The sequence below is a fragment of the Glycine soja genome, chromosome 17 (assembly GCF_004193775.1).
Source record: "Glycine soja cultivar W05 chromosome 17, ASM419377v2, whole genome shotgun sequence".
NCBI classification, from domain to species: domain Eukaryota; kingdom Viridiplantae; phylum Streptophyta; class Magnoliopsida; order Fabales; family Fabaceae; genus Glycine; species Glycine soja.
The window spans coordinates 12,184,645-12,256,733 of record NC_041018.1 but is presented as its reverse complement, the minus strand read 5'-3'; the positions used below and the strand labels follow the sequence as shown (position 1 = coordinate 12,256,733).

The 72,089-nt window shown below is 34.9% G+C and overlaps 5 protein-coding genes across 6 annotated transcripts; 3 read left to right on the top strand and 2 right to left on the bottom strand.

The window, feature by feature from the left end:
- Positions 1-2,635: 2,635 nt before the first annotated feature.
- LOC114394161 ((S)-ureidoglycine aminohydrolase-like) lies at positions 2,636-9,870 on the bottom strand. The gene is made up of 13 exons (XM_028355780.1): positions 9,703-9,870; positions 9,368-9,484; positions 8,794-8,881; positions 8,623-8,699; positions 7,720-7,759; positions 7,525-7,591; positions 6,203-6,288; positions 5,849-5,930; positions 5,298-5,354; positions 5,128-5,166; positions 4,006-4,076; positions 3,273-3,326; positions 2,636-2,945 (listed from the first exon to the last, which is right to left on the bottom strand). The coding sequence occupies exons 1-13, from the start codon at positions 9,734-9,736 to the stop codon at positions 2,876-2,878; spliced, it is 882 nt and encodes a 293-aa protein (XP_028211581.1). The 5' UTR covers positions 9,737-9,870; the 3' UTR covers positions 2,636-2,875.
- Positions 9,871-11,115: 1,245 nt separating this feature from the next.
- Positions 11,116-11,780, top strand: LOC114393579 (uncharacterized protein At2g29880-like). Its single transcript, XM_028354932.1, has 2 exons — positions 11,116-11,521; positions 11,616-11,780. Exons 1-2 carry the CDS (start codon positions 11,165-11,167, stop codon positions 11,778-11,780), a joined length of 522 nt encoding a protein of 173 aa, XP_028210733.1. The 5' UTR covers positions 11,116-11,164.
- Positions 11,781-13,381: 1,601 nt separating this feature from the next.
- Positions 13,382-14,065, top strand: LOC114393182. The gene has a single exon (XM_028354447.1). It carries the CDS (start codon positions 13,382-13,384, stop codon positions 13,946-13,948), a length of 567 nt encoding a protein of 188 aa, XP_028210248.1. The 3' UTR covers positions 13,949-14,065.
- A 2,918-nt stretch (positions 14,066-16,983) lies between these two features.
- Positions 16,984-62,992, top strand: LOC114393343. Of its 2 annotated transcripts, XM_028354643.1 has the most exons (35): positions 16,984-17,830; positions 17,934-18,030; positions 18,238-18,332; positions 18,454-18,971; positions 19,063-19,279; positions 19,368-19,679; positions 20,545-20,692; positions 20,873-21,010; positions 21,238-21,319; positions 22,895-23,169; positions 23,468-23,581; positions 38,124-38,386; positions 45,627-45,869; positions 45,962-46,117; positions 49,564-49,701; positions 49,802-50,041; positions 50,332-50,459; positions 50,675-50,798; positions 51,577-51,738; positions 51,835-51,982; positions 52,085-52,185; positions 52,379-52,540; positions 54,166-54,213; positions 54,419-54,526; positions 55,259-55,333; positions 56,587-56,637; positions 58,504-58,647; positions 58,752-58,882; positions 59,627-59,714; positions 60,855-60,914; positions 60,995-61,235; positions 61,404-61,555; positions 61,672-61,742; positions 62,012-62,168; positions 62,279-62,992. In XM_028354643.1, exons 1-35 carry the CDS (start codon positions 17,651-17,653, stop codon positions 62,441-62,443), a joined length of 5,532 nt encoding a protein of 1,843 aa, XP_028210444.1. In that variant the 5' UTR covers positions 16,984-17,650; the 3' UTR covers positions 62,444-62,992. The 2 variants fall into 2 exon arrangements, with proteins under 2 accessions (XP_028210444.1, XP_028210445.1); XM_028354644.1 differs by lacking the exons at positions 16,984-17,830; positions 17,934-18,030; positions 18,238-18,332; positions 18,454-18,971; positions 19,063-19,279 and having other exon boundaries at positions 19,427-19,605.
- A 504-nt stretch (positions 62,993-63,496) lies between these two features.
- Positions 63,497-65,358, bottom strand: LOC114393344. Its single transcript, XM_028354645.1, has 4 exons — positions 65,112-65,358; positions 64,650-64,928; positions 63,881-64,054; positions 63,497-63,792 (listed from the first exon to the last, which is right to left on the bottom strand). The coding sequence occupies exons 1-4, from the start codon at positions 65,124-65,126 to the stop codon at positions 63,739-63,741; spliced, it is 522 nt and encodes a 173-aa protein (XP_028210446.1). The 5' UTR covers positions 65,127-65,358; the 3' UTR covers positions 63,497-63,738.
- Between the last annotated feature and the right edge of the window lie 6,731 nt (positions 65,359-72,089).

Sequence of the window (72,089 nt, the reverse complement as noted above, 5' to 3'; positions counted from 1 at the left end):
GTCATAATATGCCCCTAATTTGGGGGAGGATTAAGGTAAAAATTGTCTCACGAAGTTAAAACTAACACACAATAAGACACCCTCAAAAAAGCTTGTAAGCCCAAAGTTTTTTTCCTAAAAAAATGAGAAAAAGGAGATAAATCCTATAAAAAAAATAGAAGAAACTTTCTTCTCTTTTATATCTTTTGCCTCTTTTTATCTATTATTTCAGTTATTGTTCCTTTTAAACTCATCTTTTCTTTTACCTTATCTCATCTTTTCTCTTATAAATTAAAAATTATTCAACACAAGTGCAAACAAAGTACTTATGGAGACACTCGAACTTCGAGTCTTTAATATTTGAACATTTGGTACACTTGTTAAACCATTAACAATAAGCTACTTTATTAAAACTATAGTATTTGATATATTTTATTTTATAATGATAACCTCGTGTAAAATTGATGATCAATATATTTAATTTAAAAAATACACATAATACTTAAGAATTCAATTTAAATTGAATTGTTTATAATAAATTATATATTGATAACAATTTTACTTTTTAAATATTTTATAGCTCATGAGTTTAATAAAATTTAATTTAAATAATTATAAATTATATTTACTATTTTCTTTTGAATTTATACATTTCATATAAATATTATATCACTATTTTTTTGTTTGATAAATGGTATTGCATCATTATTATTACTTAGATAAAGAATAAATCATGATATATTTCAATAGACTTAATATTTTTGAAGATAATATCTACTCAATTCAAAATACAATTAATTTTTTTATTCAATTTTAATGTAATTATATTTAATATGATATTAAATATTTTGAAAATTATAAATTTATTTATTTTTATATATTATTAAAATAATACTAAATACAGATTTAAAATTTTATAATTTATCAAACCCACACATCATACAAATACAATATGTAATAGTTAACAGACGGAAATTGTCCAAAATTTTCATCAGATGAGCATGTGCACGGCACGCAACGGTTTGGAATTTCAAAAGTCAGGGGAGATTTGAGTAGGGATTTAAAATGAGGGGATGAAATATAATAATAGATAAACATAGGAAGGTTTGAAATTTAATCTTTATAAATCTCATTTTTTCAAATGAAAATTAGACCTATATTTAATATATTAAATAATATGTTAGAGATGTATTAAGGTTACATACATCATCACATAAAGTCCAAAAATTTAGTCACTACATTTTCCTCAAAGATTTGAAGCATTGACTCTTACTATCTTTAGTTTTCTACAAATTGTCACGACAATGTAAGATTTTATTTCTCATCAAAATATTGAAAAAACTAATTTATTGACTAATCCAATCTTTGAACTTATTTCAAGTGGTGACAAAATTTAAAAGACTAATTTAATAATCATTTTCTTAAAGATATGTGTGATAACATATGTAATTTTAAAGGACTAAGTTAAGGATTTGTTCAAAATATAATCATTCATGAACTCCTAAAAACTTATGATGCATTTTTTTAAGTTGAAGGTAATTTTTCAACGACGGTTTGAAAACTCAACTCGGTGATGAAAATGAAATATTCAATCCCAAAGATAATTTAGTAGTGTTTGTTCAATACTCCTACAATAAAAACTCAAGTGAACAAATACTAAAAACATTTAGTATATGATAGATAGTCAAGAGGTATATTCAATTAGAGTTTTAAAAAAATTTAAAAAAAGTTTTTTTTTCATAAAAAAGTTTTGAGTTATTCAATTAAGACTTTTAAATAATAAAAATAAGTTTTACAGTATTCAATCAAGATTATTAGATTTTTTTAAGAAATTCAATATAAAAAATTTCATGTTTAATTAAGAATTTTTATAACTTAAAAAAAGTCTTAGATATTCAAAAGTATATAAATTTCGATGGATTCTTTTATGGGATGAATTTTATAAAAAAATTTGGTAAAAAATACACGTTAAACAATTCTACCAAAATCCTTGAAATTTCATGAAATTTTAAGTGAGAGAAATAATTTACCAGAGAATTTAAATTTCTTTAATTTAAAATTCATTATTTGAATGTTTTTTATAAAAAAAATTAAATTTTTAAAATTTTAAAACAAAATTTTAAACAACTAAAAATGTGAAATTTTAATCATTCTAGAAAGTGAGAAATTGAAATTCTCTTCTTGATAGAAAAACTTTCCAAAACTTTCATGTATTTCCTTTACAACATTTCACCTGAAAGTTTCAAAAATCTCATTCTCGAACTCGTGACTCTTCCCTTACGCCAATGATCCTCTTCTTCAAGAAATAGCGTCTGAACTCGTGGAGCATCAATCGGGTGCGAACATAAGGGGACACGTAGAACTACATCTGTCAGTCAGGGGAGCAGTTGTCGTTGCCTATCACGCGATGGAGGTACTTGCCGACACGGGCCTTACACCGTTGACTAAAAGCTATGATCAGATATGGTGATGTACGCTGTTGTGTCTCGATTCCCCTACAACTCCCCATGCCATATCAATATTCTTTTCTTTAGAAACACACCAACCATATTTTCTCTTCTCTTTGCATTCATTTTCTTTCACCCTCACAATTTTAATTTTTTTTATCAAAATACAAAATTTTAAAAATAAAAAATTTCAATTGAAGTATTTAAAATTCTTAAAATTTAAAATTTCTCAAAATTTTAAATTCTCTCATCCAAACGCACTCTAGAAGTCGTTACAATTATTACAAAATCTTTTAAAATCCAAAAGATTTTTTTAAACAAAAATAATCTTTTAAAATCTTAGTCCAATACAACCATCTAAATGTATTTAGCACTTTATTTAAATCATTACATCATTAGAAGGGGGTCACTATCATCCATATCATTCATCTGAAGTCCATCAACGTTGGTTACAGTGGGCTTCTGTTCGCGTCTTTGTATATAAGATAACGTGTTCTTGTTTTTCCCAGGGCAGCATACCTGATGAGTGACAGCACATGTATTATTATTGAACATGTAAATGAGATGAAAGTTACATAAGAACTAAGAAGAGCTAGCAATAAATTTTCTAACACACTCTTTTAAGTACACATCCTCTAATTGATTAAAATTTATTAAAAATTATTAAATCAAGAGAGAATTAAATATGAAGTGGGATCCACAAAAACGATATTTTCAATAAATTAGAACTAATTAGAGAATATGTTAAAAAGAATGTGCCAAAGAATATGTTATTACCATTTCTCAAGTTACATGTAATGTAACTATAAATCATTAATGTGGCTATATATAATACGTATGATTTACCATTGTGGGACGAATGGTGCCATCCAAATGACATCACCAGCCTGAACTGGGTACCTATTCACAAGGAAAAAGAAAATGAAAAAACAAATCACGGATGTAAAGTGCCAGTTTTCAGTGATAAGAATAAACTATATCCTGTAACAAAACAATCTTGGAAAACCATAAACAATAGTATATTCCATCCAAAACTGAAGAACACAGCCTAAAATCCAACCCAAAATCTAGCAGACACCACATAAAATAAAGTAGAACATATCTATTAAATAAATTAAAAGTTTATTCATAACCAATTGTTTCAATGATAACCAAATTGGATTGAGATGACCCAAAACATAACTCAAACTTGTCCTCAAAATACATTTGAGTCTAATTTCTAAAACCTGAATACATAAAAATTAACTTCAGATCAGGCCGGATTAGAGGCATGAGACAGGTCATGCACAACCCTACTCTCGACCAAGATGCACAATCGTTTATACCTGACCAGTTAAGTTCAAATAGCTCACCATTAGTAGCCAACCTAGGGCCAAGACCCCAAATTCGACGCAAAACCAAAAGCTCAAGCGATAGGCATAGCCCAAAGTAATAGATTTTGTATATATACCACATAGACCAAGTGAAACTCCTCTTTCAATGCAGCAGTGACCATTTAATGGAAACAAAAATGCCACTATATAGAACTCCATGCGACATTCAGACCAATTTTTTTGACAGGCTAGGTCTAAACTCTTACCAACTATCACCCAAACGATAAATGCCTTGCCCTTCCAGTAGCAGCAAACCATGCTGGTTATAATGGACCTCCTGCAAAAGCCACAAATTTAATAAAAATTTAAAAGTCCTTCGAAATTGGAAGACAAACTCTCTCCTAGACTTGTATATGAATAACTAAGGAAAGATGTACCAAAGATCCTAACATTAAGAAGAAAATGCCCCTGCTGATTTCAAAAAGATGGAAATGCAATTCTAATAAAGCTGTGTATCCTTTTATGTACTGAGGATATGTTTTGAAGATAGCATAACATCACATTAATTAGTCCCGAAAGTGATAAAAAAAACATTGTTTTATACAAGTTTCAATCATGAAATCACATGAAAAAACCAAAATATTAATTTGATGTTTGAAAATGGGAACTTGAGATAATTGGCCAAATCAGAAGTATACATTAAGCATACCCAATTATTACCCAGCCCAAAGGATGATTGCTTATTTTCATGACTAGACTATTACAGTACATTATTATGATTTATACCAGTTATATGTCATTCAATGAAAAGTTATCAAAGTAAAAAGATGTTTGGAAATTTTGGATCATAATTTGACATGCAACAAAAGTTGAAATGAGAAAAATGAAGATAAAATGAACACCAAGGATTATATGGTTCTCCCGCCATAGGCTACATCCACAAGTAAGAGAAACAAGGATCACACTAGAAAGAATATAGTAATTACAATCACTCTCAAACTTGTTAGGAGACAACAACTATCACTATCTGTATCCATAGGAGTAAAATCACCTTACAATTTCCCTCTAGAAAATATAAAGAAAAGCTACACAAGGGAAGAGATTGAATAAAATGGGGATGATACAAAACATCATTCAAGCCTCCCTTATATTGGGCTTCAAGAATGAGCTTTGACCACAAACTAAATGTCACTAGAATCTGGCCAAGGATAGTCATTCATTTGGTTCTTGACCATCATTTATTTAGCTACGAACCATTGATTTGTCCAACAAAAGAGAGGTGATTTATCATCAAATCCCCATTGTAAAGACCCACATTCTTAATGCAGCTGAAGTCATACATATATAACATTCGCATCAGGTATTGTAAGGGTAGAGAAACAAATTACCTTCACATTAAGAAATTCTCCAGGTTGAAAATCCATTATCTGCAGTCATGGGTACATCAGTAACATTTAACCAAAATTTACCAGAAACCAAACCACAGTCATGAAAATTGGACATATGCAATGAATAACAGACAGCCAAAGGAATAGGTACACGAGAGATTTGAGCTTACGTGGATATTGAAGTCATATGCCAAAGATGTTGGAATTAGCTTCCTCAGTTCAAAAATCTGATAATGCATATAGAGAGAAATAAAAACCGTCCAAAAACTTAGGATACAGTGAATAACAGATCAAAAACCTAAGATAGATAGAGCAAGAGAGAGCAGAGAGACTTGATTGTCGAGGATAACCTCAACAAATGGGGAGTTTGTAATATATCACAATTGTATTACGTACAGACCAAAATCATAGTGACTTGTATTAGTTGTTAAACATGGACCGTCAGAAAGTTATCTGAATCCATGGGCGTAATACACCCAGAAAAGGATGCTTGCATGTTCAGAGTAATAAACATACTCTCAGATTGATGAAGAGAAGTGACATGAACCCAAAGCGTGTAAGAGTTGCTCCAGGCAATGACATTAATAGTTGTAAGTTGTAACAGTGGCATAAATGTTCTTTTATGAACTATCATCTTAAATTGGAAAATATAATCACTGAATTTAAAGCAAAAAAATGAAGAAAAAAAATGATTTTCAGTATGTTGGAGTCAACAACTTACCTCGCCTGGAGTCTCAAGGAGTGGCTGCTTATCAGTTGAACCAACCAATGGCTCTGGGATATGATTTGGTAGCGGAGAATATCTAATAGATTATAGACATTTTTCATACTCAAAGTCATTAGAGTACTCAACTGCTCACTATCTGAATATACACAATTAAAATATGATATGCAATCCTTGAAAGCTATGCCAACTTATGTTGTGACTACTTATCAGGGAATCTTGAAATATAAAATGGATTCATCAATCCATTTTCAATATAACAATCATAATTGATTGCATGCATTCTCATAATGGCAAGGTGACGGGGATGAAACATATAAATTGCAAGAGGGAGAAGTACATAGTACAAACCTCCGTTCAAATACCACAATAGTAGCAGGTGTATCACATTCAATTGAATGTTCAAAATTTGGAGGAAAATAAGCATAAGAATCAACCTGGAATTAAAACCTTGGTGTCAATTTTTTTATATCCTTTATAGATAATATAGTGATTATCTAAATTTTCAAGAAAAATCACATAAAAGCTAGTAGCCAGACAAAACATGAATGAAAGACACAGCAATTGTTATGTGCAAATAGACTAAGGTCAATTATAAGTATCACACAAGAGGGAAATATATATTCCTATGATTACTTCATATAACCAGAAAATAAGAGGACTCACCAAAGGAGAAATAAGAAAGCAATATCATAATCTGTCAATCAGTTTGAGCCTACATTCCTTCCCTTTTCCCTTTTATCATAAAATTTCCTATCATCTTAATTTTCAATGCATAAAGCTCTCTAGCAATAAAAAATAGTAACAGCATGGTATATGAAAATAAACTTTTGAAGCAATATCAGTCATTTTTTTATTTTTTTAATATAAAAACATTTCAATGAATAATGAGCTCAATCTCAGAAATGTAACCAAAATTTATTAAAAAAAGTAATAAGAATACATCATGTATAATATATTTCCAGAAACTAGCATAATTAACATGGAACTTCTCCCACAAGTCTTATATACTGGTAAGAGGAAATTATATGTGGAAAGCTTTTTCTCCTGATATGTGGTTCATGGGTAGACATAGTTCAAAAGCAGCCTTCTGCTTGTGTTTGCATTGAGTGGCTACAGGGGAACACTGGGTGTGTCATTCCACCTTGGAGAAGTTTATCACGATATGTTTCAAAGGGTACAACTGGAATTACGAGGATGCAAGTTTATAGTAATGAGTGGCATGTGCAGCTCTCTAGTGCATTTGGCAGTAGAGGAATGTCCAACTTTTCAAGGGTTTCTCTTTTCCCTTAATATTTTTATAGGACGAGAAGTGTCTGTAGCTTCCCTTTGATGTGCTTTACTCATGGTTTTCTTAAGGGAATTGCTATTACTGATATGAAAAGAGATTGGAAGTCTTATTTCATAGAGCCAGTTTGGCTCACTGTTATTTTCAACTGTTTCTTTTAAGGAGGGTATTTTATTCTCCCCTAGATTATTTTTCCTTTCAACTAATATTTTCTTCCTTTAATACTTTAATAATAAAATAAAATAAAAATAGAGCTTATAGTAGTTTAAAAAACACATTAACCAAACCTGAGATTTACATAAAATATCAATTTTTAACAGTACTAAAAATTGGTGATCATACTGACAATACAACTTCATTTACATAATAATCGGAAACTCATTACCTTCAGTAGTTGGCTAACACCAGCAGCATTAGTGAGGGTGACAGCACCTTGGAGCACAAAGATAAATCTACACAATACACATAACAATCTTGTAAATACATCAAAAATGCATTTAGAGCCAGAAACAATGTTAAATGGTTTGGAGTGTCATGGAAAAGAAATTGGGGAGGGGTACAATGCAGAAACTGAAATAACCTCTCCACACCAGGCAGGGGTAGTCCTGATTTTGATTTTTCTGGAAAAGAGGCAAAGCATATCTCATAAGTGTACCAGAAAATTCAGTTTCATGGCAAACTGTGAATTGCACCATACATACATAAAACATCAAGCGTCATAAACAAAATGCCTATGGCTGAATGAACGGAAAGTGTAAAGGTAGATTTGGAGGATATGATGGAAATTGTAACCCAATATCACTTTGATCCCTAAAAAGAGAAGCAAATAATGAGATATTGCCAAACATTAAAATTTAGGCTGAAACAAAAGACAAACAGTATTTTAGTGTGGAGGTTGGTTCCAGGACAATGAAACAAACAGGGCACCATCATAATGGCACTGAATCATGAAAAAAAAAAGATATTTTGTTAAGGTGCAGTTACAACTTACAAGCCATTCCAGGGCTTTGTAGAGTTGAAGTACATGAAAGTTGTTCTTGAACCAGTGTGACACATGAAGCATTGGACCAGAGAAACACTAATTTGGAGAGAGAAGAATCCTTTGTGAGGGATGAAACCAAATTTTCTTATATGCACTCACCTTCACAGAGTAATTTCTTTTTCAATGTCTTTCCGAGTGTTCAATATTTTTCATGCCACACTTCTTTTGTTTTTTTCAACAATATATTGATATATGTTAAGGAGGCCTGTACATACCCCATATGCTTAAGATATTCAAGGAAGGAAGCAGCATCCAAATGATGCATCATTGTATATGAGCAGAAAATGACATCACAACATTAGTATGTTGGCAACTATATGTAGTCTAGAAGACTAGAATAATTGATTCTCATATGCTGAAGCAACTATATCTCATCTGATAAGAATTTATTCAGGCAACTTAGTAAACATAGTGGATTAAGTGAAATATGTCTATTCAAACCTTTCAACTTAGCTAGGTACATTACAAAGTGTGAACCCATTTCTGGTGAAATTAAATATGCGCCTGACGTGTCGATCCTGTCAAAGCAATTTTTAAGTTATTACACAACAAGAGGGCAATGAAGAGGCTTAAACATCTTAAACCAAAACAAATGAAGAATGTCAAGAGTACCAATCAGGCAATGGGCCATATACATGACTTTCTGGTGATACCAAAGCATGATTACTCTTATAAACACTGCGTGTGAATCCAGGCAAATCTGCAAACAAAAACATAGTAAATTCAGTTCAACACAAATTCACTATATAGTTCTTTTCAAGAAAATAGTTGAAGACTCGACACTAACAGAAACTATGAGATCTAAACAACCTTTACATATAGTTCATTAATAAATAATATATTAGGGTGTCACACTTCACCATTTAAGCCAATTCTTTCAGCAACCAAAAATAATAAATAATATCATAGTAATTTTAAAGTTCACATCTTTATCTTAGGAAAAAAAATCACGTGTTCAAAACTTTGTGAACATCTTGAGTTTTAACCAAGCTCACAAGCCTGTCTTAAAAAGACACAAACACAAAACTCCCTTTTATTAAAAAAAATAGAAAATAAAAGGGAAATGAAATCAGTAACCACCAACAGTCTTTGTTTTCTCCATGCTCCATTAAACAATTTAAATCAATAACATAATAATAATTTAAGATTAAGAAAAAAAATAGTACAACAAAAATAGCTGTCAAACCTTGAAGGTGGATAGGTGAGAGAGTGGGGTTATCCACTTTCCAATAAAGAGGCTTTGATTTCGATTCCGAAGGAGCAGAGCAAAACCCTTCTTCAGCAAATGCATACTTAAACAAACCTGAAGAAACACAGAACAAAACATAACAAGTTATTTATCCTACACTCTTCAACCACAAAAAAATAAAAAAAACTCCTCCTTTCGGCAACCAATAACAACCAACAAAACATTAAAAATTTTACAGACGAGAAGATATATTAATGTGTTTGTTTCTGCCTTCTTTTTTCTTTGTGGGGGCCAAACAGAGCATAGAACGAAACAGAGAAAGAAGAGAGTACCCAGAACAAGGAGAAGGACAAAGATGCTCCTCATTTTTCAGATGAGAAAACGAGAAACTGTTTTGGACTGAGAAGAGTGGCTCAAATGAAAGTAGGTGGATAAGTGTGTCACGGACTCACACTCACACTAGCACTGAGACAGAGACACTGATTCCTCAAAACCTACAAATACTGAACAGAACACACTGATACATCCGTACAATAATTCATTGTAAATTTTTCATGGTATCAGCGTTGGGTCCCATGGAATCCAGTATTCATTTTTTTTATTGGACAAGGATATTTTTCTTTCTTTCTGCTTTTGATTTATTTAAATAAATGCGGGTTAAAAGTCTCCTGGTATTCAATCAAGACTTTTATAAAATATAAATAAATATTGTGGTATTCAATTAAGACAATAAAGATTTTTTTTTCAGGGCAACAAAATCTGTTGGTATTCAATTGAGATTTCTTACCACTTTTAAAATGTCTTTTGGTATTCAAAAGTAAATAGATTTTGATGGATTCTTTTGTGGAATGGATTTTGAGAGACTTTTTAGTTAGAAATACACATAAAATACTCCTCCAACAATCTCACCCAAACCCTTGAGACTTTTCATAATCTTCCAAAGACTTTTTCTTCTCCTGCCGAACAAGACACAAACCACTACCAGGTTCATTCTCTTACAACTTTTCAATCAATTTTACCTATTTTTTTAATGGCAATCGATAGTCAATATTGTTCATACTATATGTATATTACGCAAATCAAAAGAAAAGGGTGCTATATATGCTTCAAGATTTCGTATTCATATTGTTTTCAACGTCCAGGCAATGAATATGCATCAAAAGAATGGCAATTGATATGCATCAAGATTTCATATTGCTTTTTTTTTAGTACTGTATATGCAAATCAAAATAAAAAACTCTTTTTTTTCTGTTTTTTCAACTTGTTTTTTTACAACGTCCATTATTATTATTATTATTTTCTTGTGTTATTATTAAAATGTTAATTATTAATGTGTTATTATTATTTTTTTGACAGCGTGTTATTATTATTATTATTGTGTTAATAATTTTTTAATTGTTATTGTGTTATTATTATTGTTATTTTGTTAATAGTTTTTTTTTAAATGATTTTATGATATATGAGTATTATTTTTATGAAAAATGCTAACATGTGCCCTTAAGACACTTGTTAGTGTATTATGTATAGAAATTTTGTATTGAAAGTTGTGCAATTTACTTTTTTAAAAGTCAAAAATTGTTGTTTTTAAGACATAGTTACTATTGGAAGTATCATTAACATGTGCCCTAAGTGCGCATGTTAGCATGACCCTTATTTTATTATTAGGTAGTTTTTTATTGGTTTTTCTATTGAATTGTATATTATTCAGGATATAGTCACTATATTTTTGACAATTAGGAAACAATAACTATTTTTGTCAAATAACTAGTTTCTTATATATATATTAGCGATCAAATGGGGGATTCACAAGAAAATAACAAAGGAAAGAGTAGAGACAAAGATAATTATGTATCTTGGACTATGGAGGATACCAATGAGTTGTTGCACCTCTTGGTGGATGCTATGAATAGGGGATTGCGTGATGCCAATGGGTCACTTAGCAAACAAAATGTAGAACGAATAATACTTCCTCAACTCAATGCAAAAACTAAATTCCCTAAAACTTATAGTCATTATTTGAGTCGGATGAAGTGGTTTCGAAACCAGTATAACATGATGTCAACCCTTATGCGCAACAACTCTGGCTTTGGATGGGACCCAATTGGAAAAACTTTCACTGCTCATGAGGATGTATGGAAAGATTACTTAAAGGTGAGCTAAGTTCATAATCTTTTAAATATATTAATAGTTATAAATTTAGTAAATTATAATATTTGTAGTATATTAACAATGATTTTTTTTTTAGTCCCACCCAAGTCACAGCAAACTTCGAGGAAAAAGTATGGTTGATTATGAGTATTTGAAGATCGTTGTTGGGGGTGGAGTTTCTAGCGGGAATAATTCTATATCAGTCGATCCAGATGATACTGATGCAACAACTTTTGAGCCAGAAAATAGACTGTTGGGATAGAAGAATTTTCATATGATCCTAATAGTGATACATTCATAACACCAAATAACTATGAACCAGCATATCAGCCTCCATCACCAAACCAACCAAGTCCACCATCCCACCCCCCTTTAGATTCAGAGGTTCCCATAGAAAAACAAAACTGTCACAAGCGAAGGAGATCCGAGTATGGAGGGAGTTCAAGCGCTGTTGGGATCAACAATCAAGGCAACGTTCTGGAAAATCTTTCTGTTGGCATTGGGACTATTGCTGTGAATTTTGAAAAAATATCCAACATGATGGAGAAAAGAGAAAAGGATAGAGATAGAGATAGAGAGCTCGAGGGTATTATTTGGGATGTTATAAAAGAAATTCCAAATTTGGATGACATAACGCGTTTCAAGACAGCTGAATTGTTAAATACTAAAGCAAAAAATGATTTTTTCTTGAAGATGTCACCGGAAGAACGCTCATCTTGGATAAACTTTAAGTTAGGGAATAATTAATATTTTGATCATCTATTTTTAACATATTATTTTAAACATCGTGAGTTTGTTGAACTATATCTTTTGGGTCTCTATTTTGGTTGAAGTATTTGGTTTGTTTTTTGGTCGAACTATTATGGTTGTATTTTGGTTGAAATATTTGGTTTGTTTTTTGGTTGAAATATTTGGTTTGTTTTTTGGTCGAACTATTATGGTTGAAGTATTTAGGTTATATATTTTGTGAAATTGTTGTGGTTAAACTTTAGTTATATTTATTTTATATATGAATTTGTATTAACTTTGATATTAACTTTGATATTGACTTATAACCATGACCATGACATAAAGAACGAAGATATGGATGGAGATATATATAATGAAGATACAAATGATGAAGATATAGATGACGAGGAAACAAATGAAGAATTTTATGAAGCCACATACACATATGTGATGGCAATTTATGCTTTAATAGATATATTAAATCAGTTTTTGAATATGATGCGTGGTGAACATATTGAACGTCCATTAACTCGACGACAAATTACTAGTCGGGGATATGACTATATACACAAAGCATTAAACGATGATCCTGCAATCTTTCGACAAGTATATAGGATGTATCCTGATGTATTTCGAAAGTTGTGCACGATTATAAGAGAAAAAACACCTTTGGAGGATACAAGATTTATTTGTGTTGAAAAAATGCTTGCATCATTCCTACAGATTGTCGGCCAGAACACTCGATATTGTGTAATCCGCAATACATTTGGCCGATCACAATTTGCTACAAGTGAAAATTTTCACAAGATTTTGAAAGCTCTGAACTTATTAGCACCTGATTTAATGGTTAGACCAGGCTCAACTGTGCCTGCAAAAATAAGGGAAAGCACAAGGTTTTATCCTTATTTTAAGGTATGTGATCATTATCTAATTATAACAAAATTATAATTATAATTGTGATTATTATAATAATATTTATGATTATTGATACACACACTTTAGGATTGCATTGGAGCTATTGATGGTACACATATTCCCGCATCAGTAAAAGGACGAGATGTAAGCAGTTATCGTGATCGTCATGGAAATATATCACAAAATGTATTAGCTGCTTGTAACTTTGATTTGGAATTCATGTATGTTCTTAGCGGGTGGGAGGGTTCAGCACATGATTCCAAGGTGTTAAGTGATGCTTTGGCAAGGAAGAATGGACTTAAAGTGCCCCAAGGTAAGTATTATCTGGTGGATTGTGGATTTCCTAATCGACGCAAATTTTTAGCCCCATATCGAGGTGTACGATATCATCTACAAGATTTTGCAGGTCACGGTAATGACCCTGAAAATGAAAAGGAATTATTTAATCTTCGGCATGCATCCTTAAGGAATGTGATTGAGAGGATATTTGGTATTTTTAAATCGCGGTTCACAATTTTTAAGTCAGCACCTCCATTTCTATTTAAAACACAAGCAGAGCTTGTGTTGGCATGTGCAACACTTCATAATTTTCTTCGCAAAGAATGTCGTTCTGATGAATTTCCAGTGGAACCTACTGACGAGTCTTCATCTTCATCTTCAGTGTTACCAAATTACGAAGACAATGATCATGAACCCATTGTTCAAACACAAGAGCAGGAACGAGAAGATGCTAATATATGGAGGACTAATATAGGTTCAGATATGTGGAGAAATGCTAATAATTAGGCGAACATGAAGTGAGAATCACTTTGTTATTATTTTTTTAGGCAATAATGACTTTGTTATTAAAAGGTTTAAAATTTCTATCGTTTTTATTTTCTTTATTCAAACATTATAATTTATTTATCATCTTTTTCATTCACTTTTGTAACTTCCGTTATTTTTTTGTTTAAAATGTATTAATCTTTCAAAATCTTAAAAATCCATAAAGTACTTTGAAATCTTAAAAATCTGTGTTAGAAATCCATTAAAATCTTGGGTTAAGAATCCTGATTGTAAAAAGTCTTTTAAAAAAAATCTTTTAAAATCCCACAAAATCAATACAATCCCACATAATCTTTTAAAATCTTCAAGATTGTTTTTGTCAAAATATTCTCTCAAAATCCCAATCCAATACACCCCCCTTAATGTTCTACCAAAAAATACATTTTTTTTTTATTTTTTATGATTTTATGTTTCATCTAAAATTTTAGTTTTCTGCCTCCATATTTATAAATTAATTATTCAGATAGCAAAATTAAAATGCATGCATGAAGATAATTCGATAAGGATGTATTTTAATGTTTTTGATATTAATAAAATGTAAAATCAAGATTTTAAAATACAATAATCAAATTCAAAATTAACAAGAATTGAAAATATACTTGAAACTTCTCCTTAGTCTTTAGTCTAACTTTTTATTTACTTTTTTTTCTTTATAAGAATAAAAACTAGGTCAAAACTCTTTTGAAACAAATTCTTAAAAGTTAAAACAAATGACTTTTATTTAAAAAAAATAAGAAAGAGAATTGTAAAAGCTTACTCAAGTAGCTTTTACCTTTATTTATGTGGAGCTATTTTTAGTGGTGCCCTCCCATCAACTCCCGTGGTGCACACATTTTTTATTATTTTTTTGTCATGTACGGAAATGCATACTTTAAAACACTTTTAATATTATCTTGTGTGGATTATGGGATAAAAGTGAGAATTTGAGAGTTAATTATCAACTCAGTACCAAATATCTATTATCTATTTTTAATTATATATTTTTAGATATAGTTAGAATTTAAAATAAATATATTGATTGATCTTAAATCTATTATGATATCCTAAAAACATTTAAATCTATTATCAATACTTAATTATCAACTCAATTGTCAAATATCTATTATTTATTTTTATATTATAAATAAGATAAGAAGTGGGATCTCTCCCAACTCTTCCATAAGTTTTTTCTTTAGGCAAAAAACAAGATCATAAATTATAGTTATAAAAACCGATTTGACTTGTCATAGTTAGGAATTCAGTTAATTGATAAGTGATGAAGATATTGACCCATAATTTATCTTTTGCCACAAGAGACATAAAGAGGCAAATTAATGAAATTGTTCATGAGTTACTAAGGATAATTTCATTGGATAATTTTTATACTTTTAATCATGTAATTTCTTGTGTTGAGGATTTAGTTCACAATAAAATGAGATAAGTATTTTTTAGAAAAAATAATAATAAATATGATAATAACATGGGAAATTGTTTATGCGATGAATCTTTTTAATATACATAATAAATAATAGATTTGAAAATTGATGTTGATCATGAATATTATTGATATTGAAATCTTCATAGAAATTAGTCAAACTAACAAGCCTATCTAGAAAAACTAATGAATCAATTGCACACCGAAGTATTGACAAACGAAATATCATTAAACACTTTTAAGATATATTTAGAGCATCCAACAATTAACACAAATGAATACATAAAGAATATAACGAGGGAGTTTAGCTCGATGGAACACTATATAATGTGTGTTAAGGTCATCAATTTTTTTATATCATATTCAATGAGAAACTTTAAGGTAGATATAAATCTAATGCATTATTCTTAGAGACAATTAGTAATAATTATAAAATTAATAAAATAAATAAATAAAAAATCTAAATGACAAGTAAAATTAAATTTGACATTGTTACTGTTTTTTTTATAATCTTCTTTTGTTATGAATAATTTTTTATGAATGTTATTATCTTTCTTTTTTTTATTTGTATTTATGTCTATCCAATGTCGTCTCGAACACATGCGCAAGGTGATCCATGGTTCAATGTTCCCATTTTGATGGACCCACAACTTTTAAAAAATTTGGAAAAAAATTATTAACTTCATTCTGGTGAACTTTTTAATATATAACAATTTTGTGTATTATTTATTTTATGATTGAATTTATAAATTCATACAATTTTTTGTCGATGAATTATTTATGAAATACGTTTCCGTTGTTTAAGGATCTTTTTTAAGTTCTTGCTTTGGCCCAAGAAATATTGGAGACGACTCTGTGTTTATTTTTTGTAACTATCCTGTTACTTCCTATATCTATAAATAAGTTATTTCTCTTGTACTTAATACACACAATTATTATTCTTTTTAAACTTTCATTTTCTTTATTTTATCTCTATTATTCTTCTCATACATCATATCATCATTGAGATTTATCTTTCCTCAACTGAGCATATTTCTTATTATTATCTATAAGAAAAAACCTAATAAAAGTTTTTATAAAAAAATATTATATTTTTTAATTCACATTTCAAGGTAAGTTCTTTTTTTTTCTCACCAGAAGTAAAAACAAGATATTTCTCTTTCTAATTTCATTATCCATACTTTATGTTTGATTTTAAGTAAACCTTTTAAACTTAATGTCTAATACTAAAACAATTGTAAAATATAATCATCCTAAAGAGACATTAAACAAAAGTTAATTAACTCTTAAAAGTTTGATCGGATCTTTGATAAAAAGATATCATACCAATACTATGTTTTATAAAAATACCTACTTTGGTAATAAAAAAATTAAAAGTGAACCAAAATGATCGATCATCGTAATAAAGGAGATGAGTAGCGTCGTAGGAGTTGTTACCTTTAGTAATAAAAAATGACCCATCTACGGTGGACCAAGTTATTAAGTGATTTTCGGTGGACTACTTTTATCTGTCATTGGATTAATCTGGTCTCATGATCATAACATACATCCTCTCACACAGGATTACAACATCAAATCATTCCCTCTGTCATCTACACCTTCGTCTCCGACAAACCCCACCATCCTCCTCAACATCACCATTTCACCAATAATCTCCAACCGCCACCTTCAGCCGCCGCCGCCGCAAACCAACGAGGCTGTCTGGCATCATGAGATGGAGGAGGGAGGGGATGTCGGAGAAAAAGAAACTGGAGAATATACCACTTCTCCGTCCATAACATTCACTTCGCAAATCAAAGCAAAATTAATCAACAAATTTCAATTCACGCACACGATGACGATGTGGAGAAAGCTAATGTCCTTCTCGAATCTCCTCGTCGTCGACACCGAGAAAGCAACGTAGTCGATTAGCCTCATTGGCGGTGACAAAGAAGGGGTTGCCAGAGGTATTGGCAGTGAGCTTCGTCGGAGAAGGTGCGCGGTGCTGTGGAGGATGTTGTAATCCTGTGCGAGAGGATGTATGTTATGATCGTGAGATCAGATTAATCCAATGACGGTAAAAGTGGTCCACCAAAAATCACTTAATAATAAAATTGATCCGACGTCGTCTCGAAAAATATGTGTTGTTACCGAAGATTGACAGATGGACGTTACGTTGGCGAACCATGACACGTGGCTGAGGGTTTAGGGTTTAGCAGCCGATAACTAGGGTTTTACTACTGCGAATTCCATTCGAGAAGAGTGTTACAATGTCCGAAGCAGAAGCAGGTTCCATGGCTTCCGTGGTTGCTTCGCTATCAGCAAGCTTCTATCAAGTGCCTCCGTCTGCGGTTCCTGCAATGCTGGATTGCATTCTGGTCTCCACCGGTTTGTCTCCGCCCTCGCTCTTCGCTTCACTCCTCCACGATTTCCCTCGAATTCTTCTCAAGGTACCCCTAATTCTTCTTCTGCCCTTGTCTTTGTTCCTCTCTCTTGTCTTTCTCTCTCTCTCTTTGGTGTTTACCTTTTGTTTTCTTTGATGAATGTAAATAGGATATTACCAATGAAGGTGATGATGATTTGGATGCTGATAAACGCCTCCACCTTGTGTCAATGGTGGGCGCGTTTTGTCACCTCCTGAAGAAAATGGGTGAGTTATTCTCTTTACTGCGTTTTTTTTACCTTGAACATTCATTCATTTTTTTTTTAAGTTGTGTATGGCTTTTGCTCTGTTTTTCATCTGGAAGTGGATTTTAAGTAGAAACTAGGATGCAACGCTGAAATGGAGCATTTGCAGCTCTTACATTACCCCTCATATTCTTCTAGGAGTTCTTCTGTCTAATTTATTTCTTTACAGGGGCTGATTGTGACGCTGTAAGGTCGTTTGTGTGGAGGTGTTTTCTTCCTTTAGTTAAGGTGCTACAGCCATTGCAGCATGACTTGCTTAATCAGGTATTAGTACAGAAGTAGCCAAGCTATTGTGTTTTATTGGTATTTATTGGAGAGCTTTTAACTAATTTTTTTTCTCTATTTTGTCTCTGTTGTCGTTGGATGTGCATAATTTTGATGATAGATCACAGAATTGTTCATGGGTGTAGTGATTGAAACTTGCGCCTGGGAAGTTCTTGAAGCAACTTCGGTGCCAATTTTCTTAAGATCAGTTGGTCTTTCCATGGGTATGCTTCATAACGATGATTTGGATTTTTATGAATGGAGTAGTAATTCATCTCACCAAGACTCGTATGACGTCATGATTGATCCACTAATGGACAAGGAGCTATTGCTGTCTCTGTCAAATAGTTTCAAATTGCTAACTTCATGTAATCTTCTGTCTGTAATTCTGGAAGCTGCCCTTCAGTATATGCAAACAGATACACTACCTAAATCAGCAGAAAGAAAAGGGTGCATTGTGGATAAATTTGTTAACATTTTGATTTGGGAATTAAGTAATATGATTGAGCGGATGCTTTTACATAGTCCAGAGCACAGGTCTTGCGCAGTTGGCCTTCTTCTTCCTATCATTCTCAAAGCATTACCTGCCAATGGCTCATTCGAAATCTCAATTCGTGGGCAGAAACATGGGTTTTCTCGGTAGATTCAGATGCATTGATTGATGTTTATCTCATTTATATGCATTCTATCAACTGTTTATGAATGTATCTTGTATATTATTGGTTTTCAGGGAGTATTTCTTTATCAAACTCTGGAACTGCTGCAGAACACTGTTTTCAATTGGACCTTTAGAGAGAAGGGCAGCATATACTATACTATCTCTGTATTTCGCCTTTTCCTGGTCCTCAGAAGAATGTGAAGATGCTGATATTGATACAATCATTAAAACTGAAGAATTTGACATAAGAGCAGAAAAAGAGTTCTGGGATGAAATAAAGATAGCGCTGGTACTCAAGCTCTGTTTAGTGATTGTCTGTCAGTTTATTTAATTTGTTATTGCTTTGCTTACTTAAGAACCAAACTGAATCTGGTCAGGTTGACAAGGAGAGTTTGGTGAGGAAGCAGAGTTTACATATATTGAAGATGGTTCTAAATATACAAGGAGGCACCAATTCCATCTCTAGCATTTCAAAAGGGAATACGAATGAAAAGTGTTCAGTACCTCATGGCGTGACAAAGAGGGAAAAATGGGCTTACAAGGAAGCCAAATCACTTGGTGTTGGGAACCTTCCGATGATAGATGAACTGGTTATTAACAGCCAGCAGTATTGGGGTGCGTTTGTGCTTTTATATGAGATGCTTGAAGAATATGGTACCCATTTAGTTGAAGCAGCCTGGAATCATCAGGTGTATAATCACGTGTTCACATTTTTTTTCTTATTCTTTGTTGAAATTATAGAGATTAAGGGTAGATGAGGGAGAACTGAGAGAACAAACTCCACATTATAGAATATAATATTGATATCTGGTGGGTAATGATGTGTTACAGCTTACAAAATGCAATTCACTAACTTCTGTTTATACGAACACATAACTTCTAATCCTAATTAAATATTGAAATGAATCATAAAGTATGGTCAAATATGGAAACCAATCCTAAGATATCACCCAACAAGATAGTAGAAGATATTTTAAGATTCAATTGTAATGATATTTGGAAATAATTTGGACAGTAGGAAATGAGTTATAAGAATGAAGAGGTAGGAAGTTGTGATAAATCCGTCCTAGATATGTTGTCTGCTATTTTTGTGTCATACTTTGAAAGAAAATTTCTTTTAATTTACTAAAAAATGAGGTGATAATGCAAAGGCCAGGTTTCTTTTTTTGATGTGGATATACCATATACAAGCTATTTGTTTGTCTGTACATTAATTTTTTAACAGTTCCTTTTCATATGGTTGTTGAGGTCCAGAAACCCTTGTAAGAGTTGCAAAGATCTTAATATATTTTGGAATATGAAGCTGTGAGGACATTATTTTTTAAATTCTCTGGATCAAATAATCCTAGTGCATATATATGTATATATATATATTTGGTTTGCTTTTAAATGTATACTTTCTTGCACATAGTTTTGACCCCCTGTCAGATTCTCTTAATGTCTATATATTTCACTGTTATAAGTTATTTCTCTAGGACTTGGTATTTTGGTTTCTGACTTTTGTGCTGCTCGCAATCAATGGATTTGACGTGCTAAATTAATTGTTTCATACAGGTCTCTTTGTTGCTTCAGTTCTCAGGGTCATATCTCAATGTTGGAAGCAGTATCAGTAAAGTTCAAAATCAATTTGAAATGTATGGTGAGACTTTTGACTGGTTATCTATTTTATGGGAACGGGGCCTTCATCATGACAATCCTCAGGGTTAGTGTGTTCACCATTATGTACTAGTGTTGAATCATCTTATATTTTTGTTAGTAAAACTTTAAAGTCAGGATACAAATACTTTTAGTTTGCTAAATTCTATAGTTTTTCCTGTATTAAATTAGTCCTCCATCCTTGCTTACCATTTTTTCTTTTATGTGGTTTATCTATTAAATGCAGTGAGGTGCCTGATCATGCAGTCTTTTCTTGACATCAATTGGGAGAATTATGGGAACTACATAAAATCAGTGCCTGAAACTTTTGTTCTTGGTCCATTTATGCAAGGGCTAAATGACCCAATACACCACAAAGAGTTTGGTTGGTGCTTCACTCCTTTGGGCCCTTTTCAAATGGTTTCTTTTTATCCATATTTGAATCTACGTTAATTTTCTTTTTGAGCTACTTATGCAATGATTTAATGCTGCTTAAATTATTACTTTCTTCAAATCAGATGTTCCATTTGTTGCATGATAAAGTGAGTCTCCATCATCTTATCCAAATATTATATTCTACTTAGTACTGCCCTGATTGACCTTACATTTCAGGTGTAAAAGGAGTTTATATGTCAAGGGTGATTGAAGGTGCAGCCCAGTTTCTACATTATTATGTTAGTTTTATAGCTCCAAGGTATGCTTAGAAATTGTGCAAGTAGAGACTGGTTTGTGTGTCTATGTCTAAAAGAATTCATAGGAAAGAATTGTTTTAAAAAATAGGAGGATTTGGCTGTATTTCTTTTAATCTAGGTCTATATTTGTCTATGCAATTTTTTTAACTGGATTTTAGATTTCCAAAGTCTTGCACAAATTCAAAATAAGCTGTACCCTATGCTTTTGCAATCTTATTGACATAATCTCTATGATATTATGATAAACAGCATACTTCTTGCCAAACATAGTGGATTAATCTTTCTATTTCAAGGTTTTATGAGTGAAAATGCTGCTGAATTCTGGCGAATTTGGCTTGAGTGTAAAGTAATAGTTTTTGGTCAGAGCTCCTTACATTACATAATACATGCACAGTTCATGGGTATTTTAGGGGGTTGCTTCATCATACTTGCAAAGAGACTGGATAGAGTGTATTAAGCTGATAATATATATATATATATATATATATATATATATATTTTTTTTTTTTTTTTTTTTTTTTTTTTTTTCTAAATAAAATATGAAAACATTATTAGGGTTTTATAACTTTTGTTTGGATGAAGGAATCAAAATTATGATTTTAAATGTTTATTTCAATTATACTTTTTTAGAATTGGAATTAGCTTAGCATTACAAATTCTAGGTTTGTGTTGTGCAAAGATTTTGAAAGTATAATTTACTTCCAATTGTCTTAAAAGGAATATTTATCCGATAGAATGGGACTTGTTATGAGATAAGAACAAATAGGAACTATTCAAATTGAACAATATGGAACAAAAGAATGGATAGGAAAAAATAATTATCAAACAATATGATTAATGGTAGGAAAAATTAGAATATTATGAATGTTGAAATTTTAATTATAATAATAATAATTTAACAAATAGTAACAAATACAGATAATTCAGCGCTCATTTTATGTATTTAAACAAGTAGGAATGTAATTATAATAATTATAGAAAAAAATGGAACAATTAAAACTAAAGAAAAATCAAACGTATACTTTTTTTTTTATCAACATAGAGATGGAGGAGTCGTGATTCTAATAATTCTCAAAAGCCTTTCCAAATATAAAAATTAGAAGTAATAGGTCCAGTGCAGATTCCAAGCTCCAATCCCATGCTTGTTCTAGACGCAAAGTAGACACTTAAGAGATTTTATTTTTGGGTATGAATGAGAGATTAGGCTTCTTTGGAAGAATTAACAAGTAGCCTCATTCAGAGATAGTGTATGTCTGCAAAATCCCTAATCTAGAAGTTAGAGATTTTAAACCAAGGTTTTTACTCTCTGCTCTGTCCTTGTTTTTTGACTAGTTTTTACATTATTTATGCTTTAGGGGGACCTTAATTCTCTTTTTCTTTCTTTTCTCCTTATCTTCTCAAATTCTTCTTTTATAGAAAAATGATGATATGCATGCATGGTTGCTTGTCTGTCTATAGTTTAGTGGTAATGCTATTCTTAATGCCTTTTATGCTTGTCCTTATCACTTTGTTAATGTAAATACGTGATGCAATATTTTTTGGCTTTACTTTTCTTATTGTCTAAAAGTTAATTACAGGAAATGCATTGCATTTTTGTACAATTTAGCATCTACTGCTAAACATCAATCTTTTGGACGAGCTGGACTTATGGGCCTTGCTGAATGCATTGCTTCAGCTGCTTCTGGCATTGGAATACTTAATCGTGTCAGGACAGAATCATTTAATGGAACTTTTCCTGTGGAATTTGTTTCTGAAATGGAAAATCAAACTGATAAAAAGGAATTACTGGATATCTTTAGATATGTTGTTGAGAGCAGCAAACAACATTTCAATCCCAGTTACCGTCTTCAAGGTTTCTAATTTACTCTGCTTGAATTATGTCATTTATAATATGAGAAAAAGGGGTATAAACTGGCAGTGTAAAAAGTTTTACACAGTCATCCAATCACAACTCACCATGTATGGTAAGTTTGTTGACTTTTAAAATAATTATCTTAAAGTAATTGAAACAGTGATTTGTGATTTGATGACAGCGTAAAACTGTTTTACGCTGTCAGTGCGTAAGCATTAATCTCTTATGATATTCATTTGATATTCATAAATTTAGAATGCATAGTATAAGTCAACTTATGTGATGATGATGTTTACAGTTTGTGGCAAAATTCTGGAGGCTGCTGTTTATGTGGTGTGCCCATTTGATATTCCGCTTGAAATTCTTTTGCTTTTCATTTCCGCATTGCCAAAGGAATTTACGGATTATGGTGGTAAGTGAAATATATAATGTCCATTGCTTTCTACTCTTTATAGTCAGGAACATGTGTGTCTACACTATTTTAAAAGCAGAAAAGAAATGCCAAACACTCCAAATCCCTTTAGTTGTTTGCTAGCTGACAAATTCATCACATTCTTCTGATCTACTGATCCGAAGAAGCTGGATGAGACATATCAAATACTATCCATCACGGTTATCAAATTGAGATTTGAATCATGAATAAGAAGACCTATTTTCTTGAAGCACGAACTGAGTTTTTATCACAAATTGTAAGCTACATGATCAATAATTAAAAATATAAAATTTGTTTTCATGTAAAGAAACATTTAAAACATATAGATTTTAGGATTTTCAAGTCAAATGACTCATTGTATAACAAACAAACTGAATATAAACATACCCAACAATCTGCTCAGCTCTTTGGGAGGAGACACAAAGCACCGTGAGCAACATATGGATATGAGGGGAAGACATACAAACGTGAAGAGGCTTTGTTCTTTAATATTCTGGCTTTGAATCATTGGAGGGGAAGAGTAGAATTCTCTTACACAATGGTGAGAGAGATGGAGAGAGAGAGAGAGAGTAGAGAGAGAAACAGTGGGTGGGAGAGAGTTAGGACTAGGAAAGAGAGGAGAGCTAGAGTCAGATTCCGAGAGTCAGAGGGTTCCCATCTGACCATTGAAGGGTTAGCCACAGGACAGCATCAATCCTACACGCGAGCGAACTGGAGAGACCATAAGGACGTTATATCTTTTTACTTTACGAGGTTCCCGGAAGACGCAACAGCAAAGGATTTGTGGTTCCACTTTAAACAGCAAGGAGACGTGAGAGAGGTTTTCATACCCAGGAAAAGAAACAACCAAGGAAGGAGATATGGTTTTGTGAGGTATAAGGGGGTGAGAGATGTGCATCAACTTCAGCAGCATTTGGACAATAGGTTCTTCGGAGGAATGAAGATGAATGTTAACATCCCTAAATATGGGAGACCAAAGAAGGGAGAACCACAAACAGTCGAGAGGGGGACAGCAGAGACAGGACAAACACAAAAGGGAAGAACAGAAGTGTACCTGAGCAGGTTACCAGAAGCGAATATGGGAATCCAAGGACGGTCGTTTGCGGAGGTGGTCAACACGAATATCCCGAAACCAGCACAGAGGAGAACAACAGCCAAACTCCAATACATAAGTTCCAATGCCACATCGGAAGTGAACCTGGACATTCCGATGACGGGTAAACAATGGCTCAAGGAGGCCTGGGTGGGTAGACTGAAAAACTTGGCTAGCTTTGATAGCATAGAAGAAGCCATATGGTGGGATAGCGGACAAAACATATCACCAAAGTACATCGGTGATGACATGGTTTTGCTACTGGGGCTCACAGAAGAGAACGCAGAGAAAATGATGAATGAAGAAGATGAAGGATGGGGAGACCTGTTCTACTCCATAGAGAAGTGGAATCCAAGTCTACGCCCTGGTTTTAGACTAACTTGGATCCAATGTTGGGGAATACCTTTGGTTGCATGGGACATGAACTGTATCAAGCAGATAGTCGCGGGAATAGGTGAGATGGTGGAGGCTGAGGAGAGCTTAGAAGATCAAAGGAGGTACGACGTCGCGAGGATACTGGTCAAGACGCCATGGAAACCGCTGATTCAGCACACGGTAAATATTCATATACAGGGGGAGATTTTTCCGGTGCACATAGCGGAGGAGATTGGGTTGTTTGGAGCTAGGTGGCAGCCAAGAAGGGAACGTGATTTCAGCTCATCAGAGGAAATCCTTTCTGACGATTGTAACGATGACGCGTGGTCTGGTAGTGAGCTGCAGGGGTGGCGGTACAAAGCGCGAACAGAGAGCGTGGCGGAGGAAATACGAACAGTAGCGAAGGGAGGGACCATGGAGGCAGAAGCCATGGAGGATATGGCGACGGAGGGAGTGGTGGGGGGCGAGGAAGATAACCGCAGAGGGATAAGTGAAATCGTGCCATGGAAAACCCAAAGGGGAGCTTCAGCCCAGTCGGAGACGGTGGATGACACAGAGGATAGGGGTGGTGATGAGGAGAGGTCGCCGCGTGGTGTGGAAGAAGGGCGACTCAGGCAGGTCTCTCGGTCAGAAGGACCGGCGACAGTCGCGGCCGGTGCGGACCAAAACGGAAACGCGATCGGGACGAAGAGCGGACATGACCCAAAGGACAAAGCTATTGTCCGATGGGTCGTGAAGCAAGCGGATAAAGCACTGACAGGTGATAAATGCGTGCAGACCAGGGACCGTGAGCTACCAGTGTCGCAGGAAGAAGGGAAGACCGATTTAGGTAAAGAAGATAACCTCGGGGGGGATGTCGGCTCTGACGGTTTGGGCAATTTGTATGAAAATAGTATGAGGAGGCAGACAAGATACGTTGGAGGCATGGTGTACGAGGAAGACAAACATAATTTTGAATCCCCCTCACCCAAGTCACGTGACAAGGAGATGATGGGGCTGCTGGATTTGGGCCAAGCTATTAACACCCCCCCTAAATTATGTCCTTCTCCCAAAAATGGCCCAGTTTTAAAAACAACACCTCTCCCAACCCCTTTGTTAACGTACTCCCGTAAAGGGAAAATGAAGAGAGTTAAAGCCCAAATAGGTGAGGTTGTTTCGAACCAGGTGCTTTCAAGCCCAGAGCATGTTCAAAATGGACCATTCCAGCGAGACAACGAGGGACGTGGATCAGCCAACCCCCAAATACAAACAGAAACATCATCAACTCACAATAGGCAGGAAAATCAGCTTCAGGAGGAAACTTTTGACTCGCACGAAGAAAGTCTATGGACAATGATCAAGGAGTTGGGACTGACAACAGGAAAAACTCAAAGAGATTATGTTCAACAGTTGACAGAAATGGAAGATAGAGATGGAAAAGAGGCAGATAGCTTGGGAGGAAGGGGAAGGGACTCATGAATATCATCTCTTATAATGTAAGGGGGTTGGGGAGGGGGGTTAAATGGCCAGCAATTAGACGCATGGTCAAAGAGTATCATATTGACCTGTTATGCTTACAAGAAACAAAGAAGGAATCGGTCAATAAGAGTATGTGCAGGGCTCTATGGGGGAATTCTGATTTCTGCTGGGAGGAGGTTCCAGCCGTAAATACAGCTGGTGGTATTCTCTGTATTTGGAATCAAAAGTCTCTGAAGGTAGAGAGCAAATCAGCTGGATCGGGCTTCATACTACTGTCAGGAAAGTGGGGTCAAGAATCCATAGCAGTGCATGTTGTAAATATATACTCTCCATGTAACCTGCAGGACAAAAGGGTGTTATGGGATAAAGTCACTCAGCTGAAAATCCAGAATCCAAATGGTTATTGGTGTATTATAGGGGATTTTAACAACATTAGGAGAAGTGGAGAAAGAGTGGGGTCTTCGCAGAGGGGGATGGTGGATGGAAGCATACGGGATTTTAATAGCTGGATTGAGGAGTTGGAATTAGAAGAAGCGCCTTGGGTGGGAAAGAGATTTACATGGTTTAGACCGAACGGTACAGCTAAAAGCAAGTTGGATAGAGCCTTCGTTTCCTCAGAGTGGCTTTCCAAATGGCCCGGATCGGTCCAAACACCGCTAGCCAGGAATTTTTCGGACCATTGTCCCATATTGCTTAGATCTAAAACCATTGATTGGGGCCCAAAACCTTTCAGATTATTGGATTGTTGATTATCTGATGTATCTTTTAAGAAGCTGGTGTCCGAAACCTGGTCATCCAATACTCAGAGTGGATGGGGGGTTCATGTTTTAAAAAACAAAATCAAGGCCCTCAAACAGAAGATAAAGGTGTGGAATAAAGATCACTTTGGAGACACTTTAAGCCGTTTCAAGAGGATAGAGGAAGAGTTGAACAAACTAGAAGAGGAATCAACAGACAGACCACTGGATGATAATGAGAGGATACTCAAAAAGAAGTTGCAGCAGAAGGTTTGGGAGGCAGCCCAAACTCATGAGTCGCTGTTACGTCAGAAGGCAAGATCCAGGTGGATTAAGGAGGGTGATTGTAATTCGAGGTATTTTCATTTGCTGATAAATTCCAGGAGGCGATCCAATAGCCTAAATGGACTCATGGTTGATGGGCTGTGGAAGGAGGAGCCGGCTGAAGTCAAAGAGGAAGTTAGGAGATTTTTTTCACAGAGGTTCCATGAAACAGATTTTGATAGGCCAACTCTGAATGGGATCAGCTTCAATACCATTGATTCCCATCAGAATGCCATGTTAGTCGAGCACTTTCAGGAAGAGGAGATAAGGAGGGCTGTTTGGAGTTGTGGAAGTGATAAAAGTCCGGGCCCAGACGGGTTCAATTTCAAATTCATCAAGCAATTTTGGGAGGTCATCAAACCAGATTTTCTTAGATTCTTTGACGAGTTCTATGTCAACGGAGTCTTCCCGAGGGGCTTGAACGCATCATTCATAGCTTTAATCCCGAAGGTGGCGGACCCTCAAGGGTTGAATGAATACAGACCTATTTCACTCATTGGATGTACTTATAAAATCCTCGCTAAAGTGTTGGCTAATAGACTGAAGAGAGTTATGCCCCTCATAATTAGTGATCGTCAGTCAGCATTTATACAAGGTAGGCACATGCTTCATAGTGTGGTGATTGCAAATGAGGTAGTTGAAGAGGCCAAAAGATGTCAAAAACCATGCATGGTTTTCAAGGTGGACTATGAGAAGGCGTATGACTCAGTGTCTTGGGATTTTTTGATATACATGATGAGGAGATTGGGTTTTGGACCGAAGTGGATCCAGTGGATACAGGGATGTTTAAAATCAGCTTCCATCTCAGTCTTGGTAAATGGAAGCCCTACGAAGGAGTTCTATCCACAGAAAGGTCTTAGACAGGGGGATCCATTATCACCCCTTTTGTTTAATATTGTGGCAGAAGGTTTGAGCGGTCTAATGACCAAAGCAATTGAGGGAGGATTCTATAAGGGATTTTTAGTGGGCTTAAAGAAGGTGGAGATTAGCCTGCTTCAGTATGCAGATGACACTATATTTTTGGGAGAGGCAACATTAGCGAACGTAAGAACAATCAAAGCAATACTTCGTGCTTTTGAGATGTCATCGGGGTTAAAGATAAATTTCGCCAAGAGTAGTTGTGGGGCCTTTGGGGTGCCTGAGCAGTGGACTTATGGTGCATCCAGTTATCTCAACTGTGGATTGATGTCTTTTCCTTTCACATATCTTGGCATACCTATTGGTGCTAATCCTAGAAGATGTCAGATGTGGGAACCTTTAATCAATAAGTGTGAGAGAAAACTGGCAGGATGGAAACAGAGACACTTGTCTTTTGGGGGGAGAGTGATTCTCATAAATTCAGTGCTAACATCTATTCCAATTTATTTTCTATCTTTTTTCAGGGTCCCTAGGCAGGTGATTAGCAAGATAACCAGATTACAAAGGAACTTCTTATGGGGTGGTGCAGCTGATCAAAATAAGATCCCTTGGATCAAGTGGGAAAAGGTGTGTTTGCCAAAGGAACAAGGTGGGTTGGGAGTCAAGGATATCATCTCGTTCAACACATCATTATTAGGAAAATGGAAATGGGAGATGTTTCAGAATCAGGAGGAGACTTGGGCTAGAGTCCTTGAATCGAAGTATGGAGGATGGAGGAGTCTTGACGGAGCTTCGAGGGCTAGTACTGAATCATCATGGTGGAGGGATCTAAAGATAGTAAATCAAAGCATGAATCAAGGTCAACAGCTGAATAGGTTGATATTGTGGAGGGTCGGATGTGGGGACAAGTTTAAGTTTTGGGAGGATAGGTGGATAGGCGGAGACAACTGCTTGGCTGATAAATATCCTAGATTGTATACCATATCAGCTCAAAAACATCATTTCATCCATCAAATAGGTGCTGCGAAAGGTGGGTGGGAATGGAGTCTTAAGTGGAGGAGACATTTGTTTGATAGCGAGATAGATATGGCGGTAGCTTTTCTCCAACAGCTGGAAGGGTTCACAATCAGGCCGGAATTAAGTGACCAATGGAAATGGGCAGCAGAGCCTAGTGGCTGGTATTCGACTAAGAGTGCATATAAGGCATTACATCATGTCACAGCGGGAGAAGAGCAGGATGGAAAGTTCAAGGAATTATGGAAGCTTAGGGTCCCATTGAAAGTGGCTATCTTCGCGTGGAGGTTGATTCAAGACAAACTGCCAACTAAAGCCAATTTGAGAAAGAAGCGGGTTGAGTTACAAGAGTACTTGTGCCCCTTATGCAGATCTGTGGAAGAGACTGCAAGTCACTTATTTTTTCACTGCAGTAAAGTTAGTCCTCTATGGTGGGAATCACAGTCTTGGGTAAATATGATGGGTGTTTTCCCTTATCAGCCGGACCAGCATTTTAGTCAGCATATCTTAGGAGCTTCCGTAGGGTTGCAGGGAAAAAGATGGCAGTGGTGGTGGTTCGCTCTCACTTACTCGATTTGGAAGCATAGGAACAGCATCATTTTCTCCAATGCTAATTTTGACGCTCATAAATTAATGGATGATGCAGTGTTTATTTTATGGACATGGCTCAGATGTTTTGAAAAAGATTTCTCTCTACATTTCAATCAATGGTCTTCAAGTCTCAAAGATGCTTTTCTTAGGACAGCATCATAGGTTTAGAGTATAGCTCCAAGTCTTATTTGAGTAGTTTTTGGGATATTTCAGCTACTGTATCATTGTATGTCCAAAACTACTTGTAATATGGCTCTAAATCTGTATATTTTAGTACCTCTGGTACTCATCTATAATATATTTAATTTTGCTGAGCAAAAAAAAAAAAAAAAAAAAATTGGAGGGGAAGAGTTCTTCACTTCTGCTCCAATCTTATAAAAGAATTGAAAAGAACCCTAAAAAGATGTTTACTAGATAACTAGAACGAGGTTGCATGTGTTGTGAACCATTGCTGCTCGTGATCTGAAATGAAAGTCTACAATCACATGATTCAGCACAGAATCATGATTCACATAATTCTGATGCCATTAAAGTGCAATTTGTGACTGATTTCAGTTCACCTTGTCGTCTGTATTGATTGCCAAAGGAACCATATTGAAACACGATAGAGAGAAATGAGTAGAGAGAGAAACACTGGGTGGGTGAGAGTTAGGCGTAGAGGTGAGAAAGTTGAGAGAAACAGGGCAGGCTTCGAAAAGGAATCCCGATGGGATCATGCCGAGAACAAAGGAAGAGTCCAGCATTATGCTGCTGCAACAAATTGGAGGGATCACAAAGACATCTCATCATTCTACTTTACAAGGTTCGTGGACGACATCACGGAGAGGGAGCTATGGCAGCATTTCAAAAGATGGGTTGATGTAAGAGAAATCTTCATACCCAGTCGAAGAAATTACAATGGAAGGAGGTATGGCTTTGTTTGATTTAAAGGGGTACGAGATATCAGGCATTTGGCAAGGCAGTTAGACAGGATTGTCATCGGTGGAATGAAGCTATATGTGACCATTCCTAAGTACAAACGAGAGAGACGAACACAGGAAGCTACAGGGAGACAATCACAGAGCAAGGGAGAAGGAATACAGACACGAACTCACCGAGTCACACAAGACCATTAGACAAAATTGCTATCCTATGCGGATGATGTGAGAGGAAAAAACATCACTCAACGACAAAGAAAGGACCAAACTCGACACTTCCATGGGTCTGAAAATCCCACTTCCTCAGTTCACCTGGACATACATGCAGAAGACATCAAATGGCTAGAGGATGCGTGGGTCGAGCGATTGAAGAACCCAGCCATGTTTGACAGGGTGGAGGACGATCTGCAGTGGGAGCTGGGAATGGATATAACCCCTAAATACCTAGGGGATGACCTAGTTCTCTTACATGGATTAAGCGAGATTGGAGCAGAACGAGTTATGAATGGCGGAACATATGGAAATGCATCTCTCTTCTACTCGATGGAGAGATGGAATCCAAGTATACGCACGGGGAATAGGATGATTTGGGTTCAATGCTGGGGTATCCCACTTCAAACTTGGGATAAGAAACATATTAGGTAGATTGTCGCGGTTATGGGAGAAGTGGTGAATGTCAACGACGACGTTGAAATCAAATGAAGGTTGGATAGAGCAAGAGTGCTCATCAAGACCCCATGGACGCCACTGATCAAGCACACCGTTGACATTCATATCATTGGCGAAACCTTCAAGGTGCATGTAGTCGAGGAGTGCGGAGCGGCTTTTTGCGAGAATCACAACAGGGTTGCAGCTACAGAGGCTCGTCGGAGGAGATCGATTCCGACGAAAGCCTCCTTGGTGATTTACCTCCAGCTATGACAAGACTAACGGTTGTTGACCACGATCATAAACACGCCACCGCGACAGACCATCACCCCAAATCACCCCACAAACCTTCTATGCCAACCGCCGGCGATGGAAAATCCTGGTCGATTGGATTACATAGTGGTCGGCGCGGGTACGATTATCCGTGGGATAAGACCAACGACCCTCAGGTATTGACCGGTTGTAAAGGTAAGGCAATGGTAAACTCGAGCTTCGAGGTAAGCGTTGCAAATGACCTTTGTATGGGACGGCGCTTAACCAACCAGGAGCCACAGGATCGTGAGTTTCACGATAATAGTAAGAGAGATAAAGGAGAGTCCAGCGGAGTCCAGAAGGAGCCTTTTCCGCCATCACATGACTTTGCAGGAGATAAAATCCCATCAAGGGCGGTGGACGCTTATCAGGAACATGAAGGTGTTGACGTGGCAATTGAAATAGCGAAAAACAGGGAACAAGAGGCTGATATGGTAATGCAAACTGGGCCTAATTTGGGCCTATCACCTTACTCAAGAAATGACCCCTTATCCAATTTGGGCCTCACTCCACTAAAAAATAATGAAGAGGACAGTAAGTGACAAGTATATTCTCGTGGGAGTTGGTCCCAAAGGAAACAATGTTTGGGTGCAATACAGCCGATTGCTAACCAAGTCCAAGACAGTGAGACACATGCAAATAGCAGAGGCAAGGTCCATACCAGTGAGATAACCGCCAATAGTAATGACATGGATATGGAGTTAAACACAGATATAGCAATTCTCAAGAGGCAGCCAACATGTGGACAATGATCAAACAACTGGGGGTGACATTGGGGAACACAGGAGGGGACCAGCAGAGTAGAGTCATAGCAAGAATCAGGTGTATGGAGGACAGAGACAGAACAGAAGCTGAGAGGTTGGGAGCCATGACAAATAATCCATGAATATAGTTTCATACAATGTCAGAGGGCTAGGGCGTAAAGTGGGCAGTAATTAGGATATTGATTAAGAAGGAGAACGTTGATATGATTTGTATTCAAGAGACTAAGAAAGAAGCCATTGATAAGTCATTGTGTCAGGCACTATGGGGGAATGCTGATGTTACCTGGGAGATGCAACCTGCTAACAACTCAGTAGGAGGCATTCTATGTATGTGGAGTGAAACAGAATTTAGATTACAGAACAAGGTAATCGGTAATGGTTTCATCTTTCTGGAAGGGGAATGGATCAGAGAGGCACAACAAATAAGTATTGTCACCATATATTCACCATGTGACATCCACAACAAGAGAATTCTATGGGATAAAGTGAGGCAGTCGAAAGATTCATCCCAAGGGGGGCTATGGTGTGTTCTAGGTGATTTTAATAGCATCAGGGATCCAACAGAGAGATTTGGAACCTGTGAAAGGATATCAAGGGACAACAACATTAAAGAATTCAATGATTGGATAGATGATTTGGAGGTCTTGGAGATACCTTGTTTGGGCTGACAGTTCACTTGGTTCAAACCAAATGGAGCATCAAGAAGTAGATTGGACAGGTTCTTAGTATCTCCTGAGTGGCTGGATAGATGGCCTTGGAAGCTTGCAGCTTACTCTACCAAGGAATTTTTCAGATCATTGTCCTATTCTGCTTAGAGCTAAGACTGTAGACTGGGGTCCTAAACCTTTTTGGATCCTAAATTGTTAATAGACAAATCATTCAAGGCAACTGTTCTTTAGTGTTGGAATTCTTTTTAGCAATCAGGGTAGGGAGCATATGTACTAAAAGAAAAAATTAAGAGGTTAACGCAAAGGCTAAAGATATGGAATCAGGAACAGTTTGGAGACATCCTCAAAAAGGTCAAAAACCTAGAAGCTGAATTAAATAAACTGGAGGAAGACACAACACGAAGACAGCTAACTGATCAAGAAATGATGGAAAGAAAGCAATTATAGGAATCACTATGGGCAGCTGCCCAAGCCCATAAATCCTTGCTAAGACAGAAATCTAGGTCAAGATGGATAAAGGAGGGAGATTGCAATACACGCTATTTTCACCTAATGATGAATGCTAATCGAAATAGAAACTCTATTAAGGGGGTATTCATTGATGGCATATGGACTAATGACCCACATAAGGTGAAGGAAGAAGTTAGATACTTTTTCTCCCAAAGATTTCAAGAACCAGATGATCAGAGACCCGAGATTGATGGTATCAGTTTTAAAACCACCGATCAACATCAGAATAACTTGCTTGTGGCACCTATCCAAGAGGTGGAAGTACATAATGCGGTTTGGGAGTGTGGTAGTGACAAACGCCCGGGTCCTGATGGCATGAACTTTAAGTTCATTAAGCAGTTTTGGAATACACTAAAGCCTGATATCCTTCGATTCATACATGAATTTCATGTTAATGGTGACTTCCCTTGAGGGTGCAATGCTTCCTTTATATCATTAATCCCTAAGGTATCTGAACCACAACATCTAAATGAGTGTAGACCCATTTCATTAATAGGGTGCATGTATAAGATAGTGGCGAAACTGCTTGTCAAAAGAATGAAGATGGTCATGCCAACTATCATAGATGAAACACAATTTGCTTTCATTGAAGGTAGACACTTATTGCTAAGTGCACTTATTACCAATGAGGTAATTGAAGAAGCCAGAAGAAGCCACAAACCATGCCTTATATTCAAAGTAGATTATGAGAAGGCATACGATTCGGTATCATGGGAATTCTTGTTGCACATGTTGAGAAGGATGGGATTTAGCCCCTAGTGGGTTAATTGGATTGAGGGATGCATTAAATCTGCCTCAATTTCAGTTTTGGTGAATGGGAATCCTACGGCTGAGTTCCTTCCTCAAAGGGGACTAAGGCAACGGGATCCGCTAACACCTTTCCTATTCAATGTTATAGCGGAAGCTTTAACTGGGTTGATGAGGAGAGCAATGGCAGAAAATTTGTACAAAGGATTCTCAGTGGGGTCCAATAATGTCAGCATCAGCTTATTACAGTATGCGGATGACACTATCTTTTTTGGAGAGGCAAGCATGGATTAGGTTAGAGCTTTAAAGGCTATCCTAAGGGCTTTTAAGCTAGTGTCAGGCCTAAAAATCAATTTTGCAAAGAGTTTTTTTCGGAGCATTTGGGGTATCTGACCAGTGGAAGCAAGAAGCGGCTAAGTACCTGAATTGTAGTTTGTTGACTCTTCCTTTTGTGTATCTTGGCATACCTATAGGGGCCAATCCGAGGCGACGATAGATGTGGGATACCATTATCTACATATGTTAGAGAAAATTGGCAAAGTGGAAACAAAGACACATCATGGGGGGGGGGGGGGGTTCCAAAATCAGTGGTGGACAAGTTACTGAGGTTGTAGCATAGATTCTTATAGGGAGGTGGACCAGACCATAACAAGATTGCCTGGATTAAATGGGAGTCAGTATGCTTATCAAAAGAGAAGGGAGGTTTGGGCATTAAGGATATTGAGACATTTAACCTTGCACTGCTTGGTAAATGGAAGTGGCACCTAATGCAAGAAAAAGGGGAGTTATGGACTAGAGTATTGGAATCCAAATATGATGGATGGAGGAATCTTGATGAACCAGGGAGGGCAGGACACCAATCTGTATGGTGGAGGGATCTAAAACAAGCTTTTAATCACTCACACCAAGGAGTGATCATTCAAAATAACATGAGATGGAAGGTTGGAGGTGGGGATAAGATCAAGTTTTGGGAAGACAAGTGGTTTCACCAAGAGGACACACTAGCAGAAAGATATCCTAGACTGTATCTGATATCATCACAACAGAATCACACTATCAGACAGATGGGATCTCACAAGGATATGGGGTGGGAGTGGAATTTCTTATGAAGAAGACTGTTGTTCGATAATGAAATTGATTCAACTGTCAATTTCCTAAGGGAGGTAGGAGGGAAGGGTATACAGCAACATGGAACTGATGTTTGGGAGTGGTCAGGTGATCCGTCAGGCAATTACTCTACACGCAGTGCTTATAATCTGATATATGAGGACATTGCAGGAGGCCAGCAGGAGGAATGGTGTGAGGAATTATGGAAGACAAAGATCCCTAGCAAAATTGCGGTATTTGCATGGAGACTATTTAGGGACAAATTGCTGACAAAGAAGAATCTTCACAGGAGACAAATGCAGATCCAGGATATGTTATGTCCTTTTTGTAGAAGTGTTGAGGAGAATGCATCTCACTTATTTATCCATTGCATCAAAATCCAACCAATCTGGTGGGAATTGATGTCATGGATGAATATTAAAGGTGTCTTCCCATTCAGCCCTAAACAGCATTTTCTCCAGCGTATTTCTATCCAGATTGAAGGAATAAGGGCCAAGAGGTGGAGGTACTGGTGGCTGGCGGTAACATGGTCTATTTGGAAGCTCCGAAACAGAATTTTGTTTTCAAATGCAGAATTTGATGCTAACCGACTGTTCGAAGATGCTATTTTCTTAATTTGGACTTGACTTAGACATTTCGAGAAGGATTTCACAACCCATTTTAATCAGAGGTCAAGCAATATCAGACAGGGTTTTTTGTTTTTGTAGAGGGTAGTACAAATAGAACAACAATCGATGTACACCACATAAGTAGCTCTTCATTGACTACTTGTGGAATTGTAAATTAGTAACTCTGGTACTCTATTTCATTTATAATACAATTAATTTTGCTGATAAAAAAAATGATTTGTGCATTTTTTTAATTCTATGCTATCATGTTTCTATCCTAATAAGGTATTGGACCATCTATAGATTGCAACCTATGAAGTGCCGACACCGTACACGAATAATTCTAAAATATAGAACACCGGGACACCACATATATGTGTGTGTGTGTACTCATTGAGAATTAAATTAAGAATTATATATTCACCTTCTGAAAGTAAAGTTGTTAAGCTTTACAATTTTCATATGGCAATAACCTTCACAAAAAGAATACTAAGAGGGAACGAGGGATCATTTCATAATGAATCTTCACAAAAAAATCCCAAGAAAAGAAGATCAAACATAACTCGTAAAACAGCTGGTTAAGTCCTATAATAATGAGCCTTACAGAAAAATGCTATGAGGCATCATTTTGCTAATTGTTTCAAAAAGTAAAAGATCTAATCTAGAGTTGGTGACCTCCTTGATCATCATTGAAAAACATAGCCTCTCAGCTTGAGCCAAAAGTTTGAGGCCTGGGTTTAAGACTGGTTCTTGTGACAGAGCCACAGTAGGATCATCAAGAAACTCTAACACCATGTTTGAAATGAAGGCAGAGAGAGAAAGCACGCAGAATCTGAGATGATTTCATTATTGAAGAAGAGATAGTGTGGGGTTTATATATAACTGACTACTAGCTCAGCAGTTAATTCTAGATCCATTTTTGTTTGTTACAGCTGTCATAATCAAAGTCTAACCGAATAATACTCTAAGTCTATCACCTATATCAGAATAGAGTTTTGTATAGCATGACTAATACTCTAATAAGCTCTAAGTCTAAGTCTAATTAGATACCTTATTTTGTAGCCATACTATGGTTCCTTTTCAAACTTCATTAGTTTTATTTTGGAACCATGAGTATGGACCTAACTTTCTGTACTTAGTACCTCTGGTACTTCTATCAATATATTATTATTTTTGCTGATAAAAAAAAAACATGGGAGAAGCTGAGGAGGGAAAGGGTGAAAATCATTTCCACTGGCTGAATTGAAAATTGCAACAACATGGTTCTGTGGAGTAATTTATAGAAACATTTAAGTCTCTCTCTAATCACAAGTTTAGCTTTTTGTACAGAAGTTGTTGAATACATGCACCATTACAACACTGAACCAAACAACCACATATGACCCATGTTCTTTTTCTTTGGTCTGACTAAATGAATATTTTCATGATTCAGCCAGCTGTCTATCATTCATACTGATGAGTTCAGATATATCAGGTTTGGCTGTTTCATATTCTAATGCCAAAATTAGTCAGGGTTAAAAGGATGTGGATCTGGAATGCGGAGTATTTTTCTGACCACAATTGTACTTAGGAGCATTACTTGTTACAGTATTGTTGGGTGGGATTGGAATATGAGGATATCTACTAAAAATACGTCTGTAGATTAATTTTCATCACATTTAACTGCTCTCAAACAAGAATTTTTCATGCTTGTGTATGTAAACCATATTTTTGTCAATGAATTAGACAAAAAATCTGAAGTAGGATTTTCAGTTAGTAAATTTTGACTACTCTCTTCCTCTTACCCCCAGGCCAGTTAAGGATGACTGTGCAAAGATGGCTTTCAGGTTGTGGTTACAAGGATAGGTGTGCCAATTGCTGTAATAATGAGATAAAGTGGTGGAAGAGTCTTTATGACTTCCCACAGAACTTTGTCAGCAATAATCTTTCAATTGATGTTTCTCTTACTTATGATGATGAAGACTTGAGTGCATGGGAGTCTGAAGCAAATAGATGGGCAAAAATGCTTTTCCTTGCTATCAAGAAGGATCATCCTCTGGAACTTATTTTTGTGGTTTGCTTTTGCCTTTGTCCTATGGAATTTTTATAAATATTTATTAACTCTGTCTGTATAGTGAAAATTAAGTAGTTCTAGGAAAAAGACAATCATCATTAGTGTCTAAGGTTATATATTTGTTTTGCTATAAGAGAGTAATAAGATTATTTTATGGCTTGCAATTGATACTTCTGATGGTAGGGTGTAAAACATGATAAAACTTAAGGATATTTGTGTGAAAACCGTGTGTTAGAGTACACAACGGATGCTCCTTTATATGGATTAGTTACAATTAATATTGTTAATTATAGGAGATATTGTTCCTATAATTCTGATATGATAATAAAAGACAAAATATGAAATTGATCCTATTTTGATTCTCAACACTCCCCCCCTCAAGTTGAAGCTTACTAAGTTTTAGCTTTTTACAAGAAAATTTATTCCCAACAGAAACATAAAACTTGAGCTCTACTAAAAAAAGACAATAATTTGAATGCCAACGTAGTGATGTTCGTGAAGTTAGAGAATATTGCTAGAAAGAGAGAGTGGGAATATCTATCAGCCTAGGAACAACAATTTCTGACTTTCTTAAAACCATCATTTGGAAGCTTCAAACCAATATTTTGAAGACAACTTGGGGATCCTGGTGAAATCAGGGAATATTGCTAGAAAGAGAGCTGAAATACTATCAACCTAAGAAAATTCAAAGCAAGTTTCAGTCTTCTTAAAACCAAGATTTGGAAGCTTCAAACGAGCAGTGGAGACACAAACTTATTCAAACTTGAAAAAGAGGAATTAGTGGCAGAAACACACAGCCAATGAAGCACAAAAGTCACTGATAAACACACTGGAAAAGTACAGCGATAGAGAGGCAACCAAAAAGTTTTTTGTTTTTGCCGGAAAATGAGTGGCGAGCTGAAGGCAGTTGCCAGAAAACACACTAAAGAGACAGCAGCAGGATAGGCGACAAAAATTCTTTTCCGGAAAATGAACATCAAGTAGGAGTCAGGGGCAAACATTGGCTAAAATTCTCACAAGAACCCGAAGCAGCCATGAGAGTGCAGGAAAATGACAAACAAACAGTCCTTCAACAAAAGAAAGAAGCTGGAAAAATGAACGGCTTACAAAAGAGAGACCACATCAAACGAGGTCAGAATGGCCCCAAACAGCAGGGGTAGGTGTGCGAGGAAGACACATCGCCGGAGCTGGAAGCACACCGGCAAAGGCATTGTCACGCGTCAGAGAACAATGATGCGTGGGTGCTGTTTGGCTTGTCAAAGAAAGAGCGTGTGGAACGCCGAATGGGAAAGTGGTTTTGGGAACATGTAGATTGGCGATCCAAACTGTAGGGTTGCCGGTAGGAATGGTGGCTGAACGACGGCGGTGGCCGAAAAATGCACCAGAAATGAAGAAAAAATTGCTGGAAAAGATACAGCGAGGATATAAGGTCCACCAAAAGAAATGAGGTGAGCGAAAGGGCTCATTGGGGAGAGTGGGTTGTTTGAAAAGTGATGACGGGTGGAAATGTCATTGGAAAAGGAGAAAGGATTGTCAAAAAATAGGAGTAGGTCGCAAGAATAAGTGTGACGACCAGAGAGGTCCACCGGGGACAATAGGTCTCGCTATCCCCAGTGGGAGACAATTTTCGTTATTCCCTCAACTTGGCTTTGATACCATGTAAAATAGGATAAAATTGAGGAATATTTGTGTGAAAACCATGTGTCAGAGTACACAACGGATGCTCCTTTGGATAGATACTTGAAATGTTTGAGTATGGAAATATGCACACAAAAAGGATCCCAACCTTAGTTTGCTGAGAGATGCACATATATATATATATATATATATATATATATATATATATATATATATATATATATATATATATATATATATATATATATATATATATATATGAGAATTAACAAATGGTACAAAAAATAGTCCATGATGAAGGCTACAGCCTAGCCTATGGTGTCAGATTACTGGATAAGCTTCTACAACAAGCTTGAAATATAAAACATTATCAAACAACAACTTTAACACTCCCCCTCAAGCTGTAGCATATAAATTGTGTGGTTCCAAGCTTGGAACATATAAAGTGGATCCGAGGAACTCTCAAGGACTTGGTCAAGATGTCTATAAGCTGGTTGTTGGAGTTAATAAATTTAGTACTAATTTCTTTGGACTGCAGCTTTTTCCGAACAAAATGACAATCAATCTCTATATGTTTTGTTCTTTTGTGAAATACAGGATTAGAGGTGATGTGAAGAGCTGCCTGATTATCACAATACAACTTTATTTGCTGAACATCACAAAATTTTAATTATTGAAGTTGTTTAATCCACAACAATTCACAAGTAACAAGAGCCATAGCTCTATATTCTGCTTTTGCACTTGATCAAGCAAAAACACTCTGTTTCTTGCTTTTTCAAGAGACAATATTTCCTCCAAAGGATACACCATATCCAGTGGTGGATCGCCTGTCTATGGGATGACTTGCCCAATCGGCATCACAATACCCACAAATTTGGGTATTTCCATTATCCTTATACAATAATCCCTGTCCTGGAGTCTTTTTGATGTATCTAAGAATGTGAATCACAACTTTCTAGTGGTCAATGTGAGGATCTTGCATAAATTGACTGACAACTCCGACTACAAATGATAGATCAGGCCTTGTAATTGTGAGATAAATGAGTTTCCCAACTAGCCTTCTATATCTCTGGATTTGGAAAAAATTCACCTTGATTTGACATTAACTTCTAATTTGGATCCTTAGGACTATTAATAGGCCTAAAATGACTAAATAAGTGTTGCTTCTGTGATACCCTCTACCCTGACATACATATACTTAAGAAAAACATATAAAAATCCAGAATTTAATTAAGTCAATTTTATTCAAATCACTTAAACAAATTCACGTGGGTAAAAGAGTCACATTCACTTCACTGTTATCAAATAAAACTTATTAAAAACATCTTCGGCTCAAAACAAGGTCGCCCAAGACTCCAGAGAATGAACTAAAGACTCAGTATGTGAAACAAAATGATAAAAACTACATCTTCAGAACTTCATGCAATTAATACAGAACCTTATGTCCCAATGTCATATCCTATCATAGTATTGTGTTCCAACGTCCTCTAGTATGAGGTTCTCCATAGTCATCCACCTAATCATCTGCTCCCACGAACACAAAGTTCGAGATCATCACAGGATTCAAACACAAACAGCACACAGAGAGTGAGTTGTCACATTCTCAAAATAATTATAATTCATCGCGTCTCAAAGTGACTAAACTCGTTGAGTTCACACAGTGGATCACATCACAATACTCGTCACCCATAGAGGATTTTACAGTCATGTGATTGTACGGTTCATAGCTCACAACTCAATGCACACAACATCTCAATACACATGATCTCACAATTTAACACATACTCAACTTGTCACTTGCACATATTTTATCACACTTTCATAATCCCAAGACAATACGTTATCACGCCTCATGCATTATATACATGTTGCACAATAATAATATTAATATATTATGTTAATATGATTATATCTCTCAAACAATTTTACATAATCATAGGTAAAAAACATGAAAACACCAAGAACACTCAATTTTATCAACCAATTGACATCAGGGCATCAGTTGGCCCGTCAAACACAACAATGTCGTAATTATAATCATAAAGGAAGAATCACAATACTATAAACATCCCAATTTGATCCTCTAAGGATCCCTATACATGTTTATTCTAATTTCAATTGTGATAAACTTATCCCTTACGTCCAAGCGGACTCACGTGTGTACTTCGTTAGTGATAGCAGCGCCTCTAGCGGTTTTCTAAGATTCTTCAAGTTTTTTCTTTGGTTGTTTTACTAGGATTTTCAAGCATTAAAGAGGAGAAGGGATTGAAGTCTCCATTTCACTGTCTCTGTGCGATATACATTTCTCTCACCGCAGACATTATTTTGCAAATTCCAACGGTGAGGATGTACGAAAATGAGTTCCGAACCTGGTGTTCAAATTTTACAACGATCCAACAGTTAACGAGTCTGGGATTGTAGTTTTACTGAGACAAATTTGTGTATGTGGGAAAAAGAAAGGATTTTGGGAGAGGGGGAAGAAAAACGAATTTGAGAGAAGAAAGAGTGTAGAGACGTATCATAAATGTAAAAGTTGACTTAATATGTTTCTATTTATGGCTAGGATATTCTCAGCTTATTGTTTACTCTATTTTATTATTAAAAATAAATTCTATTTTATTTTCTATCAAATAAATAAATAAAATATATTTTTTATTTTCTAAGAACATATTTATTTTATTTACCTTAAAATCATTATTTTAATTAATATAACTATTTCTCCTTATTTATTTAATTACAAAAATCTCTATTTTCCTAAAATTCTATTTATTTTTAGATAAAATTCTTTTTAATTTATTTTATAAAAAATGAGATGTTACAACTTCACTTTGTTTCATTCCAAAATTTTGAACAATATGACTAAATTTTCCAAACCAAGAACGTGGTGACTGTTTGAGCCCATACAAAGATCAAAGCAATTTATACACCAAACTAGACGCCCCTTGAGCAACAAAACCAAGAAGTTGCTCCATATAGATTTCCTCCTCTAAATCACCATGAAGAAAGACATTTTTTATGTCTAATTGATGAAGAGGCCAATGACGAATACCTGCCATAGCTAGGAAGAGCCGACAATTGTGATCTTGGCCACAGGAGAAAAAGTGTCACAGTAATCAAGGCCATAAATCTAAGTGTAGCCTTTGACAACTAACCGAGCCTTAAGTTGATCAACCTCACCATTAGGCCCGACTTTAACATCATAAATCCATCTACAACCAACTGTCTTCTTCCCAGGGGGAAGAGGAACTAATTCCCATGTGTCACTGTTCTCAAGAGCCTGCATTTCAACAATCATGGCTTGTCGCCAACCAGGATGATCAAGTGCTTCTTCAACATTTTTAGGAATAGTAATAGAAGACAAGAAAGAGACGAAGGAGAAATATGAAGGAGATATGCGATGATAGCTCAAAAATTTGTAAATAAGGTGAGAATTTCAAGTAGGTCGAATACGTTTCCTAATAGCAATGGGCCATCAGAACTTGGTTCACTAGGATGCGATGTGGAGGAAGAATCCGTTGTATGGGAAGCTGTTGGCGAAGGACATGAATCTGGAGAACCTACTGGCACTGAACAACTAGCTTCCTGTGTTGTGTGTGGAGAAGAAAGAGAGACACTATTAGCTAAACTAGGAATAGGAGACTGAGCCTGATGTCCTTTTTTGTCAAAAGGGTCTGTGTTAGATGGAACAGGTAGAACTTGTATATGGAACTAGGATCCTGCATGGAGGATGAGAAAAAGGAGTTTCTTCAAAGAAAGTAACATCAACAGACATGTAACACTTTTTAGTTTGTGGAGAGTAACATTTGTAACTTTTCTGCAGGCCAGAATATCCTAAAAAGACACACTTAATAATCTTTGCAGAAAGTTTGTCTAATCCTTGTGAGACATTATGAACAAAAGATGTACAACCAAAAACTTTAGGGGTGACATGATACAACGGTTGGTTCATGTGGTAAAACAATGGAATAAGGAAATTTGTTGTTAAGAGAAGGAGAAGGCATCATGTTTATTAATCGTGCAAGGCATAACACTTTTCTTGAGTATGACCAGGCTTTTTGCAATATGTACATTGAGGACGTCCACCTCTATTTCCATGACCTTCTCTTCCACGAGATGCTACCATGGCTGATGTTTGAGCAGGTGTTGCTGAAGTTTCAGCGGCTACAACTGAGTTTTCACCACTCACCAAAGTAGGAATAGGAAGAAGCCTAGTTACTAGGCTGTCCATTGAAAGAACATGCTCACCAGCTAGAATTTCGTCACACACATGATCAAAATCTGAGTGTAGAGTCCGCAAAATCACCACCAGCTTATTGAGTCTTCTTTTCATTTCATCCATAGAGTCATGTATTAGGAACTTCTTTAATTCTTCAACAATAGCTTTGGCTATGTGTGAGGTCATATCATGGTTAGTTTGTTTGAGAGAAAATGCACAGTTTGCTAAATCAAATAAACTCTGGATGTCATTAGCATAAGTATCTTGAGCATTTTTCTAGAAGGAACAACAAGTCTTGAAGGATTTGAGTATTTTCAACACATCAGGTTCAACTAATTGCCATAAAACAACGCACAGTTGGAAGTCAAGTGTCTTCCACCGATATCTGCTCTTTGCTGGAATTTTGCGTGCTTCTTTCTCCAAATGATCATAGTGCCCTTGACCAAGGAACCATAACTCAATTGAGGTAGACCAAGATAGATAATTTTTCCAATTGAGTTTCTAAGTAGTAATAGTGGGAGTTCCCGAAAGAGGAGAAGGAGTAGAAGTGAGAGTGGAATTCATAGATGTCATTTTGAGAACTCAAGGGCAAGTATCCAGTAACAGATGCGTAGCACCAAACCTAAGGAAACAAATATAGGCCAAGGGACGGAGGTGTACAGACCCACTGTCCAAACAGCACCAAAACAACAATCTAATGACTGAAACAAAGTGGGGAGAGGTTGACGAACAAAACCCAGGTGTCGTGTCGGAGTTCTAATGATCGGAGATAGGCGTGTGGGACGCACACGCCTGAGAACGATGTGTGGGAGTGTGTGTTGAGGTTTCTGACTTCAAAACCTCCAGGGTTGGCATGCGTTGAAAGAGACGACCCAGAACTGGGTATCTCGGAGATAGGTGCGGCGGCAGACGACGATAGACAGAGATGGAAGTGCAGAGCAGGATCGTCCCTCTCTAATACCAACTTGAAATGTTTGAGTATGAAAATATGCACACAAAAAGGATCCTCAGCCTTAGTTTGCATAGAAATGTGTATATATATATATATATATATATATATATATATATATATGTGAGAATTAACCGATACTACAAAAAATAGTTCATGATGAAGGCTACAGGCTATCTATGGTGACAAATTACAGGATGGCTTCTAAGTGCTTCTACAACAAGCTAGAAATATAAAACATTAATAAAAACATTATCAAACAACAACTTTAACATAGATTAATTACAATTAATTATAGTAGATATTGTTCCTATAATTCTGATATGATAATAAAAGATAGAATATGAAATTGATCCTATTTTGATTTTCAACACGGGTATACCTGTATCAATTTTCTGTTTTAAAGTCTAACAATGAAAGGATAACTATTATTGCAGTTCATTCAAGACAATGACACTAATATCTTGAAACAAAACCATGATAGAAGATTCGTAGTTGTCAAATTCTTGATTCTTGTCTTGAGCTTGGTTTTGGAGCTTCGCAGAGCAAAGGAAAGAGCAGTTGAATATGATAATAAAGCCAGAACAAATATAGAGAATACCTTCCCTGGTGTAGTTGATGATCTGTGTTTCATTGATGACATCTCTGAGAAGCTTTCAGATGAATTTCTATGTTTATTGGTATCATATTTTATACCTCTTTCTGTTATGATCTGGTGATCCATCTCTACTTTTTATGATTTTTAAATGTTTATTGGAAATTTGGAATGCAGGATGATCTGGTTCAATTTGCCAAGCAATCTTGTTCTGTTTTCTGGTCTGGTGTTGTTACAGAGGACACTGCACTGCCTGGTGCAGTGAAAGGAAAACTTGGAGGCCCTAGTCAACGAAGGTTGTCAGTTTCTGCTACCACTACTGTATTGCAGGCAGTAAGTACATTCGAGACTTTTATTATGGTTTACTGTTTGCCATTTCATCAAGAGTTGGATACTAGAAAATTATTCATTTGAGGTGGTACCGTAGTTCCTTAAAATTTAGACATAACCAAACTGTAGGCATGGCTGCTAGCTTTGATTTTTCTTTCATGCTAGCTTCAACATTTTACTTTATGCATCAGTACAATCAGTTTAATGGAAGTCCTTGAATAATTTGGGTACTCACTACTCAAGTAATTTTCATGGATATAGGCATAGCCTATAAATTGTGAAGGAACCAACCTGGTAAAAGCTAAGCTGATAGGTGTAGAGACAATAACATAGATATATTATGTGTGGGTGGGTGAATGGGTGGGTATGGGCCATATCTAGTGTGACGTGAGTTTTTTAAATCGGAGCCATACAACCATACGTGAATGGTCAAGATTTTAAAGTGTTTAAGGTCACATGATTACTCTTAGAATGTGAGTTTAGGCCTAACTCAACCCCAAAAGCTAGCTCATATGGTGAGGGTTACCCTCCACTTATATACTCTATCTTGGTACTATCACTAGCCAATGTGGGACTTGATTTTTTCGAATATACCCCCTCATGCTCAACACTTTTGGGCTTGGTGCATGAATAACATGGTGGGTGACCCAGAATAAGGTCACAGTAAATATGCTCCAATTTGCTGACGACACTATATTCTTTGGGGAACCTTCTATGGAAAATGTCACCCTTATAAAAGCTATGCTCAGAAGTTACGAGATGGTATCTGGCCTTAGAAATAACTTTGCTAAGAGTCACTTTGGAGCTATTGGCCAATCTCAGCAGTGGTGTCGATCTGCAGCTGATCTCCTTAACTGTGGATCTCTGCAGCTCCCTTTTACCTATCTAGGGATGCCCATTGGAGCTAACCCAAGAAGGATAATTATGTGGGAGCCCATTTTTCGAAAATTTGAGGCTAAGCTTAATAACCAGAGGAAAGTCTCTATGGCAGGCAGAATTACTTTAATTAATTCTGTCTTGACAGCCTTGCCTTTGTTTTACCTGTCTTTCTTCAGGGCTCCTTCAGCAGTGTTAAAGAGGCTGACTTCAATCCAAAGGAATTTTCTGTGGGGAGGAGGTGCTGAAGGGAAAAAGATTGCTTGGGTGGCTTGGGATCATATCTGTGCTCCTAGAAATCAAGGAGGCTTGGGAATCAAAGCTATTAAGGATTTTAACAGAGCCCTTCTCATCAAATGGAAGTGGCTGATGTTCCACCAATCAGACCACTTATGGAGCAGAATTCTCATCTCAAAATACAAAGGATGGAGAGGGTTGGAAGAGGCTTCTCACAAGCAGACTCATTCCTTTTGGTGGTCTGATTTGAAGTCTGTAATGCTTCACAACAGCATGGATGGGGTCCTTAATCAGATCAAATGGAAACTGGGCAGTGGCGACCAAATTTTATTTTGGGAAGACTCTTGGATGGGTGATGGAAGAACTCTTAGAGAAAGATATCCTGTTTTGTATCAAGTATCTTCTCATAAAGCTGAGATAGTGGGAAACATGGGGTCCTTTGGAGAAGCAGGATGGCAGTGGAATTTTTCTTGGAGGAGAAACCTTTTTGATCATGAGTTGGGAAGTGCTTCAGACTTTATCGACCAGGTTTCAGCCTTATCTCTTAATGCAGCTTTGAAGGACCAGTGGGTATGGGGTGCTGATCCAAAAGGAACTTTCACTACATCCAGTGCTTACCATTATATTAAAGATGATCAATCAACAGCATACCTTAATCATGCCTTCAGTCGGCTCTGGGATATAAAAGCTCCTCCGAAAGCTCTATCCTTTGCTTGGAGACTTCTTTGGGATAGACTACCGACTAAGGAAAACTTATCTAGACGGCAAGTTGCTCTTGATAGTGACCTCTGCACCTTTTGCCAAAGTCAAGTGGAATCTGCCTCTCATCTTTTCTTCTCTTGCAAGAAGATTATGCCACTGTGGTGGGAATTTACCTCTTGGGTCAAGGAAGCTAGAGTCATGCATTGTAGGCCTGTGGACCACTTCACTCAGCACCTCTCTTTGGCTGCTTCGCAAGCTATTAATAGAAAGTGGAAGATTTGGTGGGTAGCAGCCACAGTTTCTATTTGGAACTATAGGAATGCCATGATTTTTAAAAATCAACAGTTTGATATTTCTAAGTTGGTGGATGATGCAATTTTTCGCACCTGGTCTTGGTTGAGGGGGTGGGAAAAGGACTTTGCCATTCCGTTTCAACAATGGTCATCATCTATGTCCTTCGCTTTCTCCTAGTCTGGGAAGGATGGGTGGGTTTTGTAAGATTTCTTGTTGGGGAAGCTTTTGTAGCTTTTACTCTCTAACCTCAGCCTATGGCTTTCTATTTGTATCTTTGTAGTACCCCTGGTACTATCCTTTTATAATATATGATACTTTTGGCCGTTCAAAAAAAAAAATATGGTGGGTGACCCTTTGAATGGATCTAGGATAGGCTCTGATAAATTCTTAGAATGTGGGTTTTGGCATAACTCAACCGTAAAAGCTAGCTCATAGGGTGAGGGTTACCCTCCACTTATATACCATATCTTAATACTATCTCTAAGCCAATGTGGGACTTGGGTTTTTCCTAATAATAACTTAATAAAGTCACTTGTCTTTTTAAAAAGCACACATGACTTATTTATTTGAATCTTGATCGATTATGACAAGTTCTAATGATAAATATTTATTCCTATCAGTTGATGCGTCCCCTATATATGTATGTGTGTGTGTATGAAGAGGGATCAAATTACTCTAAGTGTAACTTTAAAAGAGTTACTCTTAATCCTCATCATTCATTTTCTTGAAATCTAATGGTGAGGATTAGTTACTCGTTAAAACAATTAGATCTCAAGAAGATGAATGGTGAGGATTAAGAGTACTCTCTTCAGGTTACTCTTGAAGTAACTTGATTCCTCCTCTCTCTCTCTCTCTCTCTCATTTGGGCAGTTAGATTCAATTCATGACAGCTTGGTCAATGAGGCTTTGGTAGTTGGAACTATGTCACGAACCATTTCATTAAAGTCTAAGCTATTAGGTGCAAGCTAAGGAATTGTCTTTTATCTATAATAGAGGGAAAAATTAGGTCTAAGTAGCATCTTGGAGTTATCTTTTGACCATGCAGGGTCTGTTATTATTGTAATTTTGTTTTTTCCTTTATAGAATACCATCAGTGGTACTGAAAAGTATGTAGTACTGTACTTTGTAACCATGTGCCATATCATTATCAGCACCCACCGTTTGACCCTGTTCTGTTTCTATTTGTTTTCAAAAGACTGATTTACTCTTTGCTCAATGCATGCACTTTCTACTAGTTGATATTGTCATTAATCAGTCATTCTTGTTCTCTTCATTTTTTAGAATTTGCCACACCTTTCTTTTTTGCATCTTGTCTGATTTTGCTGTGTTTAACCAAGCAGATGATGTCAGTAAAGGCTATATCATTAATCTTGTTGTGGCGTTACCAAATCAAAAGAGATGCTCCACATAACTCTGCTTTCACTTTTATGTGGCAATTCTTCTGGAGGACTACTAGGTCTTCGCTTTCTTGCTCAGAGGTATCTTGAATATTAGATGAATTATCTGTTAAAATTCCCGAGTTTCTGTCACAATTGAAGTGTGTGATGATATACTTGTTGCTATGTATGTGTAATGTAGATGGGAGCAGAAATTTCTCTTGCAGCATATGAAGCATTAGTTTCGGTTCTCAGAGTTCTTGCTTCAACATACTTTCCTCATTCTTTTTATCTTGTTGAGGAAAATGAGCAATTGTTTTCAGAGATAGAAGGAAGGCCTCGGTTAGATTATATGTGTGTATCTTTCATTCAAAATATCAATGATCTCCTAGGGTCAGGAGTATTGGCAAGAACTCGGAGGGCTGTTTTGTTGGAGATAAAGGTTTGAATCTTTCTCTTTGTCATGAGGCACATATCTTTACTGCCTTATTATCTGATTTTTGGATTGTCATAATTTGACTCTGAAATTTTTATATTCATTTCCTCTTCTGTTTTTCTAATTTAAATGTTCTGATCATTCGTTACCTGTGTCCTGGCATATTATTCTTTCAATTAAACTGTTTCATCTAATAGTCATAAAGCTTTAGCAATTAATACAATGGTTAGTTTTCACTAGTTATAAGATGTTAAGTAATAAATTGGAAGATTTTAACTGATTTATTAATGATTCAGTGGGTGTGCCTAGAATCTTTGCTGTCAATTCCTTCATGTGCTTTCAAGAATGGGTTTAATTTGGAGGAAAACCCTACATTCTTCTCAGATGACACTCTAAAATGCATTTTTGGTGATCTTGTTGAGAGGTAAGTAGCAGGATGATCTATACGCAATTGTGCATGCATGCAAGTGTTGTTACAGTTAGGCTTATTTGTGAATTAGACCACAGACATGATGAATATCCTTAATTTGTTTCAATGCCATGGGTATTCTTTACATATGTTGGCCATATCTTCTTTTTTTTCTCCCCGTGTCTTGTCTTATTTATGAAGCTTAGCTTACTCAAAGTTGTATTTTGCAGCCTTGAAAATGCTGCAGAAAGTTGTGTTTTACCCATGCTGAGATCACTCAGAATGTTATTTGAGCTAGTTGCCAAAGTAATGTCAAATGCAGCTGCTTCCCATTGTCACTTAATAAACGCACAGGTGATTTATTTCATAGCTGGTTGTTTAGTTTGTGTTCAATTAACTATTGCCTTAATTGAATGAAATGAATTAGTGAATGAATTAGTGGTAAGCATGTAACTAGGGGTCTGATTTTAAGATGGGCAGTCAGCATCATGCCCTGATATAAAGCATTGGTAGTTGTGATGAAAACTTCAAAGACCCATAGCCTTGATTACTGTTCTGTTACCAGTGTGATAAGGTGTATGCCCATTGAAATTTCAGAGATCTAGAGATGCTATTCTGTCAGGAGTAAAAACTATACTCTTGTCAAAACCACTTGGAGCATATGTGCTATTGTTTTTATTGCAATAGCATAATCAATGCTGTTATCATTGATTAGGGTCCAAAATTATGGAGGCATTTGGTGCCTGGGCATGTTAGATGCTTGAGCAACATGCCCATGTTTGGTATATAAATGGGACTGCCACAAGCATTTCGTATTCCCTTTGTCTAAGATGCCCAAATGTTTGTAGGCCTGTGAATGTGATGCCCTCTTTTTAAAATGTTAAGATTGCCAAGTGAAAGATAACAGCATCAATTTGCTTGGGAATTAAGGTGATTAACAATTGCCATATTGAACATGTGAATCCTTAATACCAATGCCATCTTATATCCAGGAATGGTGCCTCCCTTCCTCTTACTTTAGTTTGCATCACTTTTTGGTTGAATGAGTTATATTTAGAATGATGGATCTTTCTTGTATTTTATTGCATACTTAATTACTTATCCTCTCCTAAGATTTGCAATCATTGATTAGATGATGTGGAATTTGGTCCATTCCTCTTGGATATTGCATATCAGCTGCAATAAGCGAAGAGTTGCATCAATTGCTGCTCTTTTGTCATCTGTTCTGCATCCTTTGGTATTTAATGATGAGAACATGCATCAAACAGACAATGCACCTGGACCCCTGAAGTGGGTATGTGTTCTTTTCTATAAGTTTCCTGTTCCTGTGTATTATCTCTGCTAATTTATTCCAAATAGTGACTAATTTCTTTTTATATCTGGCACTCAGTTTATTGAAAATCTTCTTGAGGAGGGCATAAAGAGTCCTCGTACAATTCGTCTTGCAGCATTGCACTTAACAGGATTATGGCTCTTAAATCCTAGGATTATAAAGTTTTACCTGAAGGAGCTCAAATTGCTATCTCTCTATGGATCTGGTGCCAAATATGTTTATTTGCTGTATCAGCATATGATTTACTTGGCTGTCTGTTGTTTTTTTATATAAAATTGTCATATGAATTTGAGATTATCTCTTTCAGTTGCATTTGATGAGGATTTTGAAGCTGAACTAGCTGACAACAATGATGCTAGACTGGAAGTTTCTATACTGGCCAGGAGTCCTGATCCTGAGCTGACTGAAGTGAGCTACTCAACAATTATATGATTTTGGATGATTTTATTATCTTTTTCTCTACCCTAATTTGTTAAAGAATTAATACATTTTATCTTAACAACATATTCTGATTACCATTAATTGCAATTTTATTAATTTTTTAAGAAAAATAATCTTGAAGCTTTTTGACTGTGTAATAATTGGGCACTTCTCTTATCAGGCATTTATTAATACAGAGGTCTATGCACGTGTATCAGTTGCTGTTCTGTTTTACAAGTTGGCAGACTTGGCTAGGATGGTGGGATCACCAAATGAAGATGCAAACTGTATTGCGGCACAAGAATCTGGCAAATCATTTCTACTAGAGCTTCTTGACTCTGTGGTAGTAGATTACTATTATCAATTGATGCTAAAAAATAAATTCCATTCTAAATCATGTAGTTTTTGCTACTAGAGTACTTTGAAGATAGACATATATGTATTGTATACCCTCTGGTCTCAAATATAAGAAAAAAACATCATTTTCTTGGTCTCAAAGAAAATTTCAACTAACTTTACCTTATTTAATGCTACTATCTCTAAAATACCCTTCATTTAATTGAGGTGTTGGTTTCAATGACTCTTTTATTCTTGATACCAAGCTCCAATAAAGGGTAAGTTGGGAAAAAAATTACTTAATTGAAATTGACACAATTAAATGTGGTTAACTAACTTTCTATGTTAGTGTGAATCAGTTTTTTTTCTTATTATATTTGAGTTGAGACCGTAGGGAGTATGTTAAATGCTGTGTGGTTCTATTCTTGCTGATATTGTAGTTGTACTAGTCAGTTTGGCGCTACTAGTCCTATCAACATCTGGCTTCAAGTTTTGAAGAATCCTTTGGGGTTATTTGAATTTATGAATTGGTTTTAAGATAATTTCAGTCTCAGATTGTCTAGTGCTTATGTTGATGTGTGAAAACAAAAATGAAAGTTAGCATTAGTATTGCATGCAAGAATCATACTGAATAGAAAAAGGAACAGTCCCATCTATTAAGAACATAAGTTGTTAGGATCCAGTTGCATATAGTACTTGAGTCTCATACTGGAAGTATGGGATTTTGGTGTGGGGTTTATAAGGCTTTGGTCTCTCCAGTCTCCAATTACAACGTCTGGCTTTTGTGGTGTATTTCTCCCAAGGTTTTATGAATTGGCCTTTTACCATCATTTCTCTTTGACTGCAAACAAGCTGCACTTGATGGTGTCACATTGCAGTGTTTAGAGAATGGACTAGTGCATAAGCAACCCACGTGGGCACCGGGGTTGTTGAGTGTGTTGGGATTTTAGTATCCGCTTGCAAGGCATGGGACTTGAGTCTATTGGGAAAAACCCAAGTCCCTCATTGACTAGAGATAGCCAAAATAAAGTATAAGTGAGAGCAACCCAAGTACCTCTTGAGCTGGTTTTTGGGATTGAGTTATGCTCAAATTGAAATTTTAAGATGGTAACAGAGCCTTTCCTAGATTTGTTACCTCTTGAGCTAACTTCTGGTGTTGAGTTAGGCTAAACCCAAATTGTAAAAGAGTCTCACATTTAGAAGTACAGGATTTTTGTGTGGGTTTATAAGGCCTTGAGATCTCCAACTGCAATGCTAGCTTTTGTGGTGTGTTTCTAGTTTCTTCTCCCAAGGTTTTTATCAATTGTAAGCCAACGGCAGAGACTTTAACTGTTGTAAGCTAGTTTTTGATTACAAATGATTGTGGCATTATAACATTGACTAATTTCTAATATGAATTCAGAGAGCATGATGGTTCTAAATTTGGAATGAGCATAATGTTAGTAAATTTACTAATATGGCTGCAGCTATACTATGCAAATTTTGGAGTGTAATTTCTTTTGAATAATTTTTTTTGGTGATGCCCTGTATGGTTCTGTTCAAGCGTTTTTTCAGCGCACAATTTTAATTTATTACAAAGATCAGAAGTTTATTTTCAAATGCTAATGTTACGTATAACATCTGTTGATATAGGTGAATGATAAAGATCTTGCAAAGGAGTTATACAAAAAGTACAGTGCTGTAAGTATCATGGCCTTTTGTTTCTCTGTTTAACTGGAATTAAACTGGTCAGCCTTATGTCCCTGAGAATGTCTATAAAGATTGTCTGCTTTCAATGGTTTGAATATGGCATGATACTGGAAATTTCTCATTGCTACTGTAATTTTTTCTCTTATCAATCTTTGCTATAACTCATTTTGTTCAATTTGTTACATTGTTGTTCCAGATTCATAGACGTAAAATACGTGCTTGGCAAATAATATGTGTATTGTCACCATTTGTGGAGGAAGATATAGTTGGGAAAGTTTTGGAATACTTGTACATATCACTTAATGTAAGTAGATTTTGCATGTTGTCATTCTTTAATATTTGTTTTCCTATTGGAATTTTTAATATGTTGTGTATTTAGTAGTATTGGAAGCATATATTTGTGATCTCATGTAAGCATATGCATGCTCTTAAGTTCTTTTCTATTCAAATTTCATTTAAATGTTTTATTAGATGTATTTTTGTTTATAGAATCATTTCTTTCATCCATTTTTTAGACAATTACCATGTTTTGCTTCCCTCCTCTATCTGTGTCTGTGAGAGAGAGATGCATACTTACCTTCTGTAATAGTGTGTTTAATTATATTTACATTGCATTTTATTTAAACTGAAATCACTTCTGACCAATAAAAAGAAAATTGCTTTAGACTTACCAATTGCTATATATATATATATATAGCTTATAGGATTTTTATTCTCTACCAACATGTCGTTGGTTCAAGTAGAACTCGGCTCAATCCCCTTAAGCAAGGTCTCGGTTTCGAGCCTTGTGAATGAAAAAAAAAGTGCTTGGGAGGGGAGACCCCACTATAGGTGGTCAGCCAGGTTTCTTGGCAAAAATTAGTTATCGGCAAAGCCGATGGATACTTCGCACCAATATCGTGGTGATTAAATTTTTTTTATCAATTTTAAAGTTAATGTGATAACCATTTTTTAAAATTTATTTTTACTGTTATATGCATGTATTATACTCTTGCCCATTGCTATATATCTAACTATATTTTTTGTTCTCTTGCAGAGAAATAACTTACCTGCTGTTCGCCAATACTTAGAGACATTTGCAATCAACATTTACTTGAAGTTTCCATCTCTTGTCAGACTTTCTTCTTCCCCCTTTTTTGTCTCATCATTTTCCTCTTTATATTTATTATATTTATGCCCATATTCATTTTCAAGTAGCTTTTTTATTTTTATTTTTATTGGGGAATAGAAATAAAGAGTGTATGTCCAAGAGAGAGATCCTTCCAAAAGCAGGGTTGATAAATTGGCTTAAAATAGCAATAACTTTTCCTTTTAAGCTCCAGATGAGTAAATAATATAAAAAATGGAAGATTTTATGCTTTTGCTTGATAGGAAAAGCACCAGTTTCTTGCTTCTATTAACAGCAGATTTTCTGCTTCTGCTCATACATAAAAGCACTTTGTAGTAGTATTGGCAAAACATTTCCAACTTGATCGGTCAACCTACAAAACCCTCCTATTTTGGTGGGTCAGGTTGGGTTTTAGAATCCATTAACCTGCTAAACTTGCCTCACTCAACCCACGTCCAAAATATGTTGGGGACAGGTCAGGGCATGTTGAAACCTTGGGGTTTTTTTTTAGCTTTTTTAAAATTTTATAACAAATTAAAAAATGATACTTTATCACTATTTGATTATTATGATTTAATTATTGACAATTAAATTTGTCATAGTTAGGTGTACAGATTTGTTATTTCTCTTATTTTTAGTTTTCCCCTTTTAAGATATTGTTTGCCCCCCCCCCCCCCCCTTTTTTTTTAATTAATGTTTCTTTTAATTGTTAGGTGGGTCAACTGGCTAACCCACCTTAAATGGGGTGGGTTGACTTGACCCATTTTTTTTCCAGGACAACCAGGTTAATGCCAGGATGGAATCCTACTTTGTATTTTATACTTTTGCCCAAAACTTTAAAAAAGGGCCCTCCTATGATTGATTATCATAGAAATGAACAAACAATGGAGAGAAGTTTTAATCCTTAAAGTGCTTGGCAAAAATAAAATAAAAAATAACTTTTGTTTTATAACATGGCCAAGGAAGCTACATGTTTGGTGTTGTTTACTTGAGTTTTGGTTTTCTTGGACTCAATAAGTTATTTAAATGAAGTTAGTTTTAGCATTTATTTTTTATTCATTTCGTTTGGGGATGAGAGCAAGTGGCTACTCTTTCAGTTTCTTTATGTGTTCAGATTAATTTCACATTAAGTTGTAAGAGAATTGCTGGCATTCAGTGTTTCCTTTAAATCTGATATATGTACCTTTCAGTGCAACTTACCATCTAAAGTTTGTAGTCTGTTGCCTATCTATGTTGAAATTATCTTTAATTCACAGGTCAAAGAGCATTTGGTCCCCATATTGCGGGATTATGACATGAGGCAGCAGGTAAATTTTATTTTTACTGAACATGTAAATTTATCTTGTAAAAACAAAGAGTAATGTCTCATTACGATTGCCCTATGTACTTTTTCTGTCTAACAATTCTTGTCATGTTGGTGCAAATAGATTATTTACCAGGCTTGCTCCATATGTAGCTTATACAAAGACCCCTCAAAGACTTAAGGGTCCATTTTGAAGAACTTATTTACAAGTTATTTGGACTTATCTTTTGTCATAAACAGAGCAAGTGTTTGGGAGAGCTTATGAAAATAGCTTAGGATATGTCCATGAGCAGTTTTCAGCTTATTTCAAAAAGTTCTCCAAGATAGCTTTTGAAAACAACTTACAAAATTTTAAAAACAATTTAACCCAACTTCCTCTTCAATTATAGAAACCATTTGTACATATGGAAAGGATTACTCCCTCTAATATAGTTTATCTTAGCAGTATCTTTATTTGATGTGGGACTTCAACATGTCCCCTTTTGTCCACAACTACCCGCCATGTGGGACTTTCAACACACCCCTTCTATCTAGGGGTGACCACAATTTAGGTGGTTTTTTCAACAGTTGGGTAGTGATATTTCCAAATAATATACTCTCCAATGAAATTGGAATCTATTTCAAATGTTAATTGGGACTCTGATCCAGATGATAGGCAATCTATATCAGGGTTATGTATATATTTTGGGATGATGCCATTATATGATTGTAATAGAAATAGTTAATAACTAACTAGTTAGTTATTAGTTGGGTGGGTATAAAAAGAGGGTTCAGAGTTAGGTGTAGGGAGAGAAAAATTAATCATTGTTGTGGAGAGTGCAGGTTTCTTGGAAACCTATGATTCAGTTTACATACACTAAAGAATTATTCCTTCTTCACTTTCTGGTCCAGTTCTTATTTGGCTCACTCTAGTGCAGAGGTGGAATATAGGAGTTTAGCTACTACTATGGCAGAAATGATCTGGGCTCAATATCTTCTTACGGAACTTTACATCATAATTCCTACTCCTATTGTCTGTCGTAACAATCGAAGAGCAGTTGCTGTGTTACAACTCATGACCCATTGTTGAATGCCGACACTGGACACATGGAATTAGACGTTTTTTTGTTTGAGAAGGTTCTGAACAAGTCGTTAGTACACATAATTCTGCTTTTGAGACAAACTTGGTGCTTCCTTCTCAACCACCCTGGGTTTTTCTGGGGAGGGGGGATGATAGATGTATAGCATGGTGGGTGCAGGCTTGCAGCTATTCTGAAATATAATTTAGCAATGGTGGGTGCAGTCAGTTCTGTTAGGATTAATGGTTTCTGCTGGTGCTTGTGTAGATAATTTAGCAATCTGTCAACATTCTGTTACAGTTACAGTTAGAGTGAACTATAACAGAATGGTTAGTTTAGAAGCTTGTACTCTCCATAAATAGAAATGCAAATCAAAGTTTGATAATGAACAGTAATTTGAGTCATTTCAGAAAAACAGTCACTTTCTCTCCCTCACTTTTTCTTTCTATTTCATTCACTTGCCATTACTTTCTCAAGAATCTCTGGATATTAATAAAGAATAACAGGAATAATAATAAACTATTCTATGACACTAATCTTTGCAATGATACATTAACTCCCACAATTTCCAATGACATACTAATTGCTATTACCATTTCCAACACTATTATATGAGTTGAATTGGTTAGATTATAAATGACCATCTACTAGTAGTTGCAAATTCTTTAACACCTTTTTGTTTATTATCTTCTCTGTTAGCTTAATATGTTTGATGACTATAAAAAAGGATAAATAAATTATAGATGTAATGTATATCACAAGCTTTTAGAACATTCTGCTTTAAGCTTCTAATTGTTATTCTTAAAATGCAGGCACTATCTTCATATGTATTCATAGCAGCTAATGTCATTCTCAACTCATCTAAAGATGTTCAATCTAGTCATTTGAACGAATTGTTTCCTCCTCTAGTTCCATTATTAACATCACATCATCATAGCTTACGTGGTTTTACCCAGGTTATCATTTATGGTGTTGATCTCTCTCTCTCTCTCTCTCTATATATATATATATATATCACACGGAAATAAATGGGTCATGATATGTGTGATTGTTGTTGCAGTTACTTGCATATCAAATTCTACATAAACTGTTTCCATTGTTGAATTATGGATCTTCTGAGATGCTACCTTTAGAGAAGAGGTGCTTTGTAGATTTGAAAACATACCTTGCAAGAAATTCTGATTGTGCACGGTATAATTCTTATTTTTTGTTTCTCGTTATTTATCTATATTGTTAATCATTATTTTCTATACTATGTAGATTTCCAATATTATGACATCTATAAAACAGTCAGAATGATAAGTCACTTTTTAGTATGCTCTTCAAGTAAATTATGTTTTATCCTTAATTTTCCACTTCGTTAGATAAAGTCAAGAGAAGAATACAAATAGGAGTGACTATCTAAAAGTAATTATTCTCCCCCTGTCTATAGTTCAAATATATGTAATTTATGTAAAAAAAAATAACGATGTCTTGTAATTATGGTAATTAGGATATCATTTGATTCTTTCATTGCTACATTGTCTTTACAAAAAATCTTCCAGTGTGTAGAATATATTGTGAAATCTATTAGTCCTTTAATTGGTGATACAATCTTGGGAGTTTTCTAATTTTGATTGTGTTTCCTAATTTTATTGTATGATTGGGGTTGGGTTTGTGGTGCAGTACTAGTATGTGACCTAATTACTAGTATAAAACAGGTGTTAGTGTTTTGCATTTTATAATGTGGAATCAGTCCGATATCATTTTTTCATTAGTTCATATTCTCTTTTCCTTAAATAAACCAGGTAGTATATATTTTGTATTCGTTTTCTCACATTATTGGAAGAAAAATGTTTAACTGTGAAAAGCTTTGTACTACTTTTAATGAACTAAATTCATTGCTTTGTACTTCTTTCTAATGGACTAAAATCATTAATTTGTATTATCTTTCAGCTTACGAACATCAATGGAAGGATATCTTGATGCTTATGACCCAAATAGCTCTGTTACACCTGCTGGAATTTTCATCAATCGAGTTGAGGTGAGGGTCTGTGTGGTGAATAACATGTATTTGGACAATTATACAAATGCTACCCTTGACTAGCAATCTCAATTGCAAAATGAGTAGTTAATATATGACTTTTAATTTTGAATTTTGGATCAGTCAAACGCATATCATGGTGTGGTCCAATTGCCAAGGCAATCTTCACATGTTTATCACCCCCACCCCCTCCACCCCCAAGCCACACACACATATATGGACAAGGTCAAATGACACTAGATGACAAACTTAATAAAATGTCCCCTTGGTCCACTAGGTATTGACCATAGTTATTGATATACCACTATAGCAGTGTAGATGTGTGGAATGGCCATGGTCCACTACAAAAAATAGCATAGCAATACATAGTGATCATCACAGCTTCAATCACGGTCAAAGTAGTGGCTCTTTGCAACCCTATAGCAGCACTGCAAAGAGGCATTTCAAAAAACTGGCTTTTGCCCTGCGGAGGGGAGGGGGACTCTTCTGTGTGATTTCCACACTGCAACCTACAGGTCCGACACCCACCCACTTCCACAAGGATTTCCAATGGCACTCACCCACCATTCTTTCTTTGTTTTGAACTCTAAAGCATGCCTTCAACCTCCGTTCTTTTCTCTGTGCTACAGCCATGCACCATCTTATGATATTCACAGTTATGTGCTCTAGTGTCCGGGATTGATACTACGGTATTCATGGATAATGATTGTCTTTATAAGGCTTTGATGCTAAGAGACGAGAGAAATGAGACATGGTGAAATCCATGTGTGTGAATCACATAGCTTTGAATATTGTTTATGATGAAAATAATATCTACAACGATTTGTAGTTACCCTTATTAATACAAGATATAATTAACCTATTTGCATTGCTTCTAACTCTTCTTCAAGCCAGAGAATTTAGATTATATGCATCAAGCTTATTTCATATGTAGCCTATCCGAGGACCTCTCATTCACTTGGTGGAAACATTTGTCAATTACTTACTCATTTGAACTAACAAAGCTCGTTGTGATGTCTCTAGATAAAATCTTCTCTCTAATAAAAAAAATCTATTTCAATGTGTACGGTCAATATATATGAGTTTATGTTTCTGCTTTTATGATAGATTTGTTTATTCTCTCTTTTTTGGTGTGTGAAGGAGGATGGTTTTGAGTGTGTTCCAACATCTCTCATGGAGCAGGTTCTCAAATTTTTAAATGTAAGTACTTTGCCGTACTTTTCTAAAAGAGAAAGGCTATAGTTTCTGATTTATCTTTTAAGTTTTTCCTCCCTGTCTAGGATGCTAGAGAAGACCTGCGGTGTTCAATGGCAAAGGATGTGGTGACAATCAGGAATGAGACTCTAAATTTCAATGGGGATAAGAATTGCATCGAAAATTTATCTGGTGGCATTGAAGGAACCATGCTTAAAGATATGTCTTCAGATTTCCAGAAAAAGGTTACTTTTACCAAACATGACAAGGGGGGCAACGAAGCAGGTTTCCTTTATGGCAATGATGAAACCTATAAAAAGTTGGCTGGTATGTTTGAATTTGTTCAGCAACTAATAAAAGAAAAAGGAACTGACTATCTAACACTATTTTTGTTGTCATTATGACCGTGTACTGTGTTTGTAGTCTGTGTTCCACCTTTTGTGTGATTCATAGTTTTGTATCTACCATTATTTAATTTCAAGATCAACATGACAGAGATAGAGAGGGATGATCTCCTTCTCGACCAACTATTGCAGTCAAGAAGATCATCTCTAGATCAACAAAAAGCAAGTCGACAGAATTTTATCCTTGTTGCATCATTGCTTGACCGCATACCCAATCTTGCTGGCTTGGCTCGTACATGTGAGGTACGTTACTCATTCTGCTCCATTTGTCAATCTTATGTTATACTATGTTTAACTTCTTTTTTCTATTTTCTGGAGAAAAAAAATATTTTCTTTACTCCTATTGTCGTGTTAAGCAGGTATTTAGAGCATCAGGGCTGGCCATTGCTGATACAAAAATCATAAATGACAAACAGTTCCAACTAATCAGGTTTTGATGATAGAACTTTTTTTTCCTTTATTTTTTCTTGCTTTATAGATGTCACAAACTGAGTGGACTTACTACTTGGCTTCTGCTTAAATGTCAAAAGGGAAATACTGTTGGTGACCGCTAATAATTCTAAATGCTCAAACTTTCAAAAAGGAAATGCACACACACAAACACATGTATATTTAAGCATGTCTCGTGATATAGGAAGTGTTTTAATTCATTGCACTCTAATGTCGTCAATCTTGCTGGAAATTGTCTGTTGTTTGCAGTGTAACAGCCGAAAAGTGGGTTCCTATAATAGAAGTCCCAGTAGATAGCATAAAGATTTACTTGCAGAAAAAAAAGAAAGAAGGATTTTCCATCTTGGGTTTGGAACAAACTGCAAACAGTGTACCCCTTGATCAGTATATCTTTCCCAAAAAAATGGTAAGTATTCTGACCTTCCAGTTGCTTAGGTACATGCTTTAAGCCATACATTTCTAACATTCCTGACTTTATGTTTAAATATATTATTTCATATTTGGTTGTTTATTCAGGTCCTGGTTCTCGGCCGAGAGAAAGAAGGTATACCTGTGGATATAATTCATATTTTAGATGCTTGCATCGAAATTCCGCAATTTGGAGTTGTTAGATCTCTCAATGTTCATGTCAGTGGTGCAATTGCTCTCTGGGAGTATACTCGACAACAGAGATCTCAATAGTCCATGACTGAGACTAATCTTGCAAGCCAATTACGTTGTAATATTTATGTAAAATAGGTAAAAACTCTAGGAAACTCTTTTTGTGTTGTAACTGATGTGTTTTGGTTCCGTTACTTTAGAAACGTGCAATTTACCGAAGTATTTGACACATTGCCGACGTCCTCGCAGCATTTTTTGGCTTGGCAATTTCATTCTTTCAATTTATAGTCCTACTTTTGAAATTGAAGTATGAGTTGCCAAACACAACAACGTTTGCTTTCGATTCAAAGGTTATTTCTTCAAAGACTTGTTGCAATTCCTTGCTGATGCATCACTTCAACGAACGGTGGGTCAAGAATCCATTCTTCCATAACTCCTTTGTCACCCATCTCTCATTCCACAATTTTCTTTTTAATATGTAAGCAAGACCCTGTGTTCTACTAGAAGTATTCTAACACATGAAATCAATACCATTTTCCTCTAACACCGAACTTAGACAAGAACTATTCTTAACTTTACGAACGTATTTTAAGGATGTTGAAACCCCTCAACTTTTGGGGCTTTACGTAAGTACTTTACAACAAGCTCTAAGCAAATTTTATTTATCATTCTTACCTCCTGATGAAGTAACTTTGGGTGATGTTAGGTGTACCCAGTATTTTAAGTGAATGAGCGAAAATGTCATCCACTTAAATTGATCTTTATGTTTAAATTATATTTACGGATCAAGTTCATTTGTACAAATTATACGGATTAATTATAAACTCGCATACCTTTGGCGTAGGATAATTTTGGAATTAACAGAAAATATTGGGTGTACAAACAATAGAGCTTGTGTACCTAGCATAACCCAGTAACTTTTGCTTCTATTTCTTAATCTACTTAGGTATGATATTTGTACAACAAAAAGTTTATAAATAAATGTAGTAATTTGACTATTTGAATTCTTGTATATATATTACATCAAAATTTCAGTGATTGCAATCCATAAAGGAAAGTTGCATTTGTACAATAAATTTTTGTACTATGAAAACAAAATAAAAAGAGAAGATACAAGAATTAAGATAAGTGATATATTACACGAGAAATTATTAGATTAAGATCATAAATAATGTAGTAATTCTGAATCACCTAATAATTTCTAGTGTTATACATTAATCTTAAGACACACATTCAAATAAAGGGAGTTGTCGGTGATTAGCATGATGGAAAATAAGAACTTGAATCTAATTAAATGATAAAATTTCTTATTTGATTCGAGACATTATACCTTGAGAGAGGTGAATGACCGGGGCAAAATTGAACCTCAAGCATACTTAATTGCGTGTTGTTGAAAACACATTCGTTAAGAAACTTTTTCCTTTCCAAACCTTAAGAATGAAAAATGCATCAGAGTAGCACATAGTATCAGTGCTTATAATTAACATCAGATTATCGTAAAATTTTCATTCAAAATACCTGTAACATTTTCATTCCATTTCCCGAAAAACCTCCATGCATCGGTTTCTTGTTTTTCTCCTTATTTTTGGCTTTTGACCATGACCTTAAGAATCTTGGAATCAGTAGTTTCAAACTGCCAAAGCAAGTTGGCTTTTCCCTGTACACCGGCTTTTTCTTGTTGGAAGGGGTTATCTGTAATAGGATAACAAGTAAACGGCAGTACAATATAATAAATTCAGCCACATCCCATCGGTCAAAAAACAAGCATTAATAAAATGCAAGAAATGTTACTAATATATGTTGTAGAGAAAAATGCTAGCATCACTCTTTACGTAACACTCTCTTTGAGGGTTCTTAAGTCTAAATCAAAAGACAAATGAGAAGTTGGATCCACTAAAATAAATAATTTTTAATAAATTTCAGTCAATTATAAAAAGAGTGTTAAAAAGATGATATCACTAGTATTCTTTTATTTTATATATAATACATTTTTTAACACAAACTCTATTAATGACTAAAATTTGTTAAAAATCATATATTTTTATAAGTCTCACTTCTATTTAATGAGTCATTTCAATTTTTTGATAAATTTTGATCTATTAGTAAAATGTGAGTTAAAAAGAATGTACAAGACAAACATTATAAAAATAAAAAAAAAAGTACGTGTTTAACACTCATGGTAACATAAATTAAAAGAAAAAAAAACTATGTACCTCTTCATTCATACATTTTAGAAGATTAAAAGTATAAAATATATCTATCTATACAATGTCAATGGTGTACATACCTGGGTTGGAGGTTGGAGATTGTTGTTTGCAACCAACTTGGAGAATGAGGGTGTTGATAATGCTCCTTTTGCAGACTCACGTAGGAGATGCGAGTACATAAGCAACCCTGCTCTTCTAGCATATGATCCCTTGCTACCAGAGCCAAGCACTACCTCTTGTCTAATTGTGTGACGAATATGATAATGAAGGTGCTGATGCTGAATTGATGATGAGCTCTTCTTCCTAGGCTTCTCAACATATACCTTCACTAACACCGCTTTATCATTGCAGTAAGTTACCTACATAGATCATAAGGAGTTATAAGATTAATTTAATGGTAAGAGAAGAATAGAGAAAAGAAGGTCGTGGGTTTAATTCTCAGCTAACAAAAATTTAACAATTAACAACTAAATAAAACCACATGTCAAGCATATATAGCACAGAGTACAAAGGCACTAACGCAACATGAACATCTGATTTACCTGCTTCGTTGGCATCTTAGGATAATCAAGGAAGTTAATTTTGTTCAGTTTTGCTAGCAACACCTACCTTGATGGCATCATGGAGGTCTTGGAGATGTTAGCAATATATAGCAGTGTTAATGTAGAAGTTTGGGAAGAGACAAAACAAAGCGTGTGTTTAATATGTTTCTTTGGGTGGAACGAAAGTGCAGTTGACGTAATTATCAAATTATCGTCATCACCAATGTTGAGGCCCAATTGTGGTGCGGCGACCACATCAGCTTAAACCTGGGATCGATCTTATGGCCAGCTTGTCCTTTGCTTTGTTTTCCCTCAACAAAATTTAGCTGATTATATTGTTAGTACATTCACCTACCTACATGTTTTTTTATTCATAAAATCAAACTTAGTTATTAGAGTTTTTTTTTTTATAGCTGAAACCCGGTCTGTTCATTAAAGTTTTGAAGCATAGTTAGGAAAAAAAATTAAACCTTTTACTCATTTCAATATATTTTTTCATCTTTATTTTTAAATTAAATTTTGAAGTCTTTTAAAAGAAATTATCAACAGTTAAAAATGACACTTTATCACAATATGTACATAATTTTAAATCTAAAATATAATTGATATATTAAAAATATATATTGATTATAAATTTTAATTATATTATAATTTATATATTTAGAAGTATTTATATATTATCAATTTTAGTTATATAAATAAATGTTTATCATGTATTATTATCCTAATTAAACTCCTAAATCATGAATAATATTGCAATATATATTTCTTGCCACGAAATTAGTTTTTTTGTAAATAATTCTTATGGAAAAAATGTGTTTTTATTTTGTCTAAACGTAATCAAAGTTCTTATACTTTTTAAATTGATGAATTTGGTTTTCAAAATTTAAAAACAAGTGTGGATTAAGTTTAATTTCTCTTCTTTAAGATTTCATCATGTTTTCTTAAAATTTAATGATTAAATTTATTAATATAATAGGATCTTAACCAAGTTTAATTGAAAATATAAAGACTAAAAAGTATATTTATTTTAAAAACAAATTGAGTTCTTGGCATTAATGTAACTAGACAGTTCATATTATGATAACTATGAATAGTCACATACTCGCATGTGTTAATTAATATACATAGTTATGTCAACTATATAACTAATAAAACGGTTGTACTTAGCCAATAAATTGTGTATATTATTGAATTATGTTCTTACTTAGTGCTTGTGTTGTATTAGTAACTTGGATACATTGATGAAGAAAATAATTTAGATATTTGTTCGATGTTTTCACACCTATAAAAATTAAGAGGGTAAAAAAATAATTTCTTGCTTAGATCAAGTTTGAATGCAACTATGGAAATCCAACTTTAATTTGCACCATAAATGTTAATCATATAGATGTAGAAAAATGCGAAAGTTGAGAAGGAATGAAGACAGCTGATTTTTCTTTTGTCAATTTAGCACTTCTATATTGATAATTTAGCACTTCTCTATAAATGAAGTATTGTGCACGTAAATCTAATTGCTTTGTCTGCTATAACCTCCCATCATGTCACTTCATTTGCACATAAAACGGTGCATGCTAGTATAAATATAATATCTTTTTTAAAGTTACTTACTTTATTTTATTTTTAAAAGCAAAACTAACTCCCCTTTTGTTTATTATATTAGTTTTACATAGATTGATGAAAGAGAAAATGCAAACTTTAACTTACCCGGTACAACCCACCCGAATAATCTGCCACACCCATTAAACCCAAACCGACAAAACCGGCCCGCATCTGTTTACAACGGAGTAGAGTTTTTGGAACCGAGCCCGCCCGAAACCGGCCCGTGCTCAGCCCGAGTGAAACCTTTTATTTAAGTTTATTTTCCTATGAATTATCGTATTATTCTATCAATCGAGCAAGTACTTTGTGTGAAGAAATAAATTTGTATGTACTAAGTAGGAATAGAAGAAAGGACAAAATTTGTTAAAGAAAAACGCCCGTAATGAAATTAATTAAAATGAGCCTTACTTGGTCATTATTTGAGAATTAGAAAGCCTAGATATTTTTTCGAAGAGGTTGTGCAGCGAATAGATCAAATAGATGTGAGTTTTTCAATCTTAGTATATTGGAGTTTCTTTGGATAAAAAAGTTATTGACTTTGTGGAATTATGGTAAAGTTAGAGTGTTTGCTGTAAAAGATATTAGTGACAAATCTTAATTACCTTAAAACTTTTAGTCTTCCTGAAGAGAAAATTTTTATTTATAATGAAAAAAATACGATACAAAAGGTTTATTTTTCAAAGTTTTCGAAGGTAACTAGCTCCTGGAATAAATTGATTTAGGTATGGTCAGTTTAACTTCTTCATGCATATAACAAAAAGATATGACAAGCAGGATCAATTTGTCTTAAACCTTTAGAAGGAGAAAAATCAGAAAATCTCTTCCTATTTCATGTGATACATAAAAATGATGAAGTCACATAATGCATTATTAGATTCATAGTAATGACAAAAACTAAAATCAATAACAATTTTTAAGAAACATCTAATCAAAATTATCATATGTCCTCTCTAGGTTAATTTTGAAGGCCACGTCTTATTTCCTCCTTTTATGATAATTTCTTAAAGAATTATAACATTTGTTTTAAGAATGAGAATTGTGTCATTAGAAGTTCATCTTCCTAGCAAAATACTACTCCGGCAAGGACCAATAATGTCATTAATAAATGTCCAAATCTATTCACCATGACCTCAGTAATACTTTTATAAAAAAAATGCTTAGATTATCTAAGAAATTAAGACAATAAGTGTCTCAGCTAGTTAAAGAGCAAAGAAACTCGTGACAAAAGGCTTCACTAACTAGCTTCCAATTGTCACCACCATTTAGGTGCCAATATGTAGTACAAATGATGTGCAATCCCTATTCCACCTTATACCAATGTTTGTTCTCCCATATATACCTTGCTTACTACTAATTTATCTTATGTTTATTTCAATACAAACCCTAACGAATCTCCTCATCTTCACCTTTGAGGTATTATTATCCACCCATAATGGCTTCCCAATCTTGATGTCATGGCTAGCATAAAACTTTCATTATTGTATATAAGATTTAAGCTAGGAAATCTAATTCATTCAACCTTCATTAATACAAAATGGAGATACTACATCGAGCATTATACATCGGTTTTTATATTATCCAATGGACTACACAACTCCTTAAGTACTCAATCATCTAAGGAAACTTTAGGCAACAATCTTTTTCCTTCCTCACATTCAATGTGGACCAATTTTTTGCATTGAGATCGTCTTTCTCTCATACTTTGCTTGTTTCCAACGACTTTATCCTGGAAATAAATCTTTAGTTCATTCTTATGACTATCATTGCCTCATTGATTAAATGGCTTCTTTGGAGATTTCTCTGATAGAAAAAACAATTCGTTCATCTCTCCATTATCCTACCTCTGGTTCTTATATTATAAAGTCCAATCCAAAATATCTTTTCTATTAATATTTTTATGAAAATATATCCTTCATTAAAGTCAATTCTAGAATGACATGATAATAAGAGAAACATAACCCATTAATATTTATTAATTTTGTTCATATAGATAGTTTTGGAAAAAAAATATTAAATTTAATATCCTGATCAACTAAATTAACTAAATTATTCAATTCTAATAAATTAGTTAATTGAACTTTATAATTAATAAGGAGCGAAGGTAGTATTATTAGGAGTAAATTTAAATAATTATGCTTAATATACTTTGTTAATTAGCTGAGAGTATGGGATTTTAAATTTTAAATTCGAGAAAATTATGAATCGATGCAAATGGCATAAGTAAACTTTTTTTTAGCCTCCGTGTAATGTATGCACTAAGCAGAGTCTAGATGACGAATTAGTAATTTTTTTGTACTTTTTTCATATATAATAGTGGTAGTATGAAAATAGTTTATCTTAAAATATGATTAAAATAATTTTTTTATTATTTGTTAGCAATTTTGGGTTATATATATATATCACATAATTAAATGAGTTAGGGTTATTATTTTATTAGTCAAAATATTAAAGTGGTCTAATCAATATAAAATTATGACTAAGGAAGTATATGTCATGAAAGGCTAATTATATAGATACCATAAGTGATATTATAATTTAATGAAGGGTCACATTATAATTATCAAATTTGGGGTACCAATACAAGATGTTATGGTTATGGTCCCCATTTGTGGAGAGAAATGACAGAGCGTACAGTTTTGCTTTCTTTTCTATTTATCATCATTGGAAGATCATAAAATCAATCTTAATCCTCATCAACTTTTCATCATTCCATTATGGCTAACCAGGTACGCTTCCACATTTAGTTTTCATCATGATTTTGAGTATGAGAATTCAATGTGGTTTTATTCATCTTTATACAGTAATTTCTCTTTACATGGATAGAAAACATGTGGTTAAAATTGATGATTGTCTATTAAAATCAAACTAGGTTGATTGATTAAATCCCTACAATTTGGTATCACAGCCACCCATACTTGATTCATGTATAATTTTGGAAATTTTATTTATTCAGGTTGTTTGGCATATTCTAAATTTTAAATGAATTTAACTATTTTACATATTGTTGCTTGATCTTACCTTTTACTAAAGCGTAACTTTCAACAATATTTAAATGCATCGCTCATTTAAAGGTTACAGTACATCACTAATATATATATATATATATATATATATATATATATATATATATATATATATATATATATATATATATATATATATATATATATATATATATATATATATGAAACTTTGTATTTGTTCTTACTTTTAGAGACCACTGCATTAAATTAAAATAACAATCATGGGCTTCTAAAATTTAAAATAAATAAATAAAGTTAAAATAATCTACTCTAAAAATGTTTTAATTTTGGGTTAGGTGCATCAATGTTCAAAATTTAGCTATAGTATATCATTTTAATTGTTTAGCATTTAAATGAGCTAATTGAATCAAGATATCACCAAAGTGACCTCTCTTGTGTAGATTGTTCATGAGAAATGTTAACATGTATGATTATTTATATGAATGGTGATTGACCCAAATGAAAGTTACCATTTAACTAATTTATGGGCTAAAATAGGCATCTCGTCAATGGTACCACAAATTTCATCAAGTAATTCTCTCATTTGGTTTCGAGATGAATCTTGTTGATGATTGTGTGTATCACAAATTCAGTGGGAGCAAGTACATTTTCCTAGTCTTATATGTTGATGACATACTGCTTGTCACTAATGATATAGATATATTGCACGAAACCAAGAGATTTCTATCAAGAAACTTCGAAATGAAAGATCTTGGTGACGCCTCCTTTGTATTAGGAATTCAGATGCACTGAGATCGATCTTGGGGTATTCTAGGACTATCAGAAAGGAGTTATATCGAAAAGGTACTTAAAGGTTTGACATGCAGGAATGTAAATTCAAGGATACTACAGTTGCTAAGGGAGATAAGTTCAGTCTCAAACAGTGCCCAAAAGGAAATTTGGAAATTCAGGAGATGCAGAAGATTCTCTATGCATCAGTTGTAGGGAGTTTGATGTATGTCCAAGTATGTACGCGTTCGGATATAGCATACATAGTTGGGGTATTAGGCAGATATTTTAGCAATCCAGGAATGAATCATTGGAAAACAGCCAAAAGAGTTATGAGGTATTTGAAGAGAACAAAGTATTATTTGCTCACATACAAGAGGTCAGATCAGTTAGAGATCACTGGGTATTCTGACTCAGACTTTGTAGGATGCCTAGATAGTTTAAGATCCACTTCTGTTACATTTTCATGTTAGTTGGTGGTGCAGTTTCTTGGCGCAGTGCCAAGCAAACCCTTACTACTTCATCCACTATGGTGACAGAATTTGTGGTATGCTATGAGGCATCAAATTATGAAATATGGCTGAGAAATTTTGTCACAGGGCTGCAAATTGTGGAAGGAATTGAAAGACCACTTAAGTTATATTATGACAATAAATCAGTTGTATTGTATTCTAACAACAATAGGAGCTCAACCAAGTCGAAACATATTGACATCAAGTTCCTAGTTGTTAAGGAAATGGTACAAAGTGGACAAATTTCCATAGAACACTTAGGGACAAACTATATGATAACAGATCCTCTAACTAAGGGACTTTCACCCAAGGTCTTTCATGAGTATGTTGCTCACATGGGTGTTTTACAGTTCAAAAAATCTTTGGTTTAGTGGGAATTAGTTACTTTTATGTATTTTATGTTCTATGTTAGATTTTATATATGCATACATTGACTTTTGGATATACTTGATTATATATATATCACATAATTGAATGATTTATGATCATTATTTTACGTGGTCTAATGAATATAAAATTATGACTAAATACATATATGTCATGAAAGACTAATTGTGTAAATACCATAAGTGATATTATAATTTAATGAAGGGTCAAATTATAATTATCAAATTTGAGGTAACTGATGACAGTTACCAATATAAGAGGTTATGGTCCCATTTATAGAGAGAAGAGACAAAACTTATAGTTTTGCTTTCTTTTCTCTTTATGCGCATCAAAAGAGAAAATTCAAAGAAAAAAAAAAGCTCTCTATAGTTGGAAGATCGTAAAATCAATCTTGATTCTCATCAACCTTTCATCATTCTATTATGAATAATTCAGGTATGCTTCCACGTTTAGTTTTCATCATGATTTTGAGTATGAGAACACAATGAGATTTTATTGATCTTTATGAGATAATTTCTCTCTACATGAATAGAAAGGAGTTTTTTTAGGAAACATAGGAGTTTGTTATTCTTTTTATTTTTTTGCTTTAGATGTTGTTCTATTTCCTCATTGAACCAAAAAAAATATTAAGAAACTTATTTTTTAGGGAAAAAAATTGGTAACACGATACTTGAACTATATATCTTCACTTGCTACTTTATATTAAAAAAAAAAATCACCCTTGT

Bases quoted from the DNA above. Each gene is read 5' to 3' on its own strand.
- LOC114393343 (XM_028354643.1), top strand. From the start codon at position 17,651: ATGTCCGAAGCAGAAGCAGGTTCCATGGCTTCCGTGGTTGCTTCGCTA. The intron at 38,387-45,626 runs GTTTGCTTTTGC...CTATTATTGCAG, and splicing joins CTCTGGAACTTATTTTTGTG to TTCATTCAAGACAATGACAC. The intron at 49,702-49,801 runs GTATCTTGAATA...TGTGTAATGTAG, and splicing joins CTTCGCTTTCTTGCTCAGAG to ATGGGAGCAGAAATTTCTCT.
- LOC114394161 (XM_028355780.1), bottom strand. From the start codon at position 9,736: ATGAGGAGCATCTTTGTCCTTCTCCTTGTTCTGG. The intron at 4,077-5,127 runs GTAATTTGTTTC...TGGCTTTTGCAG, and splicing joins GAGAATTTCTTAATGTGAAG to GAGGTCCATTATAACCAGCA. The intron at 2,946-3,272 runs GTAAATCATACG...GTCACTCATCAG, and splicing joins GCACCATTCGTCCCACAATG to GTATGCTGCCCTGGGAAAAA.
- LOC114393344 (XM_028354645.1), bottom strand. The intron at 64,055-64,649 runs GTATGTACACCA...ATCCTATTACAG, and splicing joins ATCTCCAACCTCCAACCCAG to ATAACCCCTTCCAACAAGAA. The intron at 63,793-63,880 runs GTATTTTGAATG...TTCATTCTTAAG, and splicing joins ATGGAATGAAAATGTTACAG to GTTTGGAAAGGAAAAAGTTT.
- LOC114393182 (XM_028354447.1), top strand. From the start codon at position 13,382: ATGTATGTTCTTAGCGGGTGGGAGGGTTCAGCACATGATTCCAAGGTG.
- LOC114393579 (XM_028354932.1), top strand. From the start codon at position 11,165: ATGGGGGATTCACAAGAAAATAACAAAGGAAAGAGTAGAGACAAAGAT. The intron at 11,522-11,615 runs GTGAGCTAAGTT...TTTTTTTTTTAG, and splicing joins TATGGAAAGATTACTTAAAG to TCCCACCCAAGTCACAGCAA.